General features: G+C 38.8%; 8 protein-coding genes across 17 annotated transcripts; 5 read left to right on the forward strand and 3 right to left on the reverse strand.

Moving 5' to 3' along the window:
• Positions 1–17650: 17650 nt before the first annotated feature.
• Positions 17651–18629, forward strand: LOC112290574 (histone H2B.11). The gene is made up of 2 exons (XM_024536973.3): positions 17651–17934; positions 18169–18629. Exons 1-2 carry the CDS (start codon positions 17764–17766, stop codon positions 18400–18402), a joined length of 405 nt encoding a protein of 134 aa, XP_024392741.1. The 5' UTR covers positions 17651–17763; the 3' UTR covers positions 18403–18629.
• A 953-nt stretch (positions 18630–19582) lies between these two features.
• Positions 19583–24538, reverse strand: LOC112290573 (uncharacterized). The gene is made up of 13 exons (XM_024536972.3): positions 24189–24538; positions 23661–23815; positions 23209–23383; positions 22980–23051; positions 22608–22724; positions 22426–22506; positions 22116–22192; positions 21900–22003; positions 21471–21572; positions 21164–21249; positions 20889–20975; positions 20471–20668; positions 19583–20292 (listed from the first exon to the last, which is right to left on the reverse strand). The coding sequence occupies exons 1-13, from the start codon at positions 24291–24293 to the stop codon at positions 20221–20223; spliced, it is 1431 nt and encodes a 476-aa protein (XP_024392740.1). The 5' UTR covers positions 24294–24538; the 3' UTR covers positions 19583–20220.
• Positions 24539–25363: 825 nt separating this feature from the next.
• LOC141046081 (uncharacterized) lies at positions 25364–26902 on the forward strand. The gene is made up of 2 exons (XM_073538076.2): positions 25364–25845; positions 26728–26902. Exons 1-2 carry the CDS (start codon positions 25503–25505, stop codon positions 26736–26738), a joined length of 354 nt encoding a protein of 117 aa, XP_073394177.1. The 5' UTR covers positions 25364–25502; the 3' UTR covers positions 26739–26902.
• LOC112290821 (uncharacterized) lies at positions 26860–31756 on the forward strand. Its single transcript, XM_024537551.3, has 9 exons — positions 26860–27210; positions 27396–27885; positions 28303–28378; positions 28582–28674; positions 28899–28985; positions 29104–29772; positions 30030–30247; positions 30524–30655; positions 31052–31756. The coding sequence occupies exons 1-9, from the start codon at positions 27021–27023 to the stop codon at positions 31161–31163; spliced, it is 2067 nt and encodes a 688-aa protein (XP_024393319.1). The 5' UTR covers positions 26860–27020; the 3' UTR covers positions 31164–31756.
• Positions 31757–32828: 1072 nt separating this feature from the next.
• LOC112290822 (uncharacterized) lies at positions 32829–35147 on the reverse strand. Of its 2 annotated transcripts, XM_090255498.1 has the most exons (2): positions 34373–35024; positions 33061–34268 (listed from the first exon to the last, which is right to left on the reverse strand). In XM_090255498.1, the coding sequence occupies exons 1-2, from the start codon at positions 34401–34403 to the stop codon at positions 33076–33078; spliced, it is 1224 nt and encodes a 407-aa protein (XP_090111624.1). In that variant the 5' UTR covers positions 34404–35024; the 3' UTR covers positions 33061–33075. The 2 variants fall into 2 exon arrangements, with proteins under 2 accessions (XP_024393320.1, XP_090111624.1); XM_024537552.3 differs by having other exon boundaries at positions 32829–35147.
• An 877-nt stretch (positions 35148–36024) lies between these two features.
• Positions 36025–37138, reverse strand: LOC112290823 (calvin cycle protein CP12-1, chloroplastic). Its single transcript, XM_024537553.3, has 2 exons — positions 36754–37138; positions 36025–36401 (listed from the first exon to the last, which is right to left on the reverse strand). The coding sequence occupies exons 1-2, from the start codon at positions 36934–36936 to the stop codon at positions 36198–36200; spliced, it is 387 nt and encodes a 128-aa protein (XP_024393321.1). The 5' UTR covers positions 36937–37138; the 3' UTR covers positions 36025–36197.
• A 1171-nt stretch (positions 37139–38309) lies between these two features.
• On the forward strand, positions 38310–44461 carry LOC112290302 (protein root UVB sensitive 4). Of its 5 annotated transcripts, none has more exons than XM_090255501.1 (12): positions 38572–38728; positions 39026–39061; positions 39405–40218; positions 40479–40625; positions 41008–41154; positions 41546–41608; positions 41859–42041; positions 42415–42520; positions 42988–43151; positions 43297–43362; positions 43542–43593; positions 44107–44461. In XM_090255501.1, exons 3-12 carry the CDS (start codon positions 39700–39702, stop codon positions 44286–44288), a joined length of 1629 nt encoding a protein of 542 aa, XP_090111627.1. In that variant the 5' UTR covers positions 38572–38728; positions 39026–39061; positions 39405–39699; the 3' UTR covers positions 44289–44461. The 5 variants fall into 5 exon arrangements, with proteins under 5 accessions (XP_090111628.1, XP_024392221.1, XP_024392220.1 ...); XM_090255500.1 differs by having other exon boundaries at positions 38591–38728; positions 42976–43151; XM_090255502.1 differs by lacking the exons at positions 38572–38728; positions 39026–39061 and adding an exon at positions 38310–38448.
• Positions 44462–47080: 2619 nt separating this feature from the next.
• LOC112290301 (uncharacterized) lies at positions 47081–52275 on the forward strand. Of its 5 annotated transcripts, XM_090255499.1 has the most exons (5): positions 47081–47127; positions 47208–47476; positions 48926–49187; positions 49573–49766; positions 50149–52275. In XM_090255499.1, exons 4-5 carry the CDS (start codon positions 49602–49604, stop codon positions 51748–51750), a joined length of 1767 nt encoding a protein of 588 aa, XP_090111625.1. In that variant the 5' UTR covers positions 47081–47127; positions 47208–47476; positions 48926–49187; positions 49573–49601; the 3' UTR covers positions 51751–52275. The 5 variants fall into 5 exon arrangements, with proteins under 5 accessions (XP_090111625.1, XP_024392212.1, XP_024392210.1 ...); XM_024536444.3 differs by lacking the exon at positions 47081–47127 and having other exon boundaries at positions 47172–47476; XM_024536442.2 differs by lacking the exon at positions 47081–47127 and having other exon boundaries at positions 47404–47729.
• The last annotated feature ends 17677 nt before the right edge of the window (positions 52276–69952 follow it).

Consider the following 69952-nt stretch of genomic DNA (forward strand, 5'->3'; position numbering starts at 1 on the left):
GACGAGTTCCACGAGGAGTGGTCATCATATGTTGAGGAAATCTATGATGCGACGAATTGTATTCGCCACATACTCTGATCTCTGTTCTCTTTGAAGATGATTGATAGGGCCTCTCAAACATCAGTAGTGTCCCATACCAGGGAGGGAAGACCACCCAATTATTTGATCATTATTGAGGCCTTCGTAACTTCCTTCGAATAGAATATTTGGAACACCATCAGGAGTTGTTTCTACCTCTAGCAAAATCACCAAACATCGGGAGTCCCTTCCCAAATCGTGATACCAAACGCGTTGTATCTCACCATCTATTCGAGGAAGAACATGTCGTTCTTGAAGATCTTCATCTCGATTGTGTCGTCTTGAAGGTTGTGACAATCGTAATGTCTCGTCCGACAAGTAAGCAAACGAAGGTTCTTGAGTTGAATCCGCTGGTTGTTGGCTCTCCAACTAATTAGCGTCACAAATGCAAAGAAGATTCAAACAAGGATAGGAAATTGAATGTTATTTTGCCTCAATTTGTCTCTTTTATAAGAGAGATTTTCATCTTGGTTTTGATGGATGTCGTTGATGAAAAACTTTGACTTTAGCTGATGCATTTGCTAGATTCCTGGATGGCTCCCATGTGCGTTCACTAATATCATATCCGCGCCAATGAACAAGATATTCTAGCTTATTTCGGCGCCGCCTTGAGTCTAATATCTCTTCCACCTCAAATTCTTCATTATTATCTATTTCTATAAGAGGCGGTGGCATTTGTCTTCTTCTTTGTATATACACTGTCTTATATGGTACAAGAAGAGACACGTGGAATACAGGATGGATCTTCATTGACTCCTGTAGATGTAACCGATATGCAACTGGATTGATCCGTTCAGAAACAGAAAAGGGGCCAAGCCTACGATAGTCCAACTTGTCACAAGATCTAGTAGTCTTGATATTGCGACGAAGTAGCCATACCTTATCACCTACGTTGAGTTGTGTTTGTGTCACGGACATACATATAATTACCTATATGAATAGATAAAAGTATGTAAAAGTAGATAAAACTAGGTTAATTGTGTAATATCTTCTAGAGAAGCTTCTTAGAAGCTTCATAGACACTGCTTTGACTTTATAGGAGTCTATAGTTGACTTTTAGGCTACAAACTTGGTCAACAAGTTAGCCATGTGCCACACATGTTGGAAGCTTAAAGAATAAGCTAACTACGTGGTCCATCCATAGAAAACTTGCCTTGCAAGCAAAGGCATGTGGCTTAGAAAGTCAACATATATTGGAGGTCTTATAAAATATCGCCATGTGGCTTCTAGTTAGATAGTATATATAGAGGCAAGAGTGAAGCCCTCTTCACTCTTGTCAACTCCTTTCTTGCTTCTAGTCTAGTTTCAAGGGTCTCTAGTTTTCTTGTATTTTGGCAATAGCCATTCTAATTTCTTTCTTAATATACATATTTCTATTTTGTCCTATTTCTTTGAGAAAAGTCTCACTTATTCTTTAGCTTTCATCGAGTTCTTGTCCTTGACAGATTGACAAGAGTCCACTTACAATATGAGAGCTTTGTCTTTTCTTGATTAAGAGTGGATTACCCCTTTTTCTTGATAAGACATAAGCGCATTAGAAGTTGCGGATTACCCTCTTTTAAACTGATATTGTTCATAGTATTTTCTTTGTTATCAATTCCTCTCTTCTATTTGTTTTGAGCGTTATTAGACATCTTCTCTTTTCTAAGTGCTACTATGGCAGAGCTTGTTGAAATGAAGAGTGCAATGGCACAGATGCAAGAACAATTGAGGGAGTTAATGCTTGCGATGCATCAACTCAATTTACCACCACAAGGAGCAACAAGAATGGTAGGAAGTGAAGATATAGAGATGATTGGGGCTGCTTCAACATCTGCACCAAACCATGTCCCTTCTCCCAGAATGGAACACCCTTCGAGTGTTAGAGAACCGAGAGTGGCCTTGCCCGAGAAGTTTGATGGTACCAGATCCAAGTTTCGAGGATTCATCAATCAGGTCCAATTAGTGATTGAACTTCAACCCTAGAGCTATCCAACTCCAGGGTCACAAGTTAGATTCATTGGTACACTTCTTTCAGGTTCAGCATTGTCATGGTTTTCATCTTTTCTTGAACGACGAGATCCAATATTGGATAATCTGGAGGCTTTTTTGGCGGAGTTTCGATCCATGTTTGGAGAACATGATGCAATTCGTGTTGCAACCAACAAGATCCATATTTTGCGACAAGGCAATCGATCAGTAACATTATATGCTTCACAATTTCGACAACTTGCAACTGATATCAAGTGGAATGATGCCGCACTTGTGAGTCAATTTCTCTACGGATTACAATATGAGGTAAAGAAATTGATGCTTAATTTACCTGATCCTCAAACATTAAGTCAAGCAATTGACTTTGCTGTGAAGTGCGACAATCGACTTTTTGAATTTCGATCCGAGAGTCACACAAGTAGGCCTCAACGTTACTACAATTCAATGGCAACATCGACGTCTCCTCAACACATACCTTCAGAAGTAGAGGATATGCAAATTGATGCGGTACGTTTCAAACCTCTTAATGAGCAAGAAAAGTCTCGTCGTCGACAAGAAGGATTGTGCTTATATTGTGGAGAACCTAAGCACACTGCTCAACATTGTCCAAAGAAGCGACGTAACTACAAAATGAGGAGTACGGCTGTCAAAGAAGACAGTATGTCGGAAAACGAGTACGTCCAGCTACAATAGAAACCGTGCGGCTGGAATCTTGTACAACTTCTAATGAAGGTCCTATCCTCTCCTCAGAACCATCTCCTTGTTTTATAATAGATGTGCGTTTAGGACCTAATAATTACAAAGCCTCTGCCTTGATAGATTCAGGAGCCTCAGCTTGTTTTTTAGATGAAGAATTTGCTAGATGTCATAGAATATCATTAATACAAAAAACTAAACCTGTACACGTAGAAGTCATAGATGGTCGTCCGTTGTCTTCTGGAGATGTAACTCACGAAACACTTCCTGTAGATGTAGTAATAAATGGTCATAGTAGTTGCGTAATTTTTAATATAATTAGATCTCCCTCTAATCCAATAATTTTAGACTTATCATGGTTAGAAAAGTATAATCCTCGAATAGATTGGATTTCTCGTAAACTTGATTTTCCTCGGAGCATTAGTAACAGTTCTATTAATCAAGTAAAAAACCATGAGTCTAGTATAGTAAAACCCGCACTTATAGGTGCAAAAGCATTTATACACGCAGCAAAAGAAGGATCAACTTTTGCTATTTATGCTGCACCTATTTCTGAAAGCGTAAAGACTTCAAGTGGCATTCCAAGTCAATATCAAGATTATCAAGACGTTTTTGAGAAAAAAAATGGAGATATTCTTCCCGAGCATCGTCCATACGATTGTTCAATCGATCTCAAGGAAGGAACTCAGCCACCATTTGGACCAATTTACAGTTTATCGCAAGATGAGTTGGCTGAACTCAAGACATATATTGACAAGAATTTAGCGAAGAATTTCATACGCCATTCAAAATCTCCAGCAGGAGCTCCAATTCTATTCGTAAAGAAAAAAGATGGATCTTTACGAATGTGTGTTGATTATCGAGGACTCAACAAGATCACAATCAAGAACAGGTATCCATTACCTTTGATATCAGGACTCCTTGACCAGTTAAATCAAGCTAAGATCTATACAAAAATAGATCTAAGAGGAGCATATAATCTAGTACGGATCAAAGAAGGAGATGAATAGAAGACAACGTTTCGAACCACGTACGGACACTTTGAATACAATGTCATGCCTTTTGGACTCACGAATGCACCAGCTGCTTTTCAACATCTCATGAATGATGTATTTCGTGAATTCTTAGACAATTTTGTCGTCTGCTACCTAGACGATATCCTGATTTATTCTAAGAATGTTGAAGAACATGAAATACATGTTCGTCAAGTATTACAAAAATTTAGAGATGCAGGATTGTACGCCAAGATAGAAAAGTGTGTATTTCACACTACTCAAGTTGACTTTTTAGGATACATCATTTCAAATGATGGTCTTATAATGGATTCTAAGAAAGTCCAAACAATCATGGATTGGAAGATTCCAAAGACTGTAAGAGATGTCCAATGTTTCTTGGGATTTGCCAATTACTATCGGATCTTCATCAAAGACTTCTCACGAGTTGCAGCTCCACTTACACGCTTGACTAGTAAAGATAAATTTCAATGGAATCAAGAAGCGGAAGCAGCATTTGAAGCCTTCAAGACATCGTTTGTCTCTGCACCAGTCTTATATCGTGTTGACTTTTCCAAGGTATTTTTTATGGAAACAGACGCATCGGATTTTGCCTTGGGTGCAGTTTTATCACAAATGGGAACAGATGACAAACTTCATCCGATAGCTTTTCATTCAAGAAAATTCTCAGCAGCCAAGATCAATTATGAGATCCACGATAAGGAACTTCTTGCAATCGTGGATTCTTTTCAAGAATGGTGTCATTATCTAGAAGGTGCTTCTAGTCTAGTCACTGTGTATACAGATCACAAGAACCTCGAGTATTTCATGTCAGCACGCGTGTTGAATTGTCGTCAAGCTCGTTGGAGTATGTCTTTGTCAAGATTCGACTTCATTATCACTTATCGGCCAGGAAAACAACAAGGTTTGTCCGATGCCCTGTCTAGACGTTCTTATTTTGCACCAAAAGAAGGAGATGCAGCTTTTGAGCAACAAAGAACGGTCCTCTTGAAACCGGAGCAATTTCATCTCCGAGCAGTGAAATCAACACTGACTGTTGATTCAACTTTTCTCAAGCAAATCCAATCCAGTATGTCCTCAGACCCTCTTGTTCATGATATCGAGAAAAATTTTCAAGTCTCATGATTCTTCTAAGTTCGAGTTCAAGAATAATCTATTATATTTTGAAGGACGCCTATATGTTCCAGAAGGAAAAGCACGTTTGCGTGTTCTTCAAGCACGTCATGACTTTCCAGCAGCAGGTCACTTTGGATATAATAAGACTCTGGAACTCATATCAAGAGATTTTTGGTGGCCACAAATGTGGAAGTCAGTCAAAGACTTTGTACAATCATGTGATATTTGTTCAAGATCAAAAATTCCTCGACATCGACCTTACGGACTTCTTCAGCCATTACCTATACCAGAACAACCATGGTCTTCTGTTTCTATGGATTTCATCACAGATCTTCCAAACTCAAGATCTTATGATTCTATATTTGTGATAGTAGATCGTTTCACCAAGATGGCACATTTTATGCCATGTACAAAATCTATCACAGGTGAAGAAACAACTAAGCTTTCCATTGATAATATCTATCGCTATCATGGATTACCTAAAGATATCATATCGGATAGGGGAACTCAATTTGTGTCGAGATTCTGGAGGACTCTTTTCAAGATTTTAAAAGTGGACATAAAGCTATCTTCAGCTTTCCATCCTCAAACTGATGGACAAACAGAGCGCGTAAACCAAGTCTTGGAACAGTATTTAAGGTGTACCATCAACTACCAACAAGATGATTGGACAATCCTTCTACCATTCGCAGAGTTTACTTATAATAATACAGTACATTCTTCCACGCAACAAACACCTTTCTTTGCTAATTATGGCTATCATCCACGACTTGATACTTTTGATTGTTCAAAAGTTGATAATCCTGCAGCAGAAGATATGGCAAATCGATTGTCAGAGTTACATGCAATAATGAAGGCGCAGTTGAAGAAAGCTCAAGAACGACAAAAGATAAATACAGATGTATATCGTAAAGAGCAACCACAACTCAACGTAGGTGATAAGGTATGGCTACTTCGTCGCAATATCAAGACCATTCGACCTTGTGACAAATTGGACTATCGTAGGCTTGGCCCCTTTTCTGTTTCTGAACAGATCAACCCAGTTGCATATCGGTTACATCTACCGGAGTCAATGAAGATCCATCCTGTATTCCACGTGTCTCTTCTTGAACCATATAAGACAGTGGATATACAAGGAAGAAGACAAATGCCACCGCCTCCTATAGAAGTAGATAATAATGAAGAATTTGAGGTGGAAGAGATATTAGACTCAAGGCGGCGCCGAAATAAGCTGGAATATCTTGTTCATTGGCACGGATATGATATTAGTGAGCGCACATGGGAGCCATCCAGGAATCTAGCAAATGCATCAACTAAAGTCAAAGTTTTTCATCAACGACATCCATCAAAACCAAGATGAAAATCTCTCTTATAAAAGAGACAAGATTGAGGCAAGATAACATTCAATTTCCTATCCTTGTTTGTAACTTCTTTGCATTTGAGATGCTTATTAGATGGAGAGCCAACAACCAGCGGATTCAACTCAAGAACCTTCGTTTGCTGACTTACCGGATGAGACATTGCGATTGTCACAACCTTCAAGACGACGCAACCGAGATGAAGACCCTCAAGAACGACATGTTCTTCCTCGAATAGATGGTGAGATACAACGCATTTGGTATCACGACCTTGGAAGAGATTCTCGATGTTTGGTGATATTATTGGAGATAGGAACGACTCCTGATGGTGTTTCAAATGTATTATTTGAAGGAAGTTATGAAGGCCTCAACAGTGATCAAATAACAGGGTGGTCTTCTCGCCCTGGAATGGGACACTATCGATGGCTAAGAGGCCCCATCAACTATCTTCGAAGAGAACAAAGATCAGAGTATGTAGCAAATACAATTCGCCGCATATTAGATTTTCTCAATATATAATCACCGCTCCTCGTGGAACTCGTCCATAGAAGGGGGGGTAATGTCACGGACATACATATAATTACCTATATGAATAGATAAAAGTATGTAAAAGTAGATAAAAGTAGGTTAATTGTGTAATATCTTCTAGAGAAGCTTCTTAGAAGCTTCATAGACGCTGCTTTGACTTTATAGGAGTCTCTAGTTGACTTTTAGGCTACAAACTTGGTCAACAAGTTAGCCATGTGCCACACATGTTGGAAGCTTAAAGAATAAGCTAACTACGTGGTCCATCCATAGAAAACTTGCCTTGCAAGCAAAGGCATGTGGCTTAGAAAGTCAACATATATTGGAGGTCTTATAGAACATCGCCATGTGGCTTCTAATTAGATAGTATATATAGAGGCAAGAGTGAAGCCCTCTTCACTCTTGTCAACTCCTTTCTTGCTTCTAGTCTAGTTTCAAGGGTCTCTAGTTTTCGTGTATTTTGGCAATAGACATTCTAATTTCTTTCTTAATATACATATTTCTATTTTGTCCTATTTCTTCGAGAAAAGTCTCACTTACTCTTTAGCTTTCATCGAGTTCTTGTCCTTCACAGGTTGTTCCTTACGATATAGATCTGCATTTATCTTTTGTCGTTCTTGAGCTTCCTTCAATTGCGTCTTCGTTATTGCATGTAACTCTGACAACCGATTTGCCATATCTTCTGCTGCAGGATTATCAACTTTTGAAAAATCAAAAGTATCAAGTCGTAGATGATAGCCATAATTAGCAAAGAAAGGTGTTTGTTGCGTAGAAGAATGTACCGTATTATTATAAGCAAACTCTGCCAATGGCAGAAGGGTTGTCCAATCATCTTGTTGGTAGTTGATAGTACACCTTAAATATTGCTCCAAGACTTGGTTTACGTGCTCTGTTTGTCCATCAGTTTGAGGATGGAAAGTCGAAGATAGCTTTATGTCCACTTTTAAAATTTTCAAAACGGTCCTCCAAAATCATGACACAAATTAAGTTCCCCTATCCAATATGATATCTTTAGGTAATCTATGATAGCGATAGATATTATCAATGAAAAGCTTAGCTGTTTCTTCACCTGTGATAGATTTTGTACATGGCTCAAAATGTGCCATCTTGGTGAAACGATCTACTATCACAAATATAGAATCATAAGATCTTGAGCTTAGAAGATTTGTGATGAAATCCATAGAAACAGAAGACCATGGTTGCTCTGGTATAGGTAATGGCTAAAGAAGTCCGTAAGGTCGATGACGAGGAATTTTTGATCTTGAACAAATATCACATGATTGTACAAAGTCTTTGACTGTCTTCCACATTTGTGGCCACCAAAAATCTCTTGATATGAGTTCCAAAGTCTTATTATATCCAAAGTGCCCTACTGCTGGAAAGTCATGACGTGCTTGAAGAACACGTAAACGTGCTTCTCTTTCTGGAACATATAGGCGTCCTTCAAAATATAATAGATTATTCTTGAACTCGAACTTAGAAGGATCATGAGACTTCGAAGAATTATTCTTGATATCATGAACAAGAGGGTCTGAGGACATACTAGACTGGATTTGCTTGAGAAAAGTTGAATCAACAGTCAATGTTGATTTCATTGCTCAGAGATGAAATTGCTCCGGTTTCAAGAGGACCGTTCTTTGTTGCTCAAAAGCTGCATCTCCTTCTTTTGGTGCAAAATAAGAACGTCTAGATAGGGCATCAGACAAACCTTGTTGTTTTCCTGGCCGATAAGTGATAATGAACTCCAATCTTGACAAAGACATACTCGAACGAGCTTGACGATGATTCAATACGCGTGTTGACATGAAATACTCGAGGTTCTTGTGATTTATATACACAGTGACTGGACTAGAAGCGCCTTCTAGATAATGATGCCATTCTTGAAAGGAATCCATGATCGCAAGAAGTTCTTTATCGTGGATCTCATAATTGATCTCGGTTGCTGAGAATTTTCTTGAATGAAAAGCTATCGAATGAAGTTTGTCATCTGTTCCCATTTGTGATAAAACTGCACCCAAGGCAAAATCTGATGCATCTGTTTCCATAAAAAATGCCTTGGAAAAGTCAACACGATATAAGACTGGTGCAGAGACAAACGATGTCTTCAAGGCTTCAAATGCTGCTTCCGCTTATTGATTCCATTGGAATTTATCTTTACTAGTTAAACGTGTAAGTTGAGCTGCAACTCGTGAAAAATCTTTGATGAAGATCCGATAGTAATTGGCAAATCCCAAGAAACATAGAACATCTCTTACTGTCCTTGGAATCTTCCAATCCATGATTGTTTGGACTTTCTTAGAATCCATCATAAGACCATCATTTGAAATGATGTATCCTAAAAAGTCAACTTGAGTAGTGTGAAATACACACTTTTCCATCTTGGCGTACAATCCTGCATCTCTAAATTTTTGTAATACTTGACGAACATGTATTTCATGTTCTTCGATGTTCTTAGAATAGATCAGGATATCATCTAGATAGCAGACGACAAAATTGTCTAAGAATTCACGAAATACATCATTCATGAGATGTTGAAAAGCAGCAGGTGCATTCGTGAGTCCAAAGGGCATGACATTATATTCGAAATGTCCATACCTGGTTCGAAACGCAGTCTTCCATTCATCTCCTTCTTTGATCCGTACTAGATTATATGCTCCTCTTATATCTATTTTTGTATAGATCTTAGCTTGATTTAACTGGTCAAAGAGTCCTGATATCAAAAGTAATGGATACCTGTTCTTGATTGTGATCTTGTTGAGTCCTCGATAATCAACACACATTCGTAAAGATCCATCTTTTTTCTTTACGAATAGAATTGGAGCTCCTGCTGGAGATTTTGAATGGCGTATGAAATTCTTCGCTAAATTCTCGTCAATATATGTCTTGAGTTCAGCCATCTCATCTTGCGATAAACTATAAATTGGTCCAAATGGTGGCTGAGTTCCTTCCTTGAGGTCGATTGAACAATCATATGGGCGATGCTTAGGAAGAATATCTGCATTCTTTTTCTCAAAAACGTCTTGATATTCCTGATATTGACTTGGAATGCCAATTGAAGTCTTTACGTTTTCAGAAATAGGTGCAGCATAAATAGCAAAAGTTGATCCTTCTTTTGCTACGTGTATAAATGCTTTTGCACCTATCAATACGTGTTTTACTATACTAGACTTATAATTTTTTACTTGGTTGGTAGAACTATTAATAACGCTTTGGGAAAAGTCAAGTTTACACAAATTGCAATCTATTCGAGGATTATATTTTTCTAGCCAGGATAAACCTAAAACAACTGGATCCGACGGGAATTTAATTATGTTAAAAGCTATGTAGCTATCATGACCGTCTATTATTACTTTTATAGGATGAGTTTCATGAGTGACATCTCCAAAAGACAAGGGACGACCATCTATGACTTCTACATGTACTGGTTTAGGTTTCTGTACAAAAGGTATTTTACGACTTTTAACAAATTGTTCATCTAAAAAACATGCTGAGGCTCCCGAATCTAATAAAGCAGAGGCTTTGTAATTCTTAGGTCCTAAATATAAGTCTATTATAAAACAAGAAGAGGGTTCTGAGGAGAGGATAGGACCTTCATTAGGAATTGTACAAGGTTCCAGCTGCATGGTCCCTATTGTAGCTGGACGAATCCGTTTTTCGACATGTTGTCTTCTTTGACCGTCGTACCCCTCATTTTATAGTTGCGTCGTTTCTTTGGACAATGTTGAGCAGTGTGCTTAGGTTCTTCGCAATATAAACATAATCCTTCTTGACGACGACGAATCTTTTCTTGCTCAGTTAGGGGTTTAAAACGTACCGCGTCAATTTGCATGTCTTCTACTTTCGAATGTACGTTTGGCAAAGATGTTGATGTTGCCATTGAGTAATAACGTTGAGGTTCCCATAAATGATTCTCGGATCAAAATTTGAAAAGTCGATTATCACATTTTATTGCAAAATCGATTGCTTGACTCAAAGTTTGAGGATCAGGTAAGTTGAGCATCAATTTCTTTACTTCGTATTGCAATCCATAAAGAAATTGACTGATGAGTGCAGCATCATCCCACTTGATGTCAATTGCAAGTTGTCAAAATTGTAAAGCATACACTGTTACTGAGCGATTTTCTTGTCGCAGAATTCGGATCTTATTTGTTGCAACATGAGTTGCATCGTGTTCACCATACATAGATCGAAACTCCGCCAAAAAAGCTTCCAAATTGTCCAATATTGGATTTTTTTGTTCAAGAAAAGACGAAAACCACGATAATGCAGAACCACAAAGTAGAATGTCAATAAACCTGACTTGTGATCCTGGAGTTGGATAGCTTTGCGGTTGAAGTTCAATTGTCAATTGTACTTGATTGATGAACCCTCGAAACTTAAATCTCGTACCATCAAATTTCTCGGGTAAGGCAATTCTTGGTTCTCTAGTGCTTACAGGCTATTGTACAATTGGAGAAGGAACGTGATTTGTTGTAGATGTTGAAGCAGCTCCGATCATCTCTATATCCCCTCTTTCTGCTATTCTTGTTCTTTCATGTGTTGGTGAATTGAGTTGATGCATCGCAAGCATTAACTCCCTCATTTGCTCTTGCATTTGTGCCATTGCACTCTTCATTTCAACAAGCTCTGCCATAATGACACTAAGAAGAAAAATTTGTTTGATACTGCTCAAGACAAAAGAAAAGAAAGACTTAATAACAAAGAAGATACTAAGAACAATATCAGTTTAGAAGTGGGTAATCCACAAACTTCTAATATGCTTATGTCTTGTCAAGAGAAAGGGATAATCCACTCTCACTCAAGAAAAACAAAGCTCTGATATTGTAAGTGTACTCTTGTCAATCTGTCAAGGACAAAGACTCAATGAGGGAAAATATACACAAAAGGCTATCTCGATATAATAAGTCAAAATATAAACAAGTAGGTATATTAAAAGGAAACTGGAATGGCTATTGCCACAAGACAAGAAACTAAAGACTCTTGAACCTGGACTAGAAGCAAGAAAGGATTTGACAAGAGTTAAGAAGCCTTCACTCTTGTCTCTATATATACTATCTAACTAGGGGCTACGTGGCGACGTTCTATAGGACCTCCAATATGTGTTGACTTTGTAGGACACATGCCTTGACTTACAAGGCAAGTTTTTCTACGTGTAGGCCACATAGTTAGCTTGATCTTCAAGCTAACAACATGTGTGGTACATGGCCAACTTGTTGACCACGTTTCTAATCCAAAAAGTCAATTAAAGACACCTATGAAGTCAAAGCAGCATCTTGGAAGTTTCTAAGAAGCTTCTATATTAAATATTATAGAATTAACTTACTTTTATCTACTTTTACTTACTTCTACCTATTTCTATATGTAATTATTAGCTTACATGATTATGGCCGTGACAATGAGAAGGCTTCTTCGTCTCTTTGTCTTATATCCAAGTTGTTTTATATAATATATATTCTAAAAGTAATTAGTATCATTTTATAAATCTAACAAATTTAAATAATGTGATTATATGTAATATTATTTATTTCAATATAATCTAAAAAATTTGTTAAAAATTAAGAAATATAAAAATTTTGTCATATGTATTTTATATAAAGTTGTCAATATATAATTTAAATCAAGGTGGCATAAAATACTATGTACAAGTCCAAATTTAGACATAGATTAATAATATTTTTTCTAAAAGAAGCTACAATCATTTTTTAGATATAAACTTATGTAGATGAGACCTTGTAAGATTAGAGTGTGGTAATCTATTTTCACTTGAATATTCTTTATATTATAAGACTATGATAAGATCTAAAAACTGATAAAAGATTCTCAAAGCCTAAGTATACATGGTCTAAAATATATATATCTACACTCTCTAACTCCAGTTTTTATTTATTTACTTATTTATTTTTAACATGTAACAACTTATATAATAAAATAATAACTATGTTTTAATCAAAGAGTGTATTCTTCTTAAAACAATAACTTTTATGCAAAATATAGTAAGTTATATTTATTATATCTGTTAGTTAAAGACATGTTATTTACTTTTGACAAATTTGAGTAATTTTTTAAATAAAACAAGAAGCTAAAGATTTACAATTGTTAGTTCAATTTTATAAAGCAATAGTGTAATATTCTTTTTATAATAAAACATCATTGTAATTCAAAGAACATATTGATATTATTTTATTCACATACATTCACAAATTCATTGTTAATATTCTATGATCCAATATTTATATATTCTAAGTTTTAATATATATATATATATATATATAATACATTTATTTAAAAATAAAAATAGAGAACTATAAAACTGAATATTGAGTAAGAACAACTTGTAATTAGTAGATACCATCAGTAGAATAAGCTAACTCTCTAAGTCATTTAAATACCCCTCTCATGTTAATATTGATACCTTCAAGAAAAAGAAAAAGAAAAAGAATCTCTATAATAAAACAAGCAAAATTCTTAAGAAAAATGTACAAGTTATTAATTGTTGATTAGGTTTGAATATTTTTTTGTATAATAAAAAAATATGTACAGTGAAACTTTTATATTTATCTTATTCTTGGTAATTTATGCATGCTAAAATCGAATTCAATTTGATTTGATTTATATCTATAATTCTTCATGAACCACATTCCGTTGGTTGTAACTAATCTTAATTGAAACCATCCAGTTAATGTGATTTAAAGAGTATATATTTATTTCACCCATATGGTCTGCAGACATAGAATATTTACATTTCAATCAGCAAATCTATCAATGTTCAATTAAAAAAAAATGAATGGATAAACTCATACTAAAAAATTTGGCAAAGAACTAACTCACTCGAGCCGTCAGGGGTGTAAATTTAGCGCAAATCAAATAGCTAAGTGTTTTCTATATAAATCACATTTTTTACTTATCATTCTAATTTTTATAAACGAAGGCTAATCATTAAAACACATACCAAAAATCTTCACAACATTTCTATGCAACAAAATTCTTCAGTTTGTGTCCAAAAAAACCAAAAGTATTTTTAAAAAAAAATTGTGAAGTTCGTCGGAAGAATTCTGCGGACCCAGTGGAATTGGGGACGACATGCTGTGAAACTCTACAAACAGTTAAACTACACTCGACCGCGCAGGTGGCTACGCATCGATATATTACAAAGTTAGATAACACGTTTATAATCAGTGGAATTCCGATTGGCACCACAACAATCCTGCAAACGTGGGTTTGTGAGAATAATCTATTTCATAACTATCTATTGTGTGGAACCCATTGTCACTCCGCGATTTGTGAAGGAAAAAGTGTTGGAAGGGGACCCACTAACCGTCAGCAGCAGCAAGTTCGAGGTTGCGATCCTAGATGAATATGCCCTATCGATGTTCGTTGCTCGACGTCATGAATGATTCGAAAGTGCGCACACAATTTGCCGACCCGACCCCATAGCACGTGTCCAATGTTACCTGGTGGTAGAGTGTCCACTATAGCAACAACCGGGATCGTGTATTTTTGTGGAGGGTGTGCGATTCCGAGAGTGAAGAATTTGCGGATAGAAGCTCTCATACCCAACAGCTCCCGGCTCTGATGAGCCACGCTCAGGATTTCAGCAACATCACCGATCGTCACGAGACTCGTTTTCGAAATCTTTGATCCTCAACTGTGTCCTAAAACCGGCCAAGTCACCAAATTCGATCAAATTTGTACAAAGCAGCGTGCGGGACAGTGCCCATTTCGAGAGCGAGATCTAGCGCCGCATCCAAACCATCGTAGCGTAAAACATCGGCGCCGCTCGGCATTTCGGAGGCGGTCCATTGCGAGGCTGATGAGTGTCGGTAAGCATCGCTTTATGCTTACTTTGCAGGATGCTTCATACTAATATTACCAACTATTATGATTATTATTATTAGTGGGTGGATTTTTTAAGGAAGAGAACCCATCTAGTCTCATCTCCATGTGGTTCATGTTTGTCCCATCAATACTGAACTTTTGGGGCATTTTGGTACAATTTGTAAAAATAAGGCAATAAGGTTATAGTCAATTCATTGATTGAGATCATGTTCTTATCAAAAAAATGCAATAGATGGAGTTTAGAAGAAAATTTATTTATATATATATATATATATATATATACGTACACACACAAAATAAGGATGATACAATCCATTTGTTGTGTTCACTTCAACTTTTGTAATTTTGGAAGTGTTCCCATTTGCTCACATTTCATCTTTATTGCCGCCTCATGTATAAATTGCCTTCATATAATATAGATGCAGATACATAATTCTATTGGTTAAGATCAAAGATAGAGATTGTATTCTTTATAAAAATAGGAAACATTTTGTGAATATTAAATGACATGGGATTTTGGCATATTTTAATTCATTACTCTTTTAGCTAATGTCACAAATTCTAATGTTATTTGAGATAAGTTGATGTTGCAAACATAAAATGCTTAATTGTTTGGGTGTAATTTTATGATAGAATTGTGTTTTAAAATAGGAAAAACATAAGTAAAAGTTATTGTTTATCTTGCAAACGATCCAATAAATGTAATGTATACAATGTACATGTATTTCATTCAAGTACATTGGATCAGTAGTAGAAATGTCATAAATGTTTTTCAAAATTAGCTTGAACAAAAATATTTCTTTACCCTTCCTTGTTTTGAAGTAAAATAATACATGCAGTGGAAGAAGAAATAGAAAAATAAACAAATATATAAACACATTGTTACAAAAGAAATACCATGTGAAATTTTGTCAAGTATGTACATACATACATACATACATACATACATACATATACATATATATATTGTATGTTATTTTTGTAGAAGAGTATTATAATCTTGGAAGTATACTGATCTTAAATTTAAAAAATAAAATAAAAAGGAAAGAAGAAAAGAAAAGAAGAAAAGAAAAGAAAGATTGGTCGTTGGTATTTTATTTTGAAAATTGCTTGTAATAATATGATATGCTGGTTTTATTTAAATCATTTTCTGATTTTCATTTGAAAAGTTGCTCAAAAACATTTTTGAATACTGTGACATCTAATGTAATTGCACATACAAAGACACAAGTGACAAAATATTATCCATTTATAATCTAATATACATGAGAATTCCATTTAAAATATACAAAGATATAAGTGATAACATATTTTTACTAAAAATGAAAAAATGTCAAAATATTATATATAGATTGGAAAAAATATATAAAAATGTTTTTTTTAAATCAAGCTTTTAATTTTGAATATATATATATATATATATATATATATAAAAAAAATTGATCCCTGTTAGTTTGTATCATTTTTTGCAAAATAAATATTAACTATTAAATCTTATTAATTATCATTTCAACAACAACAACATTAGATAGTTGGATTGTATTATAACTTCTCTTTGTTAATTAATATTCATTAATTACAATTAATCAACTATGGAATATTAGAATAAGAAATAAAATTTAAGGATTAGATTAAATAAGTATTTGTATTTATTAATTGATACGAATCCGTAAAAATCACTCCACTATTAGATATTGGAGATTATTAATCACATATAACATAAAAAAGTCAGTTATCAAAATATTAGTTAATTATTATAGATTGTCAATATTTGGAAATTGCTTACCAAGAAGAAAAACATGTATATATATATATATATATGAATCTCTACAAAGTCTTTCTGACTTCTTGCAAATCTACTACAAAGCTATTTATTTATTGGTTATAATATGTAACTGATGGTCTTACATATTATTTCTTTATATTCTTTAATGTAATTTTTTAAAGCTTGTTAAAGTTATACATTAATGAGAATTATTCAAATAAAAAAAATCATATATGTGTATATGTAGATGTATTTTATGAAATTATACTTTAAATGTTTGTATATTATACCACTTTCTAATATAAATATATAAGATAAATAATATACATAATAAAATTTAGTTATTTTAGTACGATTTGAAAGCTTCGAAATTTGAATTATATATTATTAGTTCATATGTCATATATCTGACCAATCATAAGCTTTGCAATCAGTTTATTAAAAATCAAAAGACTTAAAATAAAATTTTGATCATATTCTTTTAAATAAACAGAATAAAATAAAATAAATCCATTTCTGGATTTTATATACATCAATACATCTGTTAGTTACATAATTACTTAGTTATTAAATATTATAACTTTTAAGCTACACCACAACCCATGAGCTTGAGATTCATATTTTTTTTTCTTGTATTTTTATTTTTATAAATGTTACTTATTTAGTTATGTCTCTATTTTTATTATCTCATTTTTGTATGCAATGTATCTTCATATATATATATATATGCACGTGTTTTTTGCAGTGTTTATAGAATATGTTTGTATATTGCATATTATTATAGTACAACTTGCTTCAACATATTACTCCCAAAACAAATATTAATCGTTAGGCCAATAATGTTTTTATATAAATGGAGAGAGATACACAGTTCTCATGTTCACCATATAGGACAAATGAATATTAGGTTGTCATATGACTCCACATATAATTATGCAGTAATCTGCGAACAAGCACACACACCAGTTAAGTGGGCATTTTAATCAATTAGAAACTCACACACAAACAACTCGAAATCCAAAACCACACTATATAATACACCACACTGTTCCATAAATGACGTGGCATCCGAGTTTTGGCGCCATGTTTCCTCCCCCTTCAAATCTCTCTCTGTCACGCGCGCTTTCTTAATTTTCCCGCCGTTTCTGAATGAGCATGTTTCGCCGTTCGATTAAAATCCAACGGGTTGGATGGGTCGATCCGTGGCAGGGAAATGGCGCCTTCTGATTGGACGTTCTGATGCTCGGACTATAAAGAGAAACTTCACCCACGCCCATTTGTATTGGCTAGGTGTTTGTGTTCGAAGCTGCCAGCGTTGTTGCCTGAGATCGTGAGTTTCGGTCGTCGTCTAGTGCATTTACTTCGTCTTAGTTGTAGTGGAGAATTAGATTGGGAGGTGTGAGAGATGGCTCCCAAGACTGATGAGCAAAAGGCCGGCAAGAGCAAAGCGGAGAAGAAGCCAGTGAAGAAGGCCGAGAAGAAAATCAAGAGCGACAGCAAGACCGACGCCAAGAAGAAGAAGTCGAAGAAGAGCGTCGAGACTTACAAGATATACATCTACAAGGTTTTGAAGCAGGTATTGGATCGGGACTCTCTCTCTTCCTGTTTGAGATTAATCCCATGTTTATTTTATGTGATGATGGATGCTTGCGAGTGTTTTCAGAAGTTGTTTGTTTTTGAAATGTCGGTGGGAGTGTGACTGCGCTGGGATTAGATTTTTATTTATTTATTTATTTATTTAAATATGTACGTGTACATAGACTCTGGTGTTATCAAATACTGAAGGTGCTCAATAATTTGTTACTTTCAGGTACATCCCGACACCGGTATTTCGTCGAAGGCAATGGGCATTATGAACTCCTTTATCAATGACATTTTCGAAAAGCTTGCTCAAGAAGCCGCCAGACTTGCGCGCTACAATAAGAAGCCTACAATTACTTCTCGCGAAATTCAGACTGCCGTGCGTTTGATTTTGCCTGGAGAGTTGGCAAAGCATGCAGTTTCAGAGGGGACCAAAGCCGTCACTAAGTTTACTAGCGCTTAGACCTCCAGCAGTTGTGCCGATCCATTTAGGGTTTTAAGTTTTGCGGATCCTTACTTAGGGTTTAGGGATACTTAAGTACATGATTCTACATGTGGAATTTACGTCCTGCAACGCGTTTTACGATGGGAGTGAGTCTCCACGGAGAGTGTAATGCGTTCCCGTGTACATACATTTATGTAAAATCATCGCGGTCCACTCTGAACTTAAATCTAAATTTCTTTCAGCAATTCTGTGCACTTCTGAACTTCCTACCTCATACACCCTGTCTTTTGTTCAGCGAGGTTGCCTTCCATAAAAACTTGTGATCATGTTGGACTTCTGTGTATAGTGCCGAATGTAGCCAATTTTGAAGATTTTATAGTTACTCTCCGGTCAAGATACTGTTCAGGTCGCGAACGGAAGTTCACCCAACAATTCATAAGCACACTAAAGCTATTATTTATCCTTTTCCAGCTAACACTGGCTCTTGACCAGTAATCCTCATTTTAATTTTATGTATTAATCGTGAAATAAATTCTCCTGTCTAATGGATATTTCATTGTCAACTCGTAACACATTGTTCTTTGAATGCAGCTTTTTGAAAACAGCCGGTTTAGAAGCGAGTTCATGAAATCAGTATGTTTTTTTATCATCATTCCATTTTAATACAATGTGTTTTGAAACTTGGATAAATTCAATCATCCTACAGCACCATAAACATTTTCACGCAAATTTTTATCTGAACATTTTCTTCAAATCGTTTTATGTACCTGAAGCTGGGCTGCTTGTCATGTACACGGGGTGTCACGCACTGAAAGGGGTGTTAACCTAGCAGTTCCCATTCAAAATCGTACCACATAAACAAATATGCATGATTTTAAAATTAAATAGAAAACAAACCAATCATGCACAAATGAGTCAGAAAATTATTTGTAAAAACCATCGACCTTTCTGTATACATATACACAACTACCATCAACTTCACCATTAAAAGATGGGTTTTCAATCAGCGTTATTTTTAGCTACTGACTTCCTGGTTGGTCTTCCAATTCTACATATCAGCGACAATTCACACATGGGAATGTTTACAAGAGAAGCTGATACTGTGAAGATCACCTATTTCCTGGCTGAGCTCAGTCAGCACTGTTGTGGAGGCAGTAACTCATCGTCATACATCGTCCTCTCCAAACACACCCACACCTGGATAAGTTCACTACTTATTAAGAAATGATAGTTTCATAGTCGTCATCATACAAGCCGTGCTGAACCGGGTTTTTCTTTGTGCTTCTACACGAGCCGTTCGTTGCTAGAGACGGACTGCACCGGCGAGCCTTTGCGAAGTTTGTATCTTTCGGAACAAAAATAATCAAGAAGCCGATATAATTTTTAAAAAAGTACAAAACCTTTAACGAGACAACAAGGACCCATGCTGCGGTAAGAAGACCCCCAATTACAGATTCCTTCCAAAAAACTGCATTTCTATGTCCCACCTCGCGGCAATGGAATACACTCATCCTCTTCGCTCCTTCTGGGGCTTGAATTTTCCTCCACATTCTGAAAATCATGGTAGGACCTTCGCACAGCTTATTGTACTCTTCGGGAGTGTCACAGAAAGACTGGCAGTCATTTTGACAAATGCAAAGGAGGTAAGTGACACCCCAGTTACAAGTTCAACGATAAGATGTTGGCACTCCCCAAACTGCTTGTAATGGAGCTTCTGGGAACAGTGATCTAATAACCAACTCTTCTGACTAAAATGCCTAAAATTATTTGTGTCACCAGGGAAAAGAGTCTCAAAAAGACAACCGTCGATATCCCCAATTCTTAGATATGACGCTGTCAGAGCTTTGGTCTCCAATTTTCGCCCGCGTAAGCGGCTTTATCCCCGAGTTCTTCCTCAATCCTCAAAAGCTGCTCACAAAACAAAAGAGACCATAAATACATACATCATGTCCAGTGAAATTTATAAAACTCAATAGACAAATCGCTGCACAGGGCTTTGCGTCTCGATCCATGTATCAAGGTGCTTTCACAGACTTGCATTATAGGAATCTCGAATGGTTCTAAAAAAAGGCGGTGATTGATATACCTGGTTGTATTTGGCAAGGCGCTCGCTCCGACAGGGAGCGCCTGTCTTGATCTGGCCAGTGGAGAGTCCAACAGCCAAATCAGCAATGAAGGAATCCTCCGTCTCTCCACTGCGATGTGACGCCATAATTCCCCAACCAGCCTTCTTTGACATGTTGACGGCTTCAATGGCCTCTGTGATCGTTCCAATCTGATTTACCTGAAAAAACGCAGGAGACAACAAAACAAATAAGTCAAAATGCATGGCTTTCAGGATGTCTTTCTCTAACAGGTACATTGAATATGAGAGGAGGACAACTTTCACAAGAAATATCATATACAGCACGAGACTTGTACACAGTGTATGATCTGTAAAGTCACAGAAGAAGTTCAGCGATTTAGATAAGAACCCTTTAATGTAGGGATAAAATATATCAAACCTTGAGAAGCAGCGCGTTGCAAGTATGTTCCTCAATGGCCTTAGCAACACGCTTAGGATTGGTGACGAGAGTATCATCTCCTACAACCTGAATACAGAAAGATTCTACTTCTTTGAGATGCATGTTGAGAAAAGAGAGGTAAGCAGGAAATGCAGTTTATGAGGATCAAAGAGTTAACAAATAATGTTTGCATCTGTATAACTGCATGTAACAGGGCATTAGAACAACTCAGATCCAAAGTAAGAAGTCTAGCAAATATGCGAAACAGTCTTTACCTGACAAATCTTTAGGTCTGTCAGTTTCTTAGTGTTCTCCCAATCATCTTGTTCGAAGGGGTCTTCAATGGATATGATAGGATAATCTGCAATGAACTCCAGATTATAAATCTAGAAACCATGTATATGTATATGTATATGTATATATATATATATAGTAGAGAAAAGTCTAACAACTGATTTCCAACACCCGCTTTCATCCAAAAGGATCTTGTAGATCAGGATTGTTATTCAATATTACAGATATGACTACCCAATCAAATCTTCAACAAGGGAACTCAACATCATCTTAATTATGAATGTTCACCTTTACAAAAGGATTGGTACATTGCAATCATTTCGTCTCCGCTCTTCACATCCGCTCCTGAGTTGTTGGGTGTTTTGAAATCCAGATCGTATTTCTTGTCCGCTGCACAAGGGACCACAGCACCCCATTTGTCAAAACATTCAGGAATGTGCTTCATCAAATACACTTTCAACATGGAGTAACATCTGCTGTTATTACAGTAGATGAACGCAGTATTTATTTAGTTTGTGTATAGACGAACGGACTTCAATCGATAGAACTGAATCACAAGGTTGCATCCGTTCATTTACACACAAACTAAATAAATCTTCCACTTCTGCAATTCGCTAGATGGTAAACTTGAACTTGCCGATCATCTTTTGTCATTACAGGAAACAAGAAAATACAACTATACTGTAAAAACAAGACAACAGGTAAGGATAAACTTACAGGTGTAAAATTCACTGGCAGCAACATCCATACCAATCTTAACTACTCCACTGTACCCAGCTTTCTCAATGGCCATTTTCACGAGGTCCAGACCTTCCTTATTACTGTCACCCAGTACCTCATAGTTAGGTTTTCCTACAAATTGTACAACAAATAAGACATATTGAACGACACCAAGGTGCAAGAAATCAAAGTTGAAATGAACAGAACTCTTGCCTAGCAATACTGGGGGCGAAACCCCCTTCATCTCCCACATTACAAGCATCGATACCGTATTTGGCTTTAATCACAGCCTGCAAAACAAAAGATACTGAGTTTAGGTCGCTACCCATGGCGTAGGATGTGTGCAAAGTACATTAAAAAATAAAAATAAAATGCCTTCCATTCATGATGTCGCATACATTGAGATTGCTTGTGATATACCCTGGAGATCGCCCAAATATAACATAACAAAGTAGAAAGGAAGTGTTATGGAACACAATGATCAAAATTAATTCGTGTGGTCAATTGCATAATAGAAACAAACCTTCAAGTGGTGATACACTTCAGTGCCATATCGCATAGCTTCCGAAAATGAAGGAGCACCAACGGGTAGAATCATAAATTCCTGCAGAGCATAGTTACAATCATGTGGATAAGCTTCAATCTAATAATTCATGTTCCCTGATTGAATACAAATTGAAATCACTTCCTCCTTCTGCAACGTACCTGCATAGCAAGCTTGTTGCCGGCATGACTTCCGCCGTTGATAATGTTAAACGCAGGTACTGGTAATACCAGCCTCGTGTTTTCAGCGAGATCTGCAATATGCTGATACAAAGGAACCTGGCAAGTTTACACCACATCATCAGGATTAGTTTCAAATTGCAGAGTTCACAATTACACTGCAACAGGTCATATTCAACAATAGCTAGCCACAAAAGTTGTAGCCTTCCTAGTTTTACGACCAAAACATTTTACTATTAATGTAAAGATGATACGTTTAATTAGATGTAATTTAACCTGTCAAGCCAATATCAATAATTAAAATATAAATAAATAAATAAATAACACACATACACACAATTTTCAGACTCGTACCCCTTTCTCGCAAGCTCCGGCTTTGCATACAGCCATTGACACAGCCAAAATCGCGTTAGCTCCCAAACTCCCCTGTTGTACATAAATAAATCAAGTTTAAAATTCAAGTAATGGGAATACATTCAAACGTTAATAGTAGTTATTTAGTTTGAATGCTGACGACATTTATTGCGTATCGAGGGCATTTAGAATGGCCCAGCACGTCATGAACAATTACTTTCATGCACACCTTATTTTCAGTCTTGTCCAGTTCCATCATCGTTCTATCGATCTTGGCTTGCTCTCTGGGATCCATGCCCAGAATGGCAGGCTGAATCTTGTCGTTGACATTCGCAACAGCTTTCAGAACCCCTTTACCCATGTAAACGTTCTTGTCACCATCTCGAAGCTCAACGGCCTCGTGACTGCCTCACAGATAACCAGCATCAGCGATGTCGTAATGGGGATATCCATGTCACAGAACAAGCCGAAAGCATAGTACACACGCTTACACGTACCGCGAAGATATTGTAACAAGTACCACTAAAGCATATCCGACTACAATTTAGGATAAGCATGACGCTCATCTCCTTCTGAGCTGGTTACCAGGGTCATGAATACGATTTACATTTCCGCCTAAATATACCTTAGGTCGAAGGTCCTAACACCAAAGGAATTACCAAGATAGAAAAGCTTACGCACACTCCAGTAGAAGCTCCGCTAGGCACTGCCGCACGAAACATGCCCTTGCCGGTCCAAACATCGACCTCCACTGTGGGGTTCCCACGGCTATCAATAATCTGACGAGCATGGACTTTGGTGATGACTCCGGGCACAGCTTTCCTCAGGTGATCGGCCTGATCGCGTACACCTCGAGCAGTTTAGGTTTATTAGCACATCCTTAAAAATTAAATAAAAAAGAAAGAAAAAAAAGATGGTATCAAACCTGATATTACCAAGAAAATACCTGACATTCGAGAGCATGAATAGAACAAAACGACCCCTCTCTCCTCTCAAAAAATAAAATAAATAAAATAAAACTACTACGAAACACTCACCGATCATTAGGATCAAGTATGTGATTTATGGAATCTGGTGCGATAATTTATACCATCCGAGATTGTATACACAAGAAGAGCAACTGCATGAGGAATTCCGAGACACCTCATGCCGCAGGGAAAGAAAACAAGAACTAAAAAAATCCTCGAAGTTAGCAGAGTGGGCACATACAATGAAGATGACGGGATCAGGACTCTTGGCTCGGACAGCAGCATTCACCGCATCCTCGATACGACTCGACAGCTTGTGCTTCTCCAAATACTCCTGGACAGACATGGTGCCGTCCACCCTGAGCCCGGAAGATCACCCCTCAAAGGCAACGATCCCGCTGAAACCAACCAACCTAACAAAACACACCTTCTTCTCCCTCCACCAAAGAAGAGAAACTGTGGCTTCAAAAACGAAGCCGAGGGAGGATTTTTGGGGATTGCGTGAGGATGATGGAAAGAACCCAATGGCACAAATCTGCAAGGAGAGAGAAGGGAAGCGAAAAAGGAGACGATGGTTGGAAATGGAAGACGTTTCAGGCATTCGATCGACTCTTGCAGGATGGACGCATATAGACGCTGATGGACGCTTGCAGGCAGCAGACTGGTGGAATCCAGGTCTGTCTTTGCCGCCGGACGTCTTCCGGTCGTAAACGCTGCCGTCGTTCACTTATCGTTCATTGGTGGTTCGTTGGTCTTTCGTTCGTCGGTCTGGAAGGCTGACGGGGCAGTGTGAATGGGGTCTTGGGCCAATCCTGAGTGAGTCCGGATAAATCCTAGGGCTGACTTGTAGCTAACGTCAATCTTTTGTCCAAAACTCTTCCAATTGTCTTTCAATATGGCAACACAATTGGCTATTTGTATTGGACATCTCTTGAATTTTCAACATGGTTATTGGATAAATATTCTAAAGAAAGATAAGTACAAAAAAAATCAACAAATTTGGTGCAATTTTAAATCTCAATGTTTTTCACTATCATTGTCATTGTTAAGAGATTCATCTATTAAAGTTTGGTGTAAAAGTTACAATTTAATGTAATTTCTTTGTACTCATTGTGTTTGTAAATGTGGAACCCTTTAAACATCACAACGTAAAACTGCTTTACCAACCGAACAATGTTGAAATGAATTATATCTACATTGTGTAATCCACATGATATGTTAACCAATAAATTTAAAGGTAGTTGTTTTATTTATCACCAGTTACAGACATGTACAAACATGTCAGCGTTTTTAAGTTTTTTCATAATATAAAAATAAACAATAATTCGAAGAGTTCATTTCCTGTGTTCAAAATTCTTAAAGTAATTTAATCTTCATGGGGTTTGGCGGGAGAGAAAGATGTGGAATGCCAAGGAGTATGTGAACAAGGCAGCTCGCACGTGCACGAATGCCACACCACACCAACTACACTCCCTCCCCCAAGGGCGCAGCCGCAAGCGACCGTGACCGCGCGTCGGAGGCATAGGCAACAGTGCAATTTAGACAAGCGAAGCGCATGCGCGGCAGAGGTATACCGCGGGATGACGTGAAGAGACTCGATGACGGGCGTCGTCATCTCGCAGCCGGCAAGGCAGGCAGGCTACGGTGTATCCCCTCCTGGCGCCCCCCCGCCCACTGCGACGACACTGTCTCCGTGGTGTTGCTTCGGCAGTTTGCGTTGCAGGGTCCGGCATCTCTCCCCGACGATCTTACCGTGAGGAGCATCAACCATAACCAGGCGGATCCACAACCGGAACCAGACGACGAGACGAGAGAGAGCTTGAACCACCACCGCTGCAACATATCACCAAACCGGCGCTTGAACATCAAAACCCAGGTGCGTTGCGTTCCGTTGCATGGTAAGCGGTGGAGCCAAGGTAGCCCTATCGGCGTTGTAGGCTGCCGTGATTGTTTGGTTTTATTCGAACCTGGCGCCCTGCTTTGCCAAGGGTGGGGAAGGAGAGAGGGCCAGAAGGGGGGGGGGGGGGGAGAGGTGGGGGTGGGGACTGAGAGCCTTGTAATGTCGTCTTTACCCTGCTGGTCCTTGGTACAGTAGGCTGTGCGATGCGAGGTGTTTACCAGCATCGAGGTGTGGTGGGAGAAAGCTTTGTCTATTGATGTCCAGGCCCACCCCATCGTGTTCCATGTCGGTCCCTTTCGTTCTTGCGTTTTTGGATGGTCAGATAGGCGGCTGTCATTGCTGCTACGCCGCCATCTATTGTCTCGGTTCGTAGCCCAAGTGTGTGACGGAACGCAGCAAACTCTCTCGCCTTTGTGTGTGTGTGTGTGTGTGTTCCCCTCCCTCTCCCACCCTTGTTGCCTTGGTTGTTGCCCTCTTTCGGGGCTGGGATTTTTGTTTGTTTGTTTGTTTGTTTGTTTGTTTGGCTCTGTAGCTAAAAAGAGGAGGCACTGTTTCTGTTTTCTTTGGGATGCGGTGTATCTGTACATAGTGTGCGGGTGAGGGGAGCGTGACGGTGGTCTCCTTGGAAGAGACGAGAGATATTACAAAAAGAGGTTCTGTGTCTGGAGTGTTGTTGGTGGGAGGGTTTCAGTCTTGTGGGTTTGGGTAGGAGGCGGGGTGGGCCATTCTTGGGAGAAGAAGAGTTCAACAAGGGCTATGGGGTTCTGTCAGAATAAAGTTTTTTCGCGGTATTTTGGTTAAGGAGATTGATTAGGTTTTCTTTTAGAGCTGGGTTGTTTATGTGGGTTTTTGGAGTTGAGGAAGCGATCTGGGACTGCAGGAGGCTGCTAATGGAGGCGGAACACTGATGCCTGACAGTGGAATGTCGCGACCTCTGTGATTAGAGTTTTGGTTGCACGAGACGAGGCGGGGGAGTGGGATAGGAAGAAAGCGGGGGCTGCGACAGGCTGTGGAGGCTAGACGATGCACATGCGCCTGTGCGTTACCCCGGTCAATGTTTCAGCAGCAGAGTGCGTGAGTGGGGTCGTCTTGCCTGTTGCAGGACCGGGCGATGCTACTCGTCTGTGTGGAGCCTCCTCATGTGGGGCTTGAGAGTATTGAGGTGCACCACACATGGCTTGTTCGTCGCTTTTGCCACCTCTCCATGTCACATGGCAGGTTTCCCCAGGTCCTCGACGGAAGGGTGCTCCTCTGGGCTTGAAGAATTTGGGAAATACATGCTACCTTAACAGTGTGTTGCAATGTCTTACATACACGCCCCCGCTGGCCAATTTTTGCATGAGCAACCTTCACTCTATTCTGTGTACGTCACCTGTTGTCCCTGTTTCGTGATTAGTTTAAAGTACGGTTTTCCTTGGTTGAGACATGTTCAGCTTCTGTGGTGATTTGGCACTCGGAGATGTTTCCTGCCTTGAGGCCGAGATTCTTTAGAAGAGTGTACTTGCTTTGTTTAGTGATCAGTGCACTCACAGGCAGAGGTGCATGCAGGTAATCAATTGAATGGAAAGAATAATAGTAACTGCCCCTTCTGCTTCTTGGAGTTACGCATTCAGCGGTCCTTGACGTTTGAAGGTCCCATTGATGCGCCCATTAAAATACACAATAGGTTGCAGTATTTTGCCAAGCATTTCCGGAATGGTCGGCAGGAAGATGCCCATGAGCTCCTCCGATATGCAATCGAAGCCTGCAATCATGTTTGCGTGCAGCTGCACAAAATTGTACAAGTGGGTAAAGTGTCTCCAAAGCAAGCAGTGGCAAAAGGATCAAAGGAGGAGCCGAATACAGTTGTGAAGGAAATTTTTGGCGGTCTTTTGCAAAGTCAAGTGAAGTGTCTCTCATGTAGCACCGAATCGAATAAGCTTGACGAGATCATGGATCTCACTTTGGATATTGTGCGGTTGAGTTCTCTTAGTGAGGCCCTGTGTCGCTTCTTTCAGCCGGAAGTGTTGGATGGCGAAAACAAGTACCGCTGTGACCAGTACGTTTGAAATGCCCTTCTCACAATTTTCTCTCTCGTCTTCCTCCAAATCTTCTTTCCTTCCATATGAATCTTCAGAGCAGTAAGATATGTTCTTTTATTTTGGAACCTCAAACGGCGTGCATGTAAGAGCAACTTAGATTTGTCCTGGGTCGTTTCGTAGCACTTTACGCAGAGGTAGGTTAAGCTTGCAATGTGGTGCACTCTTGATTTTCTTTCGGATATCTCTCAACGTATTTCAGGCTCTTTGTAGGTTATGTCTTTGCATTTACATGTTGTATTGTTTATGCGCGTCGATATGTCTGTGAAGAAGAGTCTCTTGAAGGTTTGTATCTTTTCGTGTTGATAGTGCACATCAGTAATATGGATGTCGTTGGCTCACTTTGAACCGGGTATCTCATCTACTTTTACCTGCAGGTGTAAGAAGCTGTCTCCTGCTCGCAAGCAAATGTCTGTTTATCGGGCACCCAACGTACTTGTTATTCAAATGAAGGTGATACTCGAGACTTTGATGAAGAATTCGTATGAAGGCATGAAATGTATTCAACGTCTTTAAATCAATGACGATACTTATAGTGGTAATTAAAAATATTTTTAATACTATCATGCTAATTTATTTGGCATTAGATCTGTCTATCTGACTTCGTATTATGCCTTCTGAAATTCACTGTAAAGCTTTGTTGTTTTTTCTTGCAGAGGTTTGAAGATATTTATGGAGGGAAGATAGACCGGCATGTGCATTTTGAAGAACGCCTATGTCTTGCAGGCTATATGTGCAGGGCAGGCAAGGTACATATGTTTTCTGTTAACTGTTTCTCATGTGTCTTTTGTGTACAGTATGATTCACATATTCTATTTATGACCACTAGAAGTTAACTTGATTCGTTGTCATTGTTCCATTGCCGTACATACTCACTCGAGTGGCTTACTGCGAAAATTTCTGTTATTTCTAGTCTTTTCTGACGCATGATTGTCAATTCTTTGCGTCTGATATGGAGACATGTGCTTGGCAGGATGCACGTCCGGAGTATTCTCTTTATGGTGTTGTTGTGCATGCAGGTTCTTCACAAGACTCTGGGCACTATTACTCTTACGTCAAGGTATTATTTTTTAATTTTAATTTTTAAATTGCGGTAGCTTGATGTGGTTTTTTAAAGACTTCTCAACTCAGGCCCACCATATGAGACACTGAAATTTGATCATCCTTATGCCTGACAGGAATCCAGCGGGAAATGGTACTGCTGTGATGACGCCAGAGTCTCGCAAGTTAATGCTCAAACAGTACTAGCAGAGAAGGCATACATGCTTTTTTATGTCCGGAGTACATTGAGTCCGAAGATTCCATGTGGTTCGATTGCCCCACTGCCTGCCTCTTCAGACACTCAGCTTTCAACAACACTTTCTGGATCTACGGTCGGGAATAGCAACGGCACGAATGGCAGCATCAGTAGGATTGTATCCAAGCCCCACCCGAAGTTTGGAAGCATAGCAGCCTGCAATGTGCGTTCTACTTCTGCAGTTTTGAACAATGGTGCCGAGCACCCTGTTAATGGGAAGTCCGAGATAAAAAATCGACTTCACAATGGTGGGTCTCTTGAAAACAATGGCCTTTCACGAAGCGATCAGATGTCTTCAGCAATGACAAAGTCCGAAGACACTGATATGCCTGTGTATGGACCCCAGCCTCGACCTATTCCTGGGTCAAGTCTCAGACAGGGAGTCCGAGCTCCTGTATCAAGCTTGCCAGTATCATCCGTATCGACAAATGGTCTATCAGCTGTTTCCGGCCAGACACAGTTGACAGCTAACGAACCTGTCGGTGATGCTTCCATTGCGAACACAAGGCAGAATGGTTTCTCCTCTGAAGAAACAAGCTCCTCTGCTTTGGTAAAATCCCGCCCCTTCTAGCATATCTAGATTGATAGCAGTTGTCTGGTCGTCTGTGAAACATTTAAAATTCATATACTGTTACCTCGCAGCAATTTGCCAAGTATGTACAACTACTTTTATGGGAGTGGGAAAATTTTATTTCCGTTTGTGGTTCTAATACCACTAGGAAAACACAGTACCTTTTCCGGTGCTTTTCTACCGTTTTGTCTGAAGATTCTGATGGGTTTGACGTATTGGAATGTTTTGCTGCTCAGGGGAACCACACCGTTGAAAGGAAGAGCATGCCAGTTGACCCAGAGAAGGCTCTTCTAAAAGATGCGAGTCTAAGCCGAAAGAGGTTGCATTTAGAAGGTTGTGGATCTTCGTCGGCAACAGCTGACGTGAAAAGTGTTGGTACTCAAGAGGACGTTATCGAGAAGCCCTCCTCAACAACAATGGAGCATTTAACTGAACTTGAGAAGTTGAAAATGTCGTAAGTTTTACGCATTTTTTTGGGTCTTCTAAAATTTATAACGTTCTCCTTTATTTTTCTTAAAACTCACCAATCACAACCTGAGTCACCGATATGTTGGTGTTACTTTGGCTCAACCAATCAATGCTGATTGAGCACTGTTGCAGTTTGGACACATTTTACAATGTTTCAAGTGTCCCCAAATACACTTTAGTAAACTGCCCTCAAACCTTATTACAATTTTTGAGTCTCATTGTATGGCGGTGTTAACTATATGAGGTTGATGTCTGTCTACAGGCTTGCCAAACAAGGACGCGAACAGCTGCAACGGTCTGGGTGGTGTGAAAAGCTGAAAGAATCAATGCGGGCTGCCAAAAGACAACGCGTTGATCAGACATGCTCCAAAGAAACAGATAAGGCGATGCTAAGGTAATTCTATTGTGCATTTTATGGTCTTGCATTAATTTGTGCCCTTGAGCATGGAATCTTGCTTCGGAGATGTAACTTGTGAAACCCATTCGAGTATCACTCAATCTTTCGGCTGTGGAGACGTTTCATTTTGAATTTTGGAGACGATACTTCTGGTTTGGGAACATTTCTTGTAAATTCTATTCGTTACTCTTTTGTGTAAGAAACAAGAGCCTCAAGTCAATCAAGTAAATGTTATGTTTTCTTCTTTGTGAATATGACGGCGATGCATGTTATTGCAGGGAGTTTGATGCACAAATTGTGCAGTGTGGTAGTTCCTGCTTTATTCTCCGTTTTTTAGAAGGTTATGCAGTTGCAAGTCTACGAAGTGATCTTTCTGTATCCCGTGTGATGCAGGAAACAATTGATCGCGCAATGTCAAGAATTTTACAAACTCCAGGTTCCCAGCGATTTGAAAGAGCTCCTTGTGGCGCAGCTTCGAAATTTTTTCATGGCTAAAGAGAGTTAGATTGTAATGTTCAGATGCCCCCTGACATATGCAAGCCGCTGCAAGATTGTGGGTTGTGTTTCAGCCACATTTAAGCTGGGTTCTTTGGTTCGTAACATTTTGATCTGAGACCTCTTGAGAGGAGACGAGCTTGGTCGGTCTCTGGAGTTGTATTTTCTTTCACTTTCTACACACATCATGTGCATTCTCGCGCTATTGGTGGCTTTGTAGGAGGGGAGGGGGGGGGGGTGTAGATTAGCAGCTGCACGAGGCATGCAGAATCTTGTTTGGTTTCTTCCCCTACTTTAATGCGGGGCCTGGGGCAGAGCTTTCTCAAGTAGCGGATGTAGTCAGAATTATTGGAGTGTTGCTGAGTTGAATTAGCAATGAGGTAAATGTCACGAGGAGGGAATAAGGCTCTTACTCGTAGATAATGAAGAGTGCTGTTAGAAATTGGCCCCCTGTCCTAGAAATTTCAGTACATCTACATTTTGAAGCAGCTATTGTGTACAAAAGTCCGGTGGGACGGTCAAGCGCAGGTAGTCTCCTTAACAGTTGATCCTGCTCTGGAGTGATGACATTTTATGAAATTTACTTCAAACATTTTTGTGATATCTGCTGGTGTGTGGAGCTGGTGACTGGACCACATGAATACGACCTGCAGGGTTGTCTGTAGGCAAAATAGCCTCTTCAGTACCCCTCGCCTCGGTTGATTGGGAGCTGGGTGTATTTGCAGCGGGGGTTATTTAGCTTCAGTTTGTGGCTCTTCAAGTCTTTCTAATTTATGTGATTTGATGTTTCTTTACCTGACAGTTTTTAGAATCTTGTAAATAGCAGATCGCCCTTCTTCCTGAATACTGTTACCGAGCATTGAGATTCACTCTCAAATCTTCGTTATGTGTTCATTATTGAAATATGCAGTGAGAGGGAGAGGAGACCCGTAAACTCTCCTGTGTACCACATAGTCTTCATTTCAATGGATTTTAGTCTGGTGTTTCTGTTATACATATAATCAATGTGTTGAGGATGTGTATATGTAATGAATTTGATTTTTTCCATGAGTTTCGATATCCATGTAGGGACAATTTATCAATTTATGTCCTCTCAAATCAGATGGTTTTTCGTGGGAATTGAAGTTCGAGAACCAAATCTTTTCCGAATTGAGCGAGATCGAAAGGGGTTTGAATTCCTTGACGGCTCTGTGTTTATGCAGCGTCCCAGAGCAGCACTTTGCAGCGACTGTGAACCAATTCTCTCTGGACTTACGTGAATTAGGTCATGCATGATAAGTTAATGGCTGCAGTTTCGATAACAGTTGTTTTTGATTTTTACTGATATTTCCTGTTTTTATTTATTTACAGTTCTAACACTGAGTCCCAAATCGTATACAACATGAATTTATTATGATTGCTATGCAACATAGCTCATGTATTGGCAGGGTTCCATCTGAGATTTTGTTTTGTTTCTTCACTGTATTAAAAGTAGAACGTAGTATTAGGGGCAGAGCTAAGTTGTTTACCTGTTTCGAATTATAATTCTTCACGTTAACAATATTGATGTAGTTAGTTGAAAATTATTCCAGATAGTCCAGGTCAACTTGTTTAATAAGACTTCATAACTTCTTCACTCCTTCAACCTCCTTCACAGAAACCCGAATGAGAAATGGGAGTGAACATGTGATACACTTTTGGAAGGCTCTCGGTTGAACAACTGAAAGATTACAAAGTGGATTGCTCTATCATTTCTCATTCTCTTCCAGGAAGTGCCGAACTTGAGTTCAACCCTGGATGATGAGAGGCGTAGAGACATTCACGAGGACCCTGCATAGCATAAATTTAAGCAGCGCTTCTTGCCGCAGCCAGTTCCTAAAATCGACAAAATTCAGATCATATTTGCTTACGACAGATTAAGTTGCGAAGACAGTAATCAATAATCAGTAATCAACAAGGTTGCAAAGACATGCTCGATATTGGGAATTTTCCCCGCTGGGTAACGCGGAGAAGATTGAGGCAATCACTTCATTAGAAAGCAAGAACCCATTTGGATCCGTGAGGCGTACATAAGACAACCTAGAAAGGCCAAAAACTCTGCTATCCTGTACAAGAGCCTTGATAACTTCAGTGTCCAAGATGTCCCCGTCTGCGTTCAGAAAAACGACATGACCACTGGAGACGAAAGGCAGTAGAGCTTTGCACACAAGTGTGCTCAAACCAGCTCCAAACCTTTGAGAGAAAGCTTGTATATCTAAGCCCCGAGCTAATCTAAGCGAGAGCATTATAACGTCCAAGGCTCTGTCTTCTGTACTATCTTGTGGACATTCAATGACACCTCCTGAACTCTCAAATTGCTCAACGAACTCCCGGTATTGTTTGAACTTACGAGGCCGGGAGAATCTTCGACCTCCAATGTAGCTTGTTGATCCCAATCCGAATGCGAAGTAGGGGAGATTGTTCCAATAGACAAGGTTGTGTCTGCACTGGAAACCTTCCTTCGCATAATTGCTGATTTCATAGTGTGCAAAACCAGCATCCTGGAGCTTGGCTGAGGCCATCCGGTAGAACTCAGCAGCATTATCGTCGCTTGGAAGGGGAGATTGCCCTGGTTTGTACCACTTGTTGAATAGAGTGCCCTCCTCGATTTGCAAATCATAAACAGAGACATGGGCAGGAGAGGCTTTCACAGCCTCGTTGATGGAATGTTCCCAGTCCTGTAGAGATTGATGTGGTAAAGACGAGATGAGGTCCAGACTCCAGTTATTCAAACCACTTGCGTGGATTGCCTCGATAGCTTCGTAGACTTCGGATAGGCCGTGTGAGCGGCCACAGGATTCAAGAAGAGCACCCTGGAAGGACTGCACGCCCATAGAAACCCTACTCAAACCGCCATCCATCAATTGCCTCAAAGAATGAACATCAAACGTCCCAGGGTCCATTTCCATAGAAATCTCTGCTCCTGAATCGATACCAAAATGCTCGTGCAAAGTGTCAATGATGCGGAGTAGGAGAGGAGGGGGCAAGAGAGAAGGAGTTCCCCCACCAAAGAAGACTGTCTGCAAGGGTTTGCTGCTATTCACCTTCGCCGCAAGGCGAATCTCTCGGCAAACTAGGTCTACATAGTCCGTCATGCCTGCATCCATGTGAGCTTTGTTGGTGTCTGTCCTCTCACCGACTGCCACAATTGGGAAATCACAGTAAAAACATCGGCGTCTACAAAAAGGGATATGAACATACACTGAGGAAGCAGTGGGTACATTTTCGTCATCCAAAACCAAATTCTCTCCTCGAGCAGACCCCGGACGTTGCGAAGGCGACATCAGTTCCGCAACCAAGTGACTCGTCGCAGATTCCGCATGCTGCGAACGGATACCACGACCCGAACGGAATCGATGGCCGTAGTCCACAGAACGCGATATCGGATGAGTAAAGATCCAGTGCAATAAGTTAAGGGACGTCAAAGGAGGGTTGTTCAGTGAGTTTAAAATGCGAGGAGGGGACTGCGATAAGAAGAAGAGACGGTTCATAGCTTCAAACACTAGATTTGCTTGAGAAATTTTCTACGATATGTCCTCAATCCTACACGTCCAGCAAACGACCTGCTTCCTCATGCCACGAGAACCAATTTAGGATTCCTACTGTAATCTCCTGAACGCTACCAAGGACGATACTCAATAGATTGAACGCCCTCTCCTCCAAACAATAAAACGTCAATTTTAATATGGAACGCGCCACAAAGATTCTAAATTTTCACTAGGCGACGATAGTTTCGCTACTTCGGATTCTAAACAGAAATGCTACAAGTTGGCAAACACGACCGCTGCAAAACCTAGACAGCCTGCTTCTCTGTGCTGGTAAACCTACAAATCAATACTGCTGTGTCAGTAAAGAACATGTTTCGGAAGTGGCCCACGATTTCTAGGTCTCTAATGCGAAAATGGATGGGAACGGATGAGGATCAACGAGGTTTACGTCGACCACGGACACCAGTCAGGTTCATAGAAGTGCAAAACTTGCGCCAATCCTCTCCGCCAACCTAAGCCACATTTGATCACGCATAAAATCGCCAGGTTAATACAGACGTTGCCCTTAGAGAGAGATGCTACGGCCTCGGCATTGCTTTCATCTATCCTTCACTTCTTAGTCAAGACCGTTGTTCCTCAGTCAATGGTGGGTGTGTACAAGACAAGGGTCTGCTGCATTACTTCTCCATACTGGCAATTTCATTGCTGCAAGTCAACTGTCGTAGCGTGCAGTTCGTAAGAACTTGTGCTGATTATCTGATGTGTCTGGATTTTTCCCTTGAGGAATGATCTACTGTAGGAGCTTGGTGTGCCAATCTCACTTCATCTTTGCCGTGACCAAAACCTAGTCCACGGAAATATGTACCGTCGACAGATATCCTTTTTATTCTGAAAACGTGCTATCGTGTTACACGATTTTGGCTTTCGGGATGCCGAGTATGCGATACAAGAGTGTCTCTACAGTGATGGCGGTGGAAGGTAACGATTTTATTGAGAGTTAGGGTTTGGAGAACAATAATCATCAACTTTGCGGGATTGCAGATCCAAAACAGTCACAGTTCTGTATACAGATTGGCAGATCCTGCAGGCACAAGGTGCATTTCAAAAGTAACGACTGCTTCGTTTCATCTGGATGGAAAGCAAAGCATGAAACTCAGACAGCTCAACTTCGTAACAAGAACTCACGACAATCAGAATTGGTAATCTTCAGGGAAATTGACCAAACCGTAACACAATGATTTCATTATTCATAACGCAAAGGCTCTCGAGAGATGGCGAACGTTGAACAGCGTTTACTTCACTTCTTCGGGGAGGTGCATGTATCAAAACAAAGAGACAAGGTTGAAATCATATACGCAGTCGCAGTGAACTACAAGTATCGAGTAAACTTACATTCCAGCAAAAATTTCCAGAGAATTTCAATTTTTTTGTACAGCGGCAGCAACTGCATGTGGTGTAAAGCCTAGAAAAAGACTATTTCTGCTCCGCCCCTTGCAAATTTGCACATAAAATACCCACATAATACAATTAAATATGTCCTAATCTTCATATGTTCGGCATTCGTCGGTCTCGGGGTTATCTGCGCAGTATTTCTCGAGGGGATCACCCGATGATTTCTCGCGGTCGCGCTGGTGCGCGGCTTCAGCAGTCAGCTCCTCGACATTGTCCCACGCTACAGCGCATGGAGCAGAATTGGGGTCCTCTTCACAGGTCAGCTGAGCTTCAGCAATGGCGCTGGGAATCTAGGCACAAAAAGTCAAATTAAAACTATGCCCAGTCGCTGGAATTCAGGGAGTAGGAATCATATTAATATCATGAACATCGCGTGTTCACAAGACATAAAAAGATGCAGCCACGACGTCATAGTGTACCAAACAAAACCGATACTAATGCTTAAGACTGGGAGGAGAAAGTAATTAGCAAATTTATACATCAGAAGGAGATTAAAAGGTCATCGTCCCGCATCACTTAAGACACAATTCTACAACTCGATGCTCCCCTAAACCATGTTATACAGCAATCTAAGGGCGCTGCGTAGGTACAACAACCCTACTTAAATATCCAAGAAAATCATACAGACACTCGAATGCTCACCTTATCCTTAACATCCTCACGGTTCTGGGGAGTAGCCATGGCGACGACGGAGAGGCACCTGTTCACCTTGACGGGGGCGATCCTCACGGTGGAGAAAGTGGAGAACGATCCCTTGAAAATAGAGACAGCAGGCGCAGCCAACACTACTCCAGCCATGGGAGACGCCAGTGTAAGGGACGCCATTGCTGAAACACGCTACAGGGGCTCCAAAACCCGGCACTCACTCACTCAGGTCACCAAATACAACAGCGATACTGCTCTCTGAGACAATCGATGCGAGAGTGTGACCAAATTGAGAGAACTGCAGCGCGTGGAAAATATCTGATGAAATGCGTGATGCAAAATTGTGGTGGAGGGCAGAGCTGCAGCGCAAGGGATGCATGGAGATGGCGAACTGATGGACACAGCGTCTTCCTCCCCCCACTAGGGGGGACATGTGGATGGATGAACTAACAAATGAACTTCTCTAATCCGTTACAACGTTCATCCGTGTCGAAAATCTACTCCTGCTGTTGCACGACGTGTAAGCTAGATGTTCAAGGGTTCTCTTTAAGCACTTTCCTTTTATCACTCCAGTTCTAACTACAGTATTATTATTATTATTATTATTGTTATTGTAAAAATAGATAAAAGAGGATAAAATGAAATATTAATGGGTGACAACCAATGTGGATGACATTTCCAACGTTCATACTTGTTTTAGAATATTTTCCTACTATGGTCACTTTTTCTATTATGTGGGAAATTAACAAAAAATAAAATCAGAAAAATCATTCCATGTACAGAGAAAGATCAAGATAGATTTGTGTTTCATTTAACCAGTTTCAATGTGTTATGCAAATATGGGTGGCGTGTAATTATTGGCCAAATCCAAATTTTATGAAACCTTTTTGAATTCAAATGACTTTCAAAACCTTACTTTCACGACCACACTAATGTTATAAAAGAAATATCTCTGAGAATTATAAATTATTTATTTATTTTAATTTTTAAAATATGGATGTGAGTTATGACATTAGAAATTACTTCTGAAAATTAATTATTTTCTTTGATCCTAAAGTTTATTTTGAGCTGTCGAATATGCATTCAATGATGGAAATTAGAAAAAAATAAAAAAAAAATAGCACAGTTTTTGCTATGGGCCCACCATCCACTCAACACATTTCTTTCGTTTTATTTTTATTTTATTAATTATTTTTTAATATTTTCAACAAATAAATAAAAAGTACAATTTTGTAACCTTCCACTAACTTCAATGCCGAGAGCCCAAAGGCGTGGAGAAATGGGATGAACCAGGATGAATGAAGGGGGGGCTTGTGAGCGCGATATGAGATGAATGAATGAAGCGGTTATGGGATATGGTTATCATGTATTCCTGTTACCGTGTAGGGGAGGCCCCACAGTTAACGGTTGGGAAGCGAGGCGGCGAGGAGGAGGAATTCATAGGAACTCTTTGGAACCAGACAAACCAGACGATGGAAGATGCTCCTCCTCCTGCTTCACTTCACATTAATAATCTGCAACGATATTTAGTTGATGCACGTAGTGTTGTCGAGTAATAGCAGAAACGAACGGTGTCCTCTTGCCAGGGCGAAACCCTAACTGTGGATGTCCTCACGGAGAGGACTACAGACTCGTGGAGATAGATACCATGATGGAAGCTGGTGGATGATCAGGGTACGTTTCGTTGTTAAGGTAACGTTGGAAAGCTCAACATAATACCCGGCGGGTACAGAGTCCTGTCTTTCGTAATTCGCCGTGTTCGGCGTCTACGTTCACTTCACCCTTCGATGAACGGGACTTCACGTGGATTCCAATTGAATCTGCCCTGCCGCTTCCGTCTTGTCAGGGGTCAAATTCCATTTGATCGGGATGTGTGAATCTTCTGCCCTTTTAGCTTGTGTTGATGATTCCTCATGATGCATCGAGGATTCGCTCAATCACAGCTATTGCGCAGGCTGGATGGAATGCCGAGGTAAACGTTGGGATTCTTGTTTTGTAGAGCGGACTTATCATTTGGTGGTTTGGTTGTTTTTGCCTTGTGTTCTGGTTGATCGAAGAGGGTCAAGAATTTGTCTATGGTGTTTAGCAATCGGATTTTGACAAAAAGTTGCAATAGGATTCAAAATTGTCTTGGATCGTGTTGCATTCCAAACTTTTCCGGAAACTGTCGCATGGTTAAGGGGGGCAGGAATGCGTAGACCTTTAAATGTCGAAGATTTTTGAAATTCTTGGAATCTGTGGTGTGTTGGTACATGTGTTCTGTTGTTAGGTTTACTTCCAAGCTCTGTGATTGCCAGATGTAGCAGTAAGTTTTCTTGTAGCTGTTTTTCTGTAATTGGTGATCGCATTCTGTTCTATTGATTTTATTTTATTGGTCACATTGACTTGCTGAAGTGAGATATGTTTGTATAATGAACTCTTGTAGATCCATCAGCGAAAATTGTGAATGAATCCGAGCTCTTCAGTGTTCTTGGTTATATTGCTCCATTTTATTTTATTTATTTATTTTTTTTTCCATCCTTTTTTCTGCACGAGTGCCCAAGATTAATGTTGGGATATGAACATCTCGGCTTTATCTCGATAAACGATTGTTCTGTGCCGGCTACCCTAATTCTCATATGGATGCAATACTGCTCGCGCCTGTGTAGGTGATTATGTTGTTTTGAAAGAATAGAGAACTCTGCAGCTCAACACTGGCAATCCTATTCAGAGTATTGCTCCGGCGATGCAAGAAGTGAATCTTTCTGTACAATTGGCCGTAAAGAGACGAGGGATTTTGTTGGCGTAGGAGTGATGAGACCTTCTTGCAGTTCCAAGTTTATGGGAAGGTTTAAGCTTTGGCTCTGGTGAACAATCTTAGGCGAATTTGGGTGGAGTAAATAATCGCAGGGTGGAATATCAGAGAAACCTTTTGGTGTGCGCAGGGTTTTTGCAAAACCCTAAATGGTCACCACTTCCTCTCTAGCACCGGGATGGCCAGGCTCACTTGTCTCTGTCAGATCGTCGCAATGCTTGTATGGTTCCAGTAGGCACCTTCGCCTGGGCCACAAAAGGCAGAAGTCCTCGGCTGCCCTTACTGATAATAAGCGCTGCCAGTGCCGATGTTTTGTGGAGGAAGTTTCCCATGCGTGGAAACAATGGCGTGGGTGGAGAAAATCTAGCCGACCATATAAGGATGGGAAGAAGCTTCCCGTGGTGATCTTCGAGGGAGGCCGACAATGGCAGTATGTTTTCGATGGAGAACAAATACGAGCTGTAGAGTTTGATGGGGTATCTCTGCAGAACGGAGAAGCCCGAAATGAAAGTGTGAGTGGTCAGGTCGCTGGGAGTGTATTAAAGCTGAGGCAAACATTGCAGCGAATCTTTGTTCCGGATCAAGTTTGGCCGCATTACCTTGTGTATCTGAAATGGAAACTCGTTCACCGCTTTTTGAGCTCAGTACTCCATTTTCAGTGTACTCAGGTCTCTTTCTCTCTCAATACATTCTCTACTGTGTTGAGATCGTTAGACGATTGTTTATTTCCTCGCTTCTTTGAGTGTACGCAATTTGGTTTACCCTGGATGAATATAAAAGCTGATATTTAAGCATGGATATGGGTTGGTTGCTGAGCTTTTATATGAAGCCGATTGATACGTTGAATTTGCTGTTGTGACAATGTATGTGGACAGAATTATGGAAGACGTAAGTGCAGTCTATCTTATATTTGGTTGATGTGTAATAGGCTATGCTATGGGCCGTTGGGGTGGGGGCGAAACGGAGACTTCCAGCAGCTGCTGCCCTGAACTGGGTGATGAAAGATGGGGTGGGACGATTGGGGAAACTTCTTTTCACAGCGAATTTTGGCCGAACCTTCGACTCAGACCTAAAAGTGAGACCTCTGACTTCTGTCTACTCTCTAACTTCCTTCAATTAACTGCAAGCATTCTGCTATTGTAGTTTGATGAGTTCAGATTGTTAATTTTGGATGCTTCAGCCTTTAAGCATGACTAGCAGTGGGTGACGATCATGAAAGCGTTAATATTTGTTTCGTTAAGTAACGATGCAGATGTGCCCCTCACCCTCACATAATCTCTTGAAGGTCCATTGCAACGGAGACCTCTGCCGAGTAGCAAAGAACCTGGACATCGTATTATTTGAATACTGTTGATAGAAGATGCTTGTAAGGCTATTTTTCAAATGACACGATTTTGTGTGGCGCTTGAAGATAATATTCTAGTGGCCTAATTTATTGTCAACTGGTTCACTTGCAGAGAGTGCGCTTTTGGACGTCAGTTTTGTTCAGCTCGAGTGTAGGCTTGGAAATATTGACTCCTCTGTTTCCTCAACATTTCCTGCTCTTAGCAACACTCGCCAACATTGCAAAGTCTATAGCTTATGCTGCCTACCTGGCTACAAGTGTGCGCATCTTTTAAACTCTTTTGTGCGTGCAAATTGAGTTGCTTTAATGGTTAGGAAAGCTTTGTAATATTTGTGAGTTCCTCTTCCGTTTTTGCACATTCTAGTTTAGAACATAGCTGCCCCTTGTGCTAGTAGAGAGTTGCTGACCTCGATGGTAAAACAATGTATAGGATAACTAGAGGTCTCCTCGTTGACTTTTCAATCTCGTAGTGCTTTTCTTAAGAACTTGAAAACTTTTTCTATACATCACAATATTGTATTTTCTGTATTGATTGCCATGTATTCTGTTGCATTATATTTATCTTCTTAAAACCCACAAACACAGGCGTCAGCTACGCGTTTTACCGTCCAGTTATTGCTTCCTTACGGTGATTTTTTCTGCGTGTGTAGTCAGCTATTCACCGGAGCTTTGCATTGGGGGATAATTTGGCGGATATTTCTGCTAAGGGAATGGTAAACTCCTACTTAGGGTTCATTTTTCAAGCATCTAGAGATTTACTTAATATTCTCCCTTATTTTGATTTTGGTTGAGTGTTACTTAGCTTATCGTGTGCATTTTTTTATATGTGTGAGTTGCATGGTTTGTGAAGCTAGTTTCCAGATTTGGACATGAGAAGCAGGTACAGCTGTTCCAGAACTGGTCAGAGTGTAGTTTGAGATATGAGTTTTAAAGTAATCTATTTACTGTTTTCTGCCATTGCAGGCACAGACGGTGGTTGCGGACAATCTAGGACTTGCTGCCGCAGTCTGTCTGAGTCAGTTTATCCATAATTTTCCGAAAATTGAGAAATTCTTACCTCTAGCAATGTATCCTGTATTGGCATCAGCAGAATTGTTTGCAATTTATCAGCAACTTCAAGCTGTGCATCTACAAACTTTGAACAAGGTGACCTTGCCTGCATTGCACTTGTATGTCTTGGAATAGGAAATAAACATTTAGATAAATGCCAGCCATTGTACTTATTACTCCGATAGTCTTGATATTCAGAAGATACTTCTTCATAATAATTACTAAGTCAGTGGACAGCAAACCCAAGTCGTATGCTTAGAGAATAATTCACTGTATGCTTAGCTGACAATCCAGATGGCCCATATTTTAAAATTGGTCATTTTCATAAATCTTCTGCCATACTTTTTTGAATTCTCCAACTAAAAGGAGTCTCATGACATTTATAATTCATCAATCTTATTTTCAACAACCATGCCTTTAGTATTAGATCAATCTTCTCTTGAAACTCAAATTCTTTGTGCACACACAGGAGAGGTTGGAGATCATTATCAATATATGGGTGAAGGACCGCAGGATACCAAGTTTTGAGGAGGTTAGCAAGATCGAAAACGTTGCCTTGCTCGATCTTTTCAGAGGTGAGTAACTATTCTGATGCAATCAAATAATATATTTTGCGAGATGGCAACAGGATTTGTATGCCATGGTGGAGTGGGACATAAGAATAAGAGAAAATATTCAAGTTGTTTACTTGGTTCGCTGGAGGGACCGTAGCAGTTTGAGCTTATGTGATTGGGGTAGTACAAATATTAGTGCTAGAAAACGTGATTATGGAATATCTACGTTCTGGATTTCTATTGACGGTGATAATTGCTGCATGAGTGCTCCAGAACAGCAATTAAGTATTTAGCAGGACCACCTGTTGGCACATTTTTCCAACTGGGAGTTGATAAACGAGTCTAAGTGCTCCAAAAGCAAACGTTGAACCTTCTCTCTACATCAAATTTAAATTTGATTTCGATCTTACCGGTAATGTTTAGAATCATATTGCTTTCAGTTTTCGGTGTTAACATGGTGTTTGCAAATGGTGGAGAGGGGGGTTCAGGTTTTAAGAATCAATTATCTTTGCGAATTGGTGCTGTTTCCTTGCGGTATCTTACGCCTGAAGGTCTCATGAACATTGTTAACTTACGAGAAACCCAAAAATATACCCTCTGCCTTGAGCCACATTTTTCATCACCTTTTCGTGGGCATCTCAGCCTTTTACAGGTAATTATAACTGTCCGAGTATTTCCAGGTTCCGGATTAAGTAGAATTCATGGTTTATTTTCATATGTAGATCATTACTGTGCAAGTATGAAGTGCTTTTGTTCTTTCAACCCTGCAGTTCTAATGTTTCTTGGTCTGTTGATAGCCGAGACTGCTCCTGTGGCTCAATGAAAAGGCGACCACTGAAGATATCATCATGGGCGTTTTACAGGTGCACAAAATTCTTCTGAATGTTAGGACGCCTAGTATTCAGAACATTTGGTGTTCCTAATACATTTGGTGCTAGGAACGCTTGATGTTGATATTGGTGTGGGTTCTATCTTGTTAAAAAGCCTATTGAAGTTGCACCAAGTCGCTTGAAATATTGAATTATTGTCTTTTGCCTTTCAGGCGTGTCATATAAGAACCACGATCACCTCAAAGGCGAGCTTGGAGCAACTAGGTAACGCTACCATATCTCTTTTCGTCACTGTGAGCTGCAAGGGTACAAACAAGGACTGTAATCTGGAGATAAGAGAACTTTTAGTTATTAACTAACTGCCAAAAGTAGCCCTAATTTCGGCTTCCTCATATGCGGTGAATTGAGAATCCTGGTTGTGTGGAAAATTGCTGGTCATTACATAGGGTTTTGAAAGAGAAATTGCTAGTCAGTTTTTTGTATCGATGTTATGAGAGGCGATACCTTGTTTTAAAGATACCGTGGTTTTCTCGTCTTAAAATTTCAATGCGCTTGAAGAACGTAAGTAGTCAACGTGCAGGTCACTGCTGTCAGTGGTAAGCCCTGTAAAGTGTCGTGACAAATTGGTTTAAAGTGCACATCTGTGAGATGATTTTTGAAGTTACCACGACGTTTGTCCTTTTCTGAAGAGTGCTGTCATGTCGTCCGAAATACTTGCGTGGAACTCGGTACCTGGACCAGTGATCCGTTTCTCAGTCGGTGCATGATTGTGTGCAGGAATACAATATGAGAAAGGGGATGTTAATGGCAGATGGCGAAATCTTCTTCTTGAGAGCAGGACGCATGCAGAAGTAGATTTCAAACCACTTCTGGATGCTATTAAGGATGGTGGTTGGATCACTAGGAGGATCTTGCTGAGCCCCAAAGAGCAATGCAGTTTCAGCATCCTCAATAACTGAAGTTTACTGTCATTCAAACACAAGCCGCCCTCTTATTTGCATAAGTTCATGTCTAGGATACATTATTGTTGTTTAGGAGGGAATCGTTTCCAGCAACCAGCAAGGGGATGCTGTACAATGCAGGTTGAAATCTGTTCGGACCAAATTTGAAACCTACAGTTTGAGTGGTGTCATCTGATGTCTTCTTCTCATCATTTGATTTCCTGGGTCCCCTTTGGTAACATTATCCTGTCTTGCCTAGCAACTCGTCCCTTATTTCGAAGGGCCACACGATTAGAAGAATGAACAGAAAACGGATTTCAAGGAATTGAGAATGTGGTATGGAAGGAAATTCCCTGTACATCGTCCACTTTTGTAGACGGAAACTTGGTATCAAACAATTGCATCTCCACATATAAAAGACCTACGAGGGCAAAGGGACCACCCATGTATAGTAAATTGCTTGAATAAAAAACTGACGCTGGAACTACATGTTCTGAAATCTGCCAAGCATTGATCATACCTACATACAGGCCAGGGGAGTTGAATGCCGAATTCAATGCCGTTCTTGAGTTTCACCTCAATTGAGAATTTGACATGTGGTCAAGCATCAAGAAGCTCCTTATGAAGTGTTTGACACATGAACCCTTCAATGTATTTGTTAAAGTTTGCTTGAGTGGGTCGGAATACTTGACTGAGACTAACCCAAAATTGGTCACAACTTAATTGCAATTGGTAATTGACTACTTGGACTCAAAAGATCCAGGAGTTATTACAGTTTTATTCTTTTATTGAAGAGTAAGTTTGAGTGGAACAATTTTTTTTTTCCACAATTTGGATGCTAAATAGACAAGTCACCATAGCTTGATATGTTACATACACTATTTTTCTGTGCTCGACAGAAATTATTTCAAGGAACTTTCATGAGAAAAGAAATAAATACTATGATAAAGTGTAAGAAGAACAGAAGAAAAAATGTTTTTAATAAAGTATAAGTAATACTCTCTCCGAATGTCATTAATCTTCAAGCATGATTACTGATTGATTAAGTCCTAAATTTTGTTGAGTATTATTCAACTAGTATGCAACTTGAATTATATTAATACCACCAACCAGCTTATTTAGAGCTGGTGCGAAGTTTTTTCAATAGGCAAAGGGCAGGAATAGCATTATCAAATCTTATCATCTGATCTCACTTAGTAATATCGGTGTCTTACCAATTCTCATCTATACCAGCTCCATGAATATTTGTTTGTGCTAATGTTAGATTGCTTCCTAGTCGTACATGTTTGCATATTCCCAAATTTTGTAGGCATATTACTAGCAATTGACTGTAAATTTGGATTATGTGCTACGGGGTAATATTCTTCTTGACAAACAGTTCTGAAATGAACAGAAAAAAAATACTTGCCATAGCAAAAACAAATTTGTTGTAACACAGAGATAAAAAAATAAAAAAATAAAAAATAAAACAACTTTTTAAGTTGAGCCTTTTAAAAAAAATTATAAGCTTTTGATCGTTATTTATTTATTTTAATCAATAGACTTGTTCAACACATCACCATTGGCTGTCTTCGCCTGCAATAATCTGAACACAACACAGGGTACAAATTTGAGAATGATCGATAAATTAAAAACAAAAGTTGTTATAGTTTATTTTTACAACAATTTGCCTCCATTCACAAGATCTCGTCTAAGGGAATTATCCAAGTAATGGAATGTAAAAAAAGAAGAAGAAAAAAACATTAGAAGTATCGAATACAAACAAAAGGCCAACAAAGGATAAAACACAACATAGCTTGAAGTAAAAACATTTTTCAGTTAACAACAAACAACAAAGACTGACACATGGCATAGTATTTTACAGTCGCACTTAACCCTAAATTTCAAATTTCATCGAACTTCGTGGAACGGAATTTATCAATTCAGTACGAATGCAAACAGAAAGAAGAATAAAAACTTAATGCGGCAGAGATTGAACAGTGGCCGCGCCGAGAGAGGGCTACTCACAAGCACTATCCTCAACTAAAAATAAATCATTAAGAATTTCGGTGTGTTTCGCAACTTCTAAAAGTTTTCAAAACTGTCTTCAATGACAAAAAGTTAAAAAAAAGAAAAAAGAAAAAAGAAAAGAAAAAAACACATCACACGCGAGGAAGAACTTGAATGTATAAATGCTGAAACACACACGACAAGCACAAAGTGATGAGCGGTGAAAGCGCTACGCATGGCAGGCAGATTCATGCAACATGTGAGCCTCGGCGGTGAGATCTGATCGCCTGACTTGGCAGCTCGGAGATTCGCGTGAACGAGTAGGAAAAATCAAACTGGGGGCATGCGGGCACCGCGCTGCTTCCTCGACAGGGAAGATCACATTCTGGTCTCATTGAATTAAATGGAACTGCGTAGAAACGTTCCGAAAACGAGGATAAGCAGAAACCACGCAAATCTGTGCGAGTTCGTGCAAGCTCTTGGAGGTGGAATTTCAACCTTCTGCCTCTGATTGTTTGCCCCTAATTCCGGCCTCAGGCTGACCGAATTCTTCTCTCCGTTTGTGCCCATCACTGTGGGGCCGACAAGGTGGGACCCTGATAAAAAATCCTTCAACATGCAGCAGCGTTGGGGGGTGTGCAGTTTAATCTTGTACCTTATGATTCTGCCACATGAGTTCTCTCGAAATGTTTTTTTTTTTTTTTTTTTTTCTGGTGAACTGAACTCGTCTGACGTCCTCCTACTGACGAAGCGGAGCGAGGTGATGATTGGGCTGTGTTTCTGCACAGGTTCGTTATGACGCACTTTTCTTCCCTTGACCGACTGCAGTACCAACGAGCCAAGTGACGACCAGGATCTGGCACCTAGGGTAAGTTGCCTTCTCCCTATCCCCCCAGTGCCGTGGATTTTTCTATGTTTCCTGGTGCAACTGACCGTCGTCTGTGGCAGAAACATAGCAGGATCTCTTGCCCCAAGGATGTCGCTCGACGTGGCTCCACAGCGGCTTTCAAACGCAATCCTGGATGCTGCTTTTGATTAGAATGCCTTTCCAAGCTGCAGTTCGCAGATCGGCGAAGCACTTCCTTCGTTGTAGGAGTGTACATGGAGTCGCTTCTAGTGTACTGTTGGGAGCCCGGCTAGGTCGGAGGTCGGGATACGTGAGCTCTTGTGCCAAAAGCCATGTCTGGCAAGGAAAAAGCGTGTCGTGAAGAAGCCAGGTAGTTCATAAGTAGAGACTGCTTCTGTTATGGTCTGGCTTCCCCGTTCGGGATTAGATAAGGATGTGGAGGTGACTATGTAGAATCTAGGTGTGATTGCGTCTCCATTGCCATCTCGGATTCTTGTGAAGAATTGGTCCTTGCCCTCGGTGTTGCGGAGTTTGTTTGTGAGGGAGGTTTAGGCTGCCTGACCACCGTTTGGAGGAATTAGAGTAGTAATCTTAGCGACGCGGACATGGGGACCTCTCTATAGGTATCTCGTAGACCTCGATGTTTAAATTTTAATTGCTGTTCTTCCCTGTGCACGAATCGAAATTTTAATTCTTTCGCAACTCTCCACTCGCTCTGAATCTTCAGCTACACTCGGAGTCGGTTTTATGTGGGTTGTCTTCTGCTGCTGTTTTACTGTTGGGTTTAGGTTTGAGAGGAGTTGGGAAAGTGAGTGATCGTTTTGAAGTTCCAGGTTTCTAACGCCCGCCGTGCATCGAGTATTTGTGTAGTGGAGGTGTTCTTGGTTTTAGGAATGTCAATATGGCTACTGTAGGCGGCACATTGGTGTTTGGAAGAGCGGCCTCGTCATGTTCTCCTCTGAAGTCGGGGATAGTCTCTCACTATGAAAGCGTCAATTGTCACTGTGCACCTACATTATGATGTTCGGTCTACTTGGAACGATAGGATTTTTAGACTCCTATCGAAGGGGAAGGATTTTGTCACTGTAGTTTAGTTTGGCTCTGCCGCCAGCTTTGGTGTAGGTGTGATGTTTGAAGCGATCTGCTTGAGTCCCGAGATTTCGGATCTTTGTTATGGACCTTGAAGCACCTAATTGGGTCATTTGCACATTATGAACTGCGTTGTTCTTGGTTGAGATTAGAAAGCTGAAGGAGCTTGGTGTATCAACCTTGGGATTATTTCATAGTCCTGTATTACCGAAAACTTATTTCAATGAACAGTGTATCGTTATGATGCTGAGGCTTTGCCGAGTTCAGCTTTGCCATTTCAGGGTAGCGAAGGACGATTCTAGGTTTTCTTCGTCTGACTACTTCATTACATTGGCTTTGCAAGTCTCTTCGTTCTTATTTCATTCCTTGATAAGCCTTTCAATTAACGTACGACCAGTTTGTTGTGCAACGAGCGAGTCCATCAATGGTTTTTTTGATCATTGATCTCGTAAGCATTGGGTACTCCATGTCAGAGTATTTAAAGAACCACTTTGAACTTGTCCGAACATTATATGCCGAAGCCTTTTTAGAATGACGGCGGTTGATCTTTGACATATATATCAATAGGTTTGATAATTTTATATTTATTTTTAGAACACAGTTTTGATCTTGGATCAACAAGTTGGGCACTTAGGTCTTCGTGAGTTCAAATAATGTGGTACACTTCAATTGTTTTGAGTGGCCTTGGACTTACTTCTGTTTATTTTGTGTCATGTTGGAGCGAAAGCAGAATGTATCGTACCGTGGACTGCTTTATGCCATCGACGAAATGTGTTTGTGCTCTTTTAACTCGACCAATGCTTGGTATGGCGCGCTCGTGTTCTCCATCTTCGCAGAGGCACTACAGAGAACCTGAAAGTAGATCAGGGTCCATTAGATGAAGTACACATTTTTGGACCCTTAAAGAAGTCGGCAGTCTAGATTTGCTGCAAAGTTGGCAGCCAGGCTGTCACCCTGATTGTGAGAGGGACTCTGGAATTAAACACGACTAGGTAAGACTTGTTCTTAAGCATTACCTTAAGCTTGTTTGTTAATGAGTACTTGACTCAAAGCTTATTTTGATTAGCCAGGCTTCTACGTTGCTTGGGACGTGTGGTGCATGATGCAAATGAAGCTGGCTGCTTGACACTGCGGGTTGTTAGTAATAATCGTGGTACGCGTTGGGGTTTAAGTTTTTGAGCATGGCGGTAATAATGTGATACATCAGTCACTGTAGCGACACATGTGTCGACTTTATGATTCAGCTAAAAGACCTGTTTTTCTATTCGATGCCCGAAGCAGTTAAGTTACTAGTGTACGGTGTTTAGGAAAGATTGTGAAATGTACAACCCGCACCTTACGATGTATAATAAAATCTAATTTAGCTCTTCTTCGCAGATTGACTTGCGAGTATCAACCAATGCACGATGCAGGGTGGCAATCAGCAGCCCGCACCAAGTCCAACGAATGATTCTCTGTCTACCCTAGCCTTCCTTCATCATCAGCTGACTCAGCAGTTCTCGACCTCTAATTTGCCAAATACACCCTTGCTCTCTTCATCTCTTGGGTTCTCCATGAGTGGCAATGCTCAGGTTTGCGGAATCATCAGCTCTTTTTTTCCAAAATCTTGTGTGAAGGCCTTTCCATGTGATATTTGTGTCATGGATGCATCCGTGACTGTTGGTGGCCTTGCTTTGCCATGTAGAAATATTATTACACGTTTTTAGTGAGGATATAGATTTTTTTTTGATATGTGATTTAGATTGTAGACGTCTGGTCCTGAAGTGCTGAACATGCACTGCATTATTGTACATCAGTTGTATCAATGAAAGCTTGTAGCTGCAGATCCCTGTTCTGAAGGGAATGTCTTGCATTGAATCACTTGTTATGGACATATTCTGGCGTTTTGTAGAGTCGACAGTAAGGTATTCAGAAGTTGACAATCCGTTTCTTATTTTGCTGTGGATGTTGTAGGATCAAAGTCATACGCATCAGAACATTCAACAGCAACAAATCCAATCAATGATTTCAGGCGGTGGAAGCAGAGGTCATGCACAAGTAGGGAGCAGAAGTGGTGAAAGCCCTGGAGGGTTGTTTCAGCACTTGCAGCACGGGAACAGGGACTCAAATCTCGATCAACATCAGTTTTATAATGAAACGACGAATCAACTCTTTTCCGAGAATGTTTTGAACCAGGCTTCCTTGGTGGAACAGCGAGTGCGAAGTATCACGGAGCATCTGTCCATGCTTCAGGATAGGATCCAGCAGCTGCAAGCCCTTGTGCCTCTTATCTCTCAGCTTTCACATTTCCAGAATGAGGGCAATGTTCTAGCCCAACAGCAGGTAGCAAGTGCCGCTGTTGTAAGTATTACCTCTCAGTTGGCGATGGTGGCCGTTGATCTCCTTCTACAGTCGGGTGTAAACACTGGAACTCAACCGAACCATTCAAAGGAAATGCATTTGAGCCAGCTGCTGCAAAATGCTGCGAATCCAAACTTTTCCCAGCAGAATGCACCGAGGCATGACCTGAGAGCACCTCACATGAGTCATTGGATGGAAAAACTATTAGGAGGATCATTTGCTGCCTCAGAAGGGGTTAATGCAGCCATTACCTCTGGCAACGGTGGGATTCGATTTTCTGGTGGAGGAGGTAATTTCCCTGTTCTGATTGACGATGTTGAAAACTCAGGACAGCAAAGTTTAAGTGGCGCCCAACAGGTTGGTGGTAACGGCAGTGCGGGGTCAATGATTCACTATCCGATGAGCAATATGATTGGAAAGGATTTTGGAAGTATTTTAGATGGCAAAGACCGCAAACCCTCCGATGTCCTAGGTAGCTCTTCACGCGAAGGAGATTCAGGTGCAAATGAGTTTATTTCCGTTGAGTTAAGAGGGGTGAATGCCGGCCTGGAGGATCTGGACAATGATTCCCGAGTTGATGACGAGGGTAGTGACAGCGACAATATCTCTCCTGGTTCGTTTGATCTTGTGGAGATGGACGCTACGGAAATTTTGGCCGAGCACACACATTTCTGTGAGATCTGTGGGAAGGGTTTCAAGCGTGACGCCAATCTGAGAATGCACATGCGAGGTCATGGCGACGTGTATAAGACTGCTGCAGCTCTTGCACGTCCCGACAGAGGCACACAAATCCCTACATCGAACGCTTCGAGGCGATACTCCTGCCCGTATGTGGGATGTAAGAGGAACAAGAAACATCGCAAGTTCCAGCCTCTAAAGACTCTTCTGTGTGTGAAGAATCACTATCGCCGTAGCCATTGTCCGAAAGTTCTCAATTGCCAGAAGTGCTCGACGAAGAAATTTTCAGTTGTTGCGGACTTAAAGACTCATGAAAAGCACTGTGGTCGTGAAAAGTGGCTGTGTTCTTGTGGCACTACTTTTTCACGGAAAGATAAGCTTGTGGGGCACATTGGTTTGTTCGTGGGTCATGCTCCTGCAATGCCTCTGCATGATATGGAAGGTGGGGTTGGATCGAATTTAATTGTGGATCATCACCAGTCACCCGCTGAAGCGTTTGGTTTAGGAAGCAAGTCTCCGATGGCTTTTTGGGAATGACGAGGTCATTGGCCCAGAAGCCAATTTTGAGAGATCAGACGAATATCCGCAAGTTTTTCCTGTGATCGGAACTCCTGGTCTCTGATACACGACGATTTTCGTTGATCCTGTTAACGTCGCCCAATTCAGCTGTATAGTAAGACCCTGAAAGTGATGTTGTAAATTTGTAGAGATTAAAATAGGACTACCTCCAGGCTACCTTGTTGTTTGATCCGTGTGGGCCGAGCGTCCTGATGACCGCTAGTCCCCAATCATATGTAAGCAGGCACCACAATACCGCTTCCGGTGGTCTTTCTTGAAAAAAAATTAACAACACGTTAAAACCTCATGGAATCACATAAACTAGGAATCTAGTTAAAGTGTTTTTTGAAATGTGAAATGTACACTGTTATGAAAAACAGTAATCAGAGGGTTAGAAAAGTCAACCTGATCCAGTTCTTCAGGTTCTCACTTTCTGCGTCGGATGACGCTATACCTGCTAAATACGCGATGGAATTGAAGATGTCAACTATTATACTTGTTTAACCTGTTCGTCATGATCCTCCTCTCGAATGGAAACCTTTCTTCTGAGGGAACTTGAATGCTTGAATGGTTGCGATGCGCAATAACAGTGAAATGACATGAGTGTCGCATCGCTTTCGATGCAAAACTTTGTTTGTTGCCTTCCCAACTAGCAATTCTGTGGGTTTTGTAATAAGATGGCTCACTTGGACAACTTTCATGGGATAATGATGCAGATTTTAGCTCTTGGAAAACACCAGAAGGGCACGTTATTAGGCGCATGTGCAACCTGCTACTAGATCGGACCGCCGCGCACACATCTCGGCCAAGTCACGTGTCGAAATATTCCATGCTCTGAATCCTGTTCAATATTATACATACATCGAAAGAGTGTCCTGAGCACCAACCTTTACCATCGTTGCAGTGAAAGACCAACTCAGTTCTCCAAGTTTTGTGGTACGGAGGATATTCCACGAGCTATCAATGTCTTTCTACTGCTGTTCTGGAACTGCGCTCAGCTAAGGTACACTCGCTTTGAAGCCTTGCGATTGATTCTTAACAGGACTTCAGTCGAGGTATTGGCAACACGACCCAGTAGGAGCAAGACACTAAGCATCAGCTCCAATGTGATACTCTCTTCATGGTATTATGGGTACCATATTAGTAACAGTAATGTTGACAAGTACGCAGCTGTGATCAGCTTGGATACTGTTTCAGTGGAGTAAGCTTGACAATCCTCGAGAGTTCAGATTGTTTGGGACACCAGGGGATGCAGATTGTAAGTGGCCGGTGCTCATACTGAGCTGGAACAACATCAGGATTGTTCTTCCAGTGGAATGGCGCCGTGCAGGATCTGCGTAACCGGGACAATGTAGAGACCATGTTTAAAACAGAATTGTGTGATTCTACACTCAATATTGTGGCTTCGAAATGTCTAGTCTGAGAATGTGGCTTCCATCCAGCTCCAGGGCTGGTGTCCGTGAGCTGTGCACACTTGCCTTCATGCTGTTTTCATAAACGGACCACAGCAGCGAACACAATCTTGGCAACTCTCTCTAAAAATGTGAACTCACGTTCCCACATTCCAAAGTATAAATGCACTCTTTATTATAAAACAATAGAATACAATAAAATAAATCACGATGGATATTATTTGTATAGTTTTTACATAAATCATTCAAATTCTGTGTGCATATTTATTTAAGCATTCAATTAAATAAATATATAATGTTTAGTATGTTTATTCATTTATAGCATTTAGAAAGTACTCTACTGCATAATTGCAATTGATTTAAGATGTTATATCTATACATATATATATATATATATATATATATCCAATATTTGATGTTGGATTTTTAAGCTCCTTCAATAGAATAATAGTGTCAAGGACAAAGACTCGATGAAGAAAAATATACACCAAAAGGCTATCTCGATATAATAAGTCAAAATATAAACAAGTAGGTATATTAAAAGGAAACTGGAATGGCTATTGCCACAAGACAAGAAACTAAAGACTCTTGAACCTGGACTAGAAGCAAGAAAGGAGTTGACAAGAGTGAAGAAGCCTTCACTCTTGTCTCTATATATACTATCTAACTAGGGGCTACGTGGCGACGTTCTATAGGACCTCTAATATGTGTTGACTTTGTAGGACACATGCCTTGACTTACAAGGCAAGTTTTTCTACGTGTGGACCACATAGTTAGCTTGATCTTCAAGCTAATAACATGTGTGGCACATGGCCAACTTGTTGACCACGTTTCTAATCCAAAAAGTCAATTAAAGACACCTATGAAGTCAAAGCAGCGTCTAGGAAGTTTCTAAGAAGCTTCTATATTAAATATTATACAATTAACTTACTTTTATCTACTTTTACTTACTTCTACCTATTTCTATATGTAATTATTAGCTTACATGATTATGGTCGTGACATTACCCCCCCTTCTAGAGACGAGTTCCACGAGGAGCGGTCATCATATGTTGAGGAAATCTATGATGCGACGAATTGTATTCGCCACATACTCTGATCTCTGTTCTCTTCGAAGATGATTGATAGGGCCTCTCAACCATCGGTAGTGTCCCATACCAGGGCGGGAAGACCACCCAGTTATTTGATCATTATTCAGGCCTTCATAACTTCCTTCGAATAGAATATTCGGAACACCATCAGGAGTTGTTCCTACCTCTAGCAAAATCACCAAACATCGGGAGTCCCTTCCCAAATCGTGATACCAAACGCGTTGTATCTCACCATCTATTCGAGGAAGAACATGTCGTTCTTGAAGATCTTCATCTCGATTGCGTCGTCTTGAAGGTTGTGACAATCGTAATGTCTCATCCGGCAGGTCAGCAAACGAAGGTTCTTGAGTTGAATCTGCTGGTTGTTGGCTCTCCATCTAATTAGCGTCACAAATGCAAAGAAGTTACAAACAAGGATAGGAAATTGAATGTTATCTTGCCTCAATCTTGTCTCTTTTATAAGAGAGATTTTCATCTTGGTTTTGATGGATGTCGTTGATGAAAAACTTTGACTTTAGTTGATGCATTTGCTAGATTCCTGGATGGCTCCCATGTGCGTTCACTAATATCATATCCGCGCCAATGAACAAGATATTCCAGCTTATTTCGGCGCCGCCTTGAGTCTAATATCTCTTCCACCTCAAATTCTTCATTATTATCTACTTCTATAGGAGGCGATGGCATTTGTCTTCTTCCTTGTATATCCACTGTCTTATATGGTTCAAGAAGAGATACGTGGAATACAGGATGGATCTTCATTGACTCTGGTAGATGTAACCGATATGCAACTGGATTGATCTGTTCAGAAACAGAAAAGGGGCCAAGCCTACGATAGTCCAACTTGTCACAAGGTCGAGTAGTCTTGATATTGCGACGAAGTAGCCATACCTTATCACCGACGTTGATCTGTGGTTGCTCCATACGATATAGATCTGCGTTTATCTTTTGTCGTTCTTGAGCTTCCTTCAATTGTGTCTTCATTATTGCATGTAACTCTGACAACCGATTTGCCATATCTTCTGCTGCAGGATTATCAACTTTTGAAAAATCAAAAGTATCAAGTCGTGGATGATAGCCATAATTGTCAAAGAAAGGTGTTTGTTGCGTGGAAGAATGTACTGTATTATTATAAGCAAACTCTGCCAATGGCAGAAGGGTTGTCCAATCATCTTGTTGGTAGTTGATAGTACACCTTAAATATTGCTCCAAGACTTGGTTTACGCGCTCTGTTTGTCCATCAGTTTAAGGATGGAAAGCCGAAGATAGCTTTATGTCCACTTTTAAAATCTTGAAAAGGGTCCTCCAAAATCTTGACACAAATTAAGTTCCCCTATCTGATATGATATCTTTAGGTAATCCATGATAGCGATAGATATTATCAATGAAAAGCTTAGCTGTTTCTTCACCTGTGATAGATTTTGTACATGGCACAAAATGTGCCATCTTGGTGAAACGATCTACTATCACAAATATAGAATCATAAGATCTTGAGCTTGGAAGATCTGTGATGAAATCCATAGAAACAGAAGACCATGGTTGTTCTGGTATAGGTAATGGCTGAAGAAGTCTGAAGGTCGATGATGAGGAATTTTTGATCTTGAACAAATATCACATGATTGTACAAAGTCTTTGACTGACTTCCACATTTGTGGCCACCAAAAATCTCTTGATATGAGTTCCAAAGTCTTATTATATCCAAAGTGCCCTGCTGCTGGAAAGTCATGACGTGCTTGAAGAACACGTAAACGTGCTTCTCCTTCTGGAACATATAGGCGTCCTTCAAAATATAATAGATTATTCTTGAACTCAAACTTAGAAGGATCATGAGACTTGGAAGAATTATTCTCGATATCATAAACAAGAGGGTCTGAGGACATACTGGACTGGATTTGCTTGAGAAAAGTTGAATCAACAGTCAATGTTGATTTCATTGCTCGGAGATGAAATTGCTCCGGTTTCAAGAGGACCGTTCTTTGTTGCTCAAAAGCTGCATCTCCTTCTTTTGGTGGAAAATAAGAACGTCTAGATAGGGCATCGGATAAACCTTGTTGTTTTCCTGGCCGATAAGTGATAATGAACTCGAATCTTGACAAAGACATACTCCAACGAGCTTGACGACGATTCAACACGCGTGCTGACATGAAATACTCAAGGTTCTTGTGATCTGTATATACAGTGACTGGACTAGAAGCGCCTTCTAGATAATGACGCCATTCTTGAAAGGAATCCACGATCGCAAGAAGTTCTTTATCGTGGATCTCATAATTGATCTCGGCTGCTGAGAATTTTCTTGAATGAAAAGCTATCGGATGGAGTTTGTCATCTGTTCCCATTTGTGATAAAACTGCACCCAAGGCAAAATCTGATGCATCTGTTTCCATAAAAAATGCCTTGGAAAAGTCAACACGATATAAGACTGGTGCAGAGACAAACGATGTCTTCAAGGCTTCAAATGCTGCTTTCGCTTCTTGATTCCATTGAAATTTATCTTTACTAGTCAAGCGTGTAAGTGGAGCTGCAACTCGTGAGAAATCTTTGATGAAGATCCGATAGTAATTGGCAAATCCCAAGAAACATTGAACATCTCTTACTGTCCTTGGAATCTTCCAATCCACGATTGTTTGGACTTTCTTAGAATCCATCATGAGACCATCATTTGAAATGATGTATCCTAAAAAGTCAACTTGAGTAGTGTGAAATACACACTTTTCCATCTTGGCGTACAATCCTGCATCTCTAAGTTTTTGTAATACTTGACGAACATGTATTTCATGTTCTTCGACGTTCTTGGAATAGATCAGGATATCCTCTAGATAGCAGACGACAAAATTGTCTAAGAATTCACGAAATACATCATTCATGAGATGTTGAAAAGCAGCTGGTGCATTCGTGAGTCCAAAGGGCATGACATTATATTCGAAATGTCCATACCTGGTTCGAAACGCAGTCTTCCATTCATCTCCTTCTTTGATCCGTACTAGATTATATGCTCCTCTTAGATCTATTTTTGTATAGATCTTAGCTTGATTCAACTGGTCAAGGAGTCCTGATATCAAAGGTAATGGATACCTGTTCTTGATTGTGATCTTGTTGAGTCCTCGATAATCAACACACATTCGTAAAGATCCATCTTTTTTCTTTACGAATAGAATTGGAGCTCCTGCTGGAGTTTTTGAATGGCGTATGAAATTCTTCGCTAAATTCTCGTCAATATATGTCTTGAGTTCAGCCATCTCATCTTGCGATAAACTGTAAATTGGTCCAAATGGTGGCTGAGTTCCTTCCTTGAGGTCGATTGAACAATCATATGGACGATGCTCAGGAAGAATATCTGCATTCTTTTTCTCAAAAACGTCTTGATACTCCTGATATTGACTTGGAATGCCACTTGAAGTCTTTACGTTTTCAGAAATAGGTGCAGCATAAATAGCAAAAGTTGATCCTTCTTTTACTGCGTGTATAAATGCTTTTGCACCTATCAGTACGGGTTTTATTGTATAGACTTATAATTTTTTACTTGGTTCGTAGAACTATTAATAACGCTTTTGGAAAAGTCAAGTTTACGCGAATTGCAATCTATTCGAGGGTTATATTTTTCTAGCCAGGATAAACCTAAAATAACTGGATTGGACGGGGATTTAATTATGTTAAAAGCTATGTAGCTATCATGACCGTCTATTGTTACTTTTATAGGATGAGTTTCATGAGTGACATCTCCAGAAGACAAGGGACGACCATCTATGACTTCTACATGTACTGGTTTAGGTTTCTGTACATAGGGTATTTTACGACTTTTAACAAATTGTTCATCTAAAAAACATGCTGAGGCTCCCGAATCTAATAAAGCAGAGGCTTTGTAATCCTTAGGTCCTAAATATAAGTCTATTATAAAACAAGGAGAGGGTTGTGAGGAGAGGATAGGACCTTCATTAGGAATTGTACAAGGTTCCAGCTGCACGGTCCCTATTGTAGCTGGACGAATCCGTTTTCCGACATGTTGTCTTCTTTGACCGTCGTACCCCTCATTTTATAGTTGCGTCGTTTCTTTGGACAATGTTGAGCAGTGTGCTTAGGTTCTCCGCAATATAAACATAATCCTTCTTGACGACGACGAATCTTTTCTTGCTCAGTTAGAGGTTTAAAACGTACCACGTCAATTTGCATGTCTTCTACTTCCGAATGTACGTTTGGCAAAGATGTTGATGTTGCCATTGAGTAATAACGTTGAGGTTCCCGTGAATGATTCTCAGATCGAAATTCAAAAAGTCGATTATCACATTTTACCGCAAAATCGATTGCTTGACTCAAAGTTTGAGGATCAGGTAAGTTAAGCATCAATTTCTTTACTTCGTATTGCAATCCATAAAGAAATTGACTGATGAGTGCAGCATCATCCCACTTGATGTCAATTGCAAGTTGTCGAAATTGTGAAGCATATACTGTTACTGAGCGATTTCGTTGTCGCAGAATTCGGATCTTATTTGTTGCAACACGAGTTGCATCGTGTTCACTATACATAGATCGAAACTCCGCCAAAAAAACTTCCAAATTGTCCAATATTGGATTTCGTTGTTCAAGAAAAGACGAAAACCACGATAATGCAGATCCAGAAAGTAGAGTGCCAATAAACCTGACTTGTGATCCTGGAGTTGGATAGCTTTGCGGTTGAAGTTCAATTGCCAATTGTACTTGATTGATGAACCCTCGAAACTTTGATCTCGTACCATCAAATTTCTCAGGTAAGGCAATTCTTGGTTCTCTAGTGCTTATAGGGTGTTGTACAATTGGAGAAGGAACGTGATTTGTTGTAGATGTTGAAGCAGCTCCGATCATCTCTATATCTCCACTTTCTGCTATTCTTGTTCTTTCCTGTGTTGGTGAATTGAGTTGATGCATCGCAAGCATTAACTCCCTCATTTGCTCTTGCATTTGTGCCATTGCACTCTTCATTTCAACAAGCTCTGCCATAATGACACTAAGAAGAAAAATTTGTTTGATATTGCTCAAGACAAAAGAAAAGAAAGACTTGATAACAAAGAAGATACTAAGAACAATATCAATTTAGAAGTGGGTAATCCGCAAACTTCTAATACGCTTATGTCTTGTCAAGAGAAAGGAGTAATCCACTCTTACTCAAGAAAAAACAAAGCTCTGATATTGTAAGTGTACTCTTCTCAATCTGTCAAGGACAAAGACTCGATGAAGAAAAATATACACCAAAAGGCTATCTCGATATAATAAGTCAAAATATAAACAAGTAGGTATATTAAAAGGAAACTGGAATGGCTATTGCCACAAGACAAGAAACTAAAGACTCTTGAACCTGGACTAGAAGCAAGAAAGGAGTTGACAAGAGTGAAGAAGCCTTCACTCTTGTCTCTATATATACTATCTAACTAGGGGCTACGTGGCGACGTTCTATAGGACCTCTAATATGTGTTGACTTTGTAGGACACATGCCTTGACTTACAAGGCAAGTTTTTCTACGTGTGGACCACATAGTTAGCTTGATCTTCAAGCTAATAACATGTGTGGCACATGGCCAACTTGTTGACCACGTTTCTAATCCAAAAAGTCAATTAAAGACACCTATGAAGTCAAAGCAGCGTCTAGGAAGTTTCTAAGAAGCTTCTATATTAAATATTATACAATTAACTTACTTTTATCTACTTTTACTTACTTCTACCTATTTCTATATGTAATTATTAGCTTACATGATTATGGCGGTGACAAATAGACACTATATCTAAATAGATTGGAGTAATATAGATAGTAAGTAATAACAAAAGCTTCTTTTTGTGTTTGAAAAGATTATATCTTATAATACTTAAAAGACGTTATATTTTACACCAAGAAAAAATACATAATAAGTTTAGATCTTCAATTCTTAGCATATATTGTCAAATATCTTATTTTTAGTTGTATTAGTAAATTTAAAAACATAACTTATTATTATATAATTTATACTTGATTAATATGTAATTAAAAATAATTCTTATAAATAAATATATGTATATATATATATATATATATATATATATTTATATATATATATATCGAGGAACTTATTAAAGCCACATCCCGATTTTATTAAAACTACATCTTCTTTCTCACTAAATGATTCATTTTGTACTAGTCTCTTGTTCTTGATCTTGTTTTCAATCCACGTCCTCCATTCCTTGTTGTTGTATCTATTCCCAATTACTTAATTTTGTTAAAGCCACATCCAATTAGATGAATAATAACAATAATATTAACATTTGAAATTAAAATTGTATATGTAATCATTTAGACAAAATTATTTATTTGGATAGTTTTGATTCTACTAAAAATGAAAAGATTGTAACTACAATGGTTACTATCATTACAAACTCTTTCATGCACATAATTTTAATAAATGGCTTTAATCTTAATTTAAGCTTATAATATAAGAAATACTTTATAATGATGGAGTTTTTTTAAAATTACTAAAGTATAACATAAAATATATAAATATGTTATATATATATATATATATATATATATATATATGTGGATTTTACTATAAAATATTGATAAAATATCATTTATATTTTAGTAATGAATAAATAATAATAATATTAAAAATAAAAATAAAAATTATCACTATATTTTATAAATTTAAGATGTTAATTTCATTCTTAGTTATGTGATGCAGAAGTCTAGTTTAATTGTATCATAAAAACATCTTATCACAACAGTAATACTTGACTAAAGAAAGAGTTTTTAGATTATATATTTAATAATTATTTTTTAAATAAAAAATTAAATATATTGATAAAATAAGATAAAATATAAAGTATATATACATATTTAAAAAGATATTTTTGGTTTACTCATTAAAACTACTATCTTATAGTTACAGATTTTATATTTTTTAATTACCAAAAACTACTATAATATTTTATTATTATAGTTTTTTTTTTTTTTTTTTTTTTTTTTTTTTTGAAAGGTGTATGATAAGTAACTAATTGCTTAACAATTAGTATACTTAAAAATCCAAAAGTTTCTCTAATTCTCTACTTATTCAAATTTCCTTTTAAACCTTGTTTGTTATTTTTTTAAAATATATCTATATTGGTTTTAATTGATTTTTATTTTAACTAAAGTGTAAGTATTATATATTTTTTTTATATGATTTGAGGTTTAAGCATACTATGAAATTTAATGATAGATAAATCTAATATATTTTTAATTTTATTGATATATTTTTTTTTATAAAATTAAGATCCAAAATATAAATTATTTAAATTTTTTTGTACCAAACCAATTTTTACAAAAAATAAAAAGAAATGTAAATAGAATCCAATTTAAAACTTTATAATTATAATTCTTTTTTATTTTTAAAGATTTTAGAAATTAAATCAATTATTAGTATACAAAATAAATTACTTCAATCCAACTAGAAAATTATTCAAAATTATAGAAACCTTTTTTGACCTTCAAAAGTCAATTAACAAGACTCTAATCTATTTGAATTTCAATAAAATTTGATGTAATGGTTTGATTTAGCTCAATTTTATAAAAAAATATAATATAATTATTAAAAAAATATTAGATTATTTCTAAGATCTAAGACCTTTCCAATCCATAGCAATATAAATCCCATCACAATATAGGACAATATAAACAAAAACAAAACTGAACAAAACTAAACAAAATTGAACATGAAAGACAAAATAGAGAAAAAGAAAATAGAACAAAATTGAATAAAAAATTACAAAACCAAACTTTATTAAAAAAAAAAGACCAAAGCCATATCTAACCGAATATCCAAATGGCTATGGCCAACCCTATTTATACTTTGTCCAATCATGCTAGAACTTTTTAGAATGTTCCTAATCGTGGACTCTACTTAGATAACTATCCTAAGTCTTTTTTAGAATGTTTAATGGTGGATCCTACATAGACCACCAACCTAGCTCCAATTCTAGAAACTTCTAAAAACTTTTCAAATATGGCTCCAACTACCTATTTATATATGTCAATAATACAAATATCTTATCTATATCTTGTTACAATTAATTTCTCTGCACTAATATGGAACGTCTTTGTTTCGCTTTCAATGGTATCTCCAAATTATTTCTTGACAATAAGTAAGGTTTTGTGCAAGTTTTCATGTTGCATCATAGATAGAATAACCTTTTGAAAGGACTTTGTACATAAATTATAGACATCTATTGCCATAAGGAAGGTAGCAATGCTCCAAAATGCTATCTACTTCATATTCTTATTAGTCATTAATTACAATTGGTGTTGGTAGTAGTGATTGGTGTTGGTCCGAAAAGTGCTTTAGCTTAGTATTAATAAGCTAAGGAGTTTTATACTAAGTTAAGGTACTTATAATAGCCTTGCAAGAGCCTTGAGTTGCAAAACAAAAAAGACTAAATGGACCTGAATGTATAGCTAAAGTTCAAAGTAGTATACAACATTAGAAATTGCTATAGAAATACGGAAAGGTCAACTCTACCAAAATGCCAGCTTACAGATTTGAATTGATGTAGAAAGTGGAAGGTTGACATAAGAAAGTAATAGTTGGTCATTCTTTCAAAAGATCTTATGTTTTCGATAATTATTTGCATACTGCTTTTGTTGATTTTGTGCAATAAGAAGGTGGTGTTGTGCTTCTTGTAAGGCTATTATAAGTTGTTGTATAAACTCATTCATTGTTGAGTTGTTGATGTTAATGGGACGATGGAGAATTCATGGCATAAGCAAATATTAACAAGTGTTAAAAAAAAATGGTAAATGATTAGTGATTTCTTAAATACTATCATTGTAAGTAAACTCTAAAAGCATCAAAATTTCATGCCAATGATTATGATGAACCACTAGAGTATTGTGGTTTGACTATCATGTAAAAATATTATGTTTATATGTTAGATATATAATATACTAAGTAACATAATAAGAGCCATGTTAGTGGATTTTAATTGCTTGTAGAATGTAATTGGATTACTATTTTAAAAAGATATTGTTTAAAAGAACTACTATTAGAATTTATATAACTTTATTTTCTTTTGATAGTGGCTTTTAAGATTAATTTTGGTTGAAAGTAACTTTTACATATTTAAAGTCATCTTTATTAGACATTGGTAACACTTGAAGTCTTATTTTATTTCTTTTATTTGATATTTAGGAAATATATTATGTAAATCTTATAAAGAAAAGGATTGGAGAAGGATCTTGGTAGCAAAAAGAGAAGTTATGGCATCCACATGGATGAATGGAAATAGATGATGAAAATCTCCATTCCTATTGGCCAAAAATCATGCCCAATAGGCTTTAAGGAGGTTGTCCAAGGTCTTATTAGGAATTAAGATTACCCTTTTGAGGCCATTTTAGCTTTCGAGGCTAGAATCAATAAATTTAGGTTTTTGGCTATGATTTTGATGCAAATTTTGTGTGATTTAGAATTTATATGAAAGAGATATGGATGCTCAAAGTTAAGTTGTTGATTTTGTACCTACTATCATTCTTTTGGACATAACACTAGCATAAAAAAAATAATAAAGGATCGACACCTAGGATTGGAGAGAATTTTTTTTTGGCTATACTTTTGGAGATTTTTTTGATGGATTCTAATTTAAAATAAAGGAGATATTGGAAGTTGAAGTCAACACTTGCAAATCTAAGGGCAATAAGTGACTTGATCCACTAGTAGTTGTATTTTGACCTTTATCTTAAGCAATTCGACGAGATTTTGGCTCAAAATTTCTAATAAATGTATATAGTCACGTTGTCGGGGTAGAGAGAGTTTGCCTCAAGAAAGTGCTTGTCACAAATTTAGAATACTGATTGGAAATCTAAACAAGAAGCTGAAGAAGAATCGACAAGAACTAGATTAATCAGATGAATATAAGAACAACACTGGAGAGGTGAGCTAGAGCTCCAAATGTGTGTTGTCGAGACTGAGGATCCCTTCAATCTCGGCTCCTATATATACTACAAATTAGGAAGCTTCTCAAGTAACTTCTACGAGTTAGGAAGCTTCTCAAGTAGCTTCTACAAGCTTGAAAACTTCTCAAGTAGCTTCTACAAACTACAAAGCTTATCTAGAATCTTCTAGAATCTTCTACAACTTCATAGTATATGTCCTTGACATCACCTCCCCTTTAGCTTCGAGGTCTTCGAGAAGCACTCCTATTGCGAGTTAGTACCAATGTAAGAAGTTAAAAATTTGTCACATAGTGTTTGCAATATATTCCAATTGTTGTTCACATGGCAAGTAGTTCATTGGTCCTTGTAACTAACGATAGTGTCCTACGTCTTTGATTTCCAAGCAAGCATGAATTTCTATGTCTTCATTGTGAAAATGCCCTATAAATACTCTTTCGGGAAGATCACTATAGGTAGATTCTACCTCAAACACAATCATTAGCGACATGTTACTAAGTATCCTCCATTGTCTTCGTGGTACAGGCAGTTCTTCATCTCGGGATCATCTTCATGAGATACTTGGTTGAGAGGACATGACTGACATGGTATCTATCTCTTGGCTATCCATATCAGATTGAAAAAATAAGAACTAAACATAGAAGAATGGGCTCACATTAAAGATTTATAGTCTCTAATTATGTCTTTTAGAGGTTCCTTCTCTCCCTTCTTTGTAAGGCTGAGGATTAAGAGGCTTCATGGAGAAGGGACTTCACTGAAAAACTTTCATCGAAAGGGCTTAGGTTTCTAAAGATAGCATCGATAAAACTCCTGTACTTTTTACGATGCATTGATAAGATTTTCAGCCAGTTCCCATGTGCGCTCATTGATATCATAGCCGCTCCAATGCACTAGGTATTTTAATTCCTCCTAATTACGCAGCTAATCTAGTACCTTTTCCACCTCGTATTCTTCGTGGTTCTCAATTTCAATACTAGGTGGCGGACATTGCACTCTTCTAGGAAAAGATGACTCTCGATAAGACTCCAACAAAAAAACATAAAAGACTGGATGTACCTTCATAGTAATAGGTGTCGTATTATGTGAAGTCTTGCTTGAGAATGCACCGAGCACCTAGCTGTGGAAGGTAAAAGAAAATTGCAACAAAAGGTCCTAACAATAGGATTATAGAGAATTTACAATTAAACGTTAATAATCATAATCAAATATTAACTAAGCTCAATTAAATTTCATTAAAGTTATAAAAGAAAGATAAGGAAATCCTAAAGAAATATAAAAGAATATTAAAGAAAACTTAGTCAAACCCTAACAAAAATCTAATAAAACCTTAAATTCTAACCAACCTCTAATTCTAATCTAATCTTAATCAAATCCTAGACAAATCCTAAATCTTAAATCAAACCCTAATAAAATCTTAATCAAACTCTAAACCTTAAATCAATCCCTAATCAAATCCTAAACCAAATCCTAAATCCTAATCTAAATCTTAATCCAAACCCTAAATCCTAAATCAAATCCTAAATCAAATCTTAAATCCTAAATCCTAAACCAAATCCTAAACCATATCATAACCATAACAAATCCTAAACCATATCATAACCCTAACAAATCCTAAATCCTAAACCAAATCTTAACCAAACCCTAACTCTAAATCCTAATCAAATCCTAACCCAAATCAAACCCTAATCACAGATTTGAAAATTAAATAATTAAAGATTGAACTATTGATTCTAATTCAAAATTTGCACACTTCTTGGAGTTTAAGTTAAAAACCTGCACACAAAATTTGAAGGAAATCGCACATACCAATTAGTCGATGACCTTAAAATTCCACTCGGATGTCAGTTGGTCTCTCCTTCTCCGGTAATCCAACTTATCACATGGCCGCTTGATTTTGATATTTCATCGAAGCAGCCATAGTTTATCTCCAATTTTGAAAGTAAGTGCTTGATTTCGAAATTTGTCTGCAGACGCCTTGTAAGCTTCTTGGGTAGTTTACAATTGAAGCTTCAACGTAGTTTGAAGCTCAGATAGTTATTTCATAAATCCTTCAGCTGCTGGATTGTTATTGGTTGACGGACTGTCAAGGACAAGAACTCGATGAAAAAACAATTCAGACAAGTGAGCCTTCACTCAAAAAGAGGTAACAAAATATAAATAAACAAGTATATATATTAAAAGAGAAACGGGAATGGCTATTGCCAAAAGACAAGAAAACTAGAGACCCTTGAAACTGGACTAGAAGCAAGAAAGGAGTTGACAAGAGTGAAGAAGCCTTCACTCTTATCTCTATATATACTATCTAACTAGGGGCTACATGGCGACGTTCTATAGGACCTCCAATATGTGTTGACTTTGTAGGACACATGCCTTGACTTACAAGGCAAGTTTTTCTAAGTGTGGGCCATATAATTAGCTTGATCTTCAAACTAACAACATGTGTGGCACATGGCCAACTTGTTGACCACGTTTCTAATCCAAAAAGTCAATTAAAGACACCTATGAAGTCAAAGCAGCATCTAGGAAGTTTCTAGGAAGCTTCTATATTAAATATTATACAATTAACTTACTTTTATCTACTTTTACTTACTTCTACCTATTTCTATATGTAATTATTAGCTTACATGATTATGGCCGTGACATTACCCCCCCTTCTAGAGACAAGTTCCATGAGGAGCGGTCATCATATGTTGAGGAAATCTATGATGCGACGAATTGTATTCGCCACATACTCTGATCTCTGTTCTCTTCGAAGATGATTGATAGGGCCTCTCAACCATCGGTAGTGTCCCATACCAGGGCGGAAAGACAACCCAGTTATTTGATCATTGTTGAGGCCTTCGTAACTTCCTTCGAAAAGAATATTTGGAACACTATCAGGAGTTGTTCCTACCTCTAGCAAAATCACCAAACATCGGGAGTCCCTTCCCAAATCGTGATACCAAACGCGTTGTATCTCACCATCTATTCGAGGAAGAACATGTCGTTCTTGAAGATCTTCATCTCGATTGCGTCGTCTTGAAGGTTGTGACAATCGTAATGTCTCATCCGACAGGTCAGCAAACGAAGGTTCTTGAGTTGAATCTGCTGGTTGTTGGCTCTCCATCTAATTAGCGTCACAAATGCAAAGAAGTTACAAACAAGGATAGGAAATTGAATGTTATCTTGCCTCAATCTTGTCTCTTTTATAAGAGAGATTTTCATCTTGGTTTTGATGGATGTCGTTGATGAAAAACTTTGACTTTAGTTGATGCATTTGCTAGATTCCTGGATGGCTCCCATGTGCGTTCACTAATATCATATTCACGCCAATGAACAAGATATTCTAGCTTATTTCGGCGTCGCCTTGAGTCTAATATCTCTTCCACCTCAAATTCTTCATTATTATCTACTTCTATAGGAGGCGGTGGCATTTGTCTTCTTCCTTGTATATCCACTGTCTTATATGGTTCAAGAAGAGATACGTGGAATACAGGATGGATCTTCATTGACTCCGGTAGATGTAACCGATATGCAACTGGATTGATCTGTTCAGAAACAGAAAAGGGGCCAAGCCTACGATAGTCCAACTTGTCACAAGGTCGAGTAGTCTTAATATTGCAACGAAGTAGCCATACCTTATCATCCACGTTGATTTGTGGTTGCTCCTTACGATATAGATCTGCGTTTATCTTTTGTCGTTCTTGAGCTTCTTTCAATTGCGTCTTCATTATTGCATGTAACTCTGACAACCGATTTGCCATATCTTCTGCTGCAGGATTATCAACTTTTGAAAAATCAAAAGTATCAAGTCGTGGATGATAGCCATAATTGGCAAAGAAAGGTGTTTGTTGCGTGGAAGAATGTACCGTATTATTATAAGCAAACTCTGCCAATGGCAGAAGGGTTGTCCAATCATCTTGTTGGTAGTTGATAGTACACCTTAAATATTGCTCCAAGACTTGATTTATGCGCTCTGTTTGTCCATCAGTTTAAGGATGGAAAGCCGAAGATAGCTTTATGTCCACTTTTAAAATCTTGAAAAGGGTCCTCCAAAATCTTGACACAAATTAAGTTCCCTTATCTGATATGATATCTTTAGGTAATCCATGATAGCGATAGATATTATCAATGAAAAGCTTAGCTGTTTCTTCACCTGTGATAGATTTTGTACATGGCACAAAATGTGCCATCTTGGTGAAACGATCTACTATCACAAATATAGAATCATGAGATCTTGAGCTTTGAAGATCTGTGATGAAATCCATAGAAACAGAAGACCATGGTTGTTCTGGTATAGGTAATGGCTGAAGAAGTCCGTAAGGTCGATGACGAGGAATTTTTGATCTTGAACAAATATCACATGATTGTACAAAGTCTTTGACTGACTTCCATATTTGTGGCCACCAAAAATCTCTTGATATGAGTTTCAAAGTCTTATTATATCCAAAGTGCCCTGCTGCTGGAAAGTCATGACGTGCTTGAAGAACATGTAAACGTGCTTCTCCTTCTGGAACATATAGGCGTCCTTCAAAATATAATAGATTATTCTTGAACTCGAACTTAGAAGGATCATGAGACTTGGAAGAATTATTCTCGATATCATAAACAAGAGGGTCTGAGGACATACTGGACTGGATTTGCTTGAAAAAAGTTGAATCAACAGTTAATGTTGATTTCATTGCTCAGAGATGAAATTGTTCCGGTTTCAAGAGGACCGTTCTTTGTTGCTCAAAAGCTGCATCTCCTTCTTTTGGTGTAAAATAAGAACGTCTAGATAGGACATCAAACAAATCTTGTTGTTTTTCTGGCCGATAAGTGATAATGAACTCGAATCTTGACAAAGACATACTCCAACGAGCTTGACGACGATTCAACACGCGTGTTGACATGAAATACTCGAAGTTCTTGTGATCTGTATATACAGTGACTGGACTAGAAGCGCCTTCTAGATAATGATGCCATTCTTGAAAGGAATCCATGATCGCAAGAAGTTCTTTATCGTGGATCTCATAATTGATCTCGGTTGCTGAGAATTTTCTTGAATGAAAAGCTATCGGATGAAGTTTGTCATCTGTTCCCATTTGTGATAAAACTGCACCCAAGGCAAAATCTGATGCATCTGTTTCCATAAAAAATGCCTTGGAAAAATCAACACGATATAAGACTGGTGCAGAGACAAACGATGTCTTCAAGGCTTCAAATGCTGCTTCCGCTTCTTGATTCCATTGGAATTTATCTTTACTAGTCAAGCGTGTAAGTGGAGCTGCAACTCGTGAGAAATCTTTGATGAAGATCCGATAGTAATTGGCAAATCCCAAGAAACATTGGACATCTCTTACTGTCCATGATTGTTTGGACTTTCTTAGAATCTATCATGAGACCATCATTTGAAATGATGTATCCTAAAAAATCAACTTGAGTAGTGTGAAATACACACTTTTCCATCTTGGCGTACAATCCTGCATCTCTAAATTTTTGTAATACTTGACGAACATGTATTTCATGTTCTTCGACGTTCTTTGAATAGATCAGGATATCATCTAGATAGCAGATGACAAAATTGTCTAAGAATTCATGAAATACATCATTCATGAGATGTTGAAAAGCAGCAGGTGCATTCGTGAGTCCAAAGGGCATGACATTATATTCGAAATGTCCATACCTGGTTCGAAACGCAGTCTTCCATTCATCTCCTTCTTTGATCCGTACTAGATTATATGCTCTTCTTAGATCTATTTTTGTATAGATCTTAGCTTGATTCAACTGGTCAAGGAGTCCTGAT

Source organism: Physcomitrium patens, chromosome 13, assembly GCF_059467195.1.
Source record: "Physcomitrium patens ecotype Gransden chromosome 13, ASM5946719v1, whole genome shotgun sequence".
In the NCBI taxonomy this organism is placed as follows: Eukaryota; Viridiplantae; Streptophyta; class Bryopsida; order Funariales; family Funariaceae; genus Physcomitrium; species Physcomitrium patens.

What these genes read in the sequence shown, in the direction of transcription:
- LOC112290574 (XM_024536973.3), top strand. Translation starts at nt 17,764, where the DNA reads ATGGCTCCCAAGACTGATGAGCAAAAGGCCGGCAAGAGCAAAGCGGAG. An exon ending in TCTACAAGGTTTTGAAGCAG is followed by an intron (nt 17,935 to 18,168) that starts GTATTGGATCGG and finishes TGTTACTTTCAG; the next exon opens with GTACATCCCGACACCGGTAT.
- LOC112290573 (XM_024536972.3), bottom strand. Translation starts at nt 24,293, where the DNA reads ATGTCTGTCCAGGAGTATTTGGAGAAGCACAAGCTGTCGAGTCGTATC. An exon ending in TTCGCCCCCAGTATTGCTAG is followed by an intron (nt 22,004 to 22,115) that starts GCAAGAGTTCTG and finishes ACTGGGTGACAG; the next exon opens with TAATAAGGAAGGTCTGGACC. An exon ending in GCCTTGCCAAATACAACCAG is followed by an intron (nt 20,293 to 20,470) that starts GTATATCAATCA and finishes TTTTGTGAGCAG; the next exon opens with CTTTTGAGGATTGAGGAAGA.
- LOC141046081 (XM_073538076.2), top strand. Translation starts at nt 25,503, where the DNA reads ATGCGCGGCAGAGGTATACCGCGGGATGACGTGAAGAGACTCGATGAC.
- LOC112290821 (XM_024537551.3), top strand. Translation starts at nt 27,021, where the DNA reads ATGGCTTGTTCGTCGCTTTTGCCACCTCTCCATGTCACATGGCAGGTT. An exon ending in CAACCTTCACTCTATTCTGT is followed by an intron (nt 27,211 to 27,395) that starts GTACGTCACCTG and finishes AGGTGCATGCAG; the next exon opens with GTAATCAATTGAATGGAAAG. An exon ending in ACAGATAAGGCGATGCTAAG is followed by an intron (nt 30,656 to 31,051) that starts GTAATTCTATTG and finishes CGTGTGATGCAG; the next exon opens with GAAACAATTGATCGCGCAAT.
- LOC112290822 (XM_024537552.3), bottom strand. Translation starts at nt 34,662, where the DNA reads ATGAACCGTCTCTTCTTCTTATCGCAGTCCCCTCCTCGCATTTTAAAC.
- LOC112290823 (XM_024537553.3), bottom strand. Translation starts at nt 36,936, where the DNA reads ATGGCGTCCCTTACACTGGCGTCTCCCATGGCTGGAGTAGTGTTGGCT. An exon ending in GTGAGGATGTTAAGGATAAG is followed by an intron (nt 36,402 to 36,753) that starts GTGAGCATTCGA and finishes TTTTGTGCCTAG; the next exon opens with ATTCCCAGCGCCATTGCTGA.
- LOC112290302 (XM_024536452.3), top strand. Translation starts at nt 39,700, where the DNA reads ATGGTCACCACTTCCTCTCTAGCACCGGGATGGCCAGGCTCACTTGTC. An exon ending in ATATTTCTGCTAAGGGAATG is followed by an intron (nt 41,609 to 41,858) that starts GTAAACTCCTAC and finishes CTGCCATTGCAG; the next exon opens with GCACAGACGGTGGTTGCGGA. An exon ending in GGCGAGCTTGGAGCAACTAG is followed by an intron (nt 43,594 to 44,106) that starts GTAACGCTACCA and finishes GATTGTGTGCAG; the next exon opens with GAATACAATATGAGAAAGGG.
- LOC112290301 (XM_090255499.1), top strand. Translation starts at nt 49,602, where the DNA reads ATGCAGGGTGGCAATCAGCAGCCCGCACCAAGTCCAACGAATGATTCT. An exon ending in CCATGAGTGGCAATGCTCAG is followed by an intron (nt 49,767 to 50,148) that starts GTTTGCGGAATC and finishes TGGATGTTGTAG; the next exon opens with GATCAAAGTCATACGCATCA.